The sequence below is a fragment of the Chenopodium album genome, chromosome 25 (assembly GCF_948465745.1).
Source record: "Chenopodium album chromosome 25, dcCheAlbu1.1, whole genome shotgun sequence".
In the NCBI taxonomy this organism is placed as follows: Eukaryota; Viridiplantae; Streptophyta; class Magnoliopsida; order Caryophyllales; family Amaranthaceae; genus Chenopodium; species Chenopodium album.
This window is the reverse complement of record NC_137858.1, coordinates 22798701-22870789: the sequence shown is the minus strand read 5'-3', so window position 1 is coordinate 22870789 and position 72089 is coordinate 22798701. Positions and strand designations below refer to the sequence as shown.

The window sequence follows — 72089 nt, the reverse complement described above, 5'->3', positions numbered from 1 at the left end:
GAGGTCCTCTATGAGCGAGACTTGAGCTTTCGAAGTAAGAGCCCCTTGTGGTGGGCGAAGCACGCGCCAAAGGTATAATCTCTTTCCTAATCTTGTTGATAAGTTAATTATGCATTATGGTTATAATTATTATGAGTGTGGTCTTGGCTCGGGTTTTCTTTCACGGTGAGTCGGACTCATCAAACCCCAACAGCGGTATCGGAGCCTCGCTCGTTTATTTTTATAATTATGTTTTTTCAAGGTTATTTATGGCTTATTTTTCTAGTTTTAAGTTGCTAATTAGATTAGTGGCTTAGTTTTATTGAATTTTGGGTGGAAAAGGCGTTCTGGAAATGTTTTCAACTGTTAGGGCTATGATTTTAGCCAAAATCGAACCAGAGCTGCCTTTTTTGAGGGATTTTTCGTTTTGACGAATAATTTTAAGTCTTTCTTACCTTGAATCTTAATGGCATAATTTCGGTGATTATGTATTTGGTTCTTTTCTTAACGTTTCTGCATTTTTAACCTCTTTAAGCATGGTTACTTGATAGTAATTAGTGCTTGAAAAATTGGGGTTAGTTTTCACAGAATTGCAAATTGATTGCATTAAGTGTGAAATCTTTATTTTTTTTAGGCTTCTAAGTATTAATGATTCAATCTTTAATTATTTTAAGTGATTGAACTTTGATTTACTAAATTTTATGAATTTTTGTTGAGTTTTGTTGATTTAATCATTTTTTAGTTGATTGAAATCATAAAGTTTCAATCTTGTGATAGAAATTTCATTAAATCTTCATGTTGGAAGATTATTTTTCAAGGATTCACAAGTGTAAAAGTTGGAATCTTTGTTTGAACATTTGTAATACCCCGTATTTTCATACGCATTTTCTTAATTAATTAATTAGGAATTATTTTATAAAAAAGGTATTTTAGTAAATTTATTATTTGGAGAAAAAATAATATTTGAATTTTGGCGCCAAAAGTATTTTTGAAAACTAATCATTATTTTGGATAAAATTTATTATCCATTTATCCTATTTAAAAATCAGATTATTTTTATATTTCGGATATTTTATGTAAGGCAAAAACTATATTTTATTAATTAATTAATATGTCCGAAAATTACCATTAGTTAGCTAGGAATTTCAAATTTCCTATGTGTAGGAATTCTGATTTTTCTTAGTTATTTTGTTGGTGAATAATTGGTATTTAATTAATTAATTATTCCATATTATTTACACAATTATTTTATTCCTTAAAATCAAGCAAAAATCTTCCTAAATACTACTAAGGGAATCCGAAAATCTGAGCTATGGAATGCTCAAGATTTTCAACCCTCTCATATTATCTTGGAGGAAATTATTTTGGTAAAATTGTATTTTTAATTATCTCCCCAAATCTCTTATTTTCCTTAATTCTATTTCTCCATCTTTTTAATATTTAATCATATTTTCTTGCCTTTTATTCTTCTTAATTATTTCCCTAGTAATTCCAATTTTCTTATTATTTTTCATGACATATATACCTTCCATATTTAATTATACACAATCACCTTAATATCAAAACCTTTCATAATTCTTTTATTCACTTCACCAAGTAATCCCATAAATCCTACTTGCCATAATTCTTCCCACATTCTCTTGCCATAATTCTTGCATGAGATAGCCTATAAATACCCCTTCATACCTCTCACATTCTTCTCACCAATCTCTTCTTTTCTTCTCCTTAATTTTACACAAATCATCCCATTTATCTTTGAAGCCAATTTTTGGGCAATTTTGGTCACTTTTTGGGGTATTGGTTTTGATTCAGGAGTATTGGTTTCACAGAAGATTGTTTCTCTCAAAACATCCTTGAGGTTAGTCTCACGAATCACCCAATTCGGAGTTATATCAAAGGAGTTACAGCCTCTGCAAGTTCTGCCTATTCTTTCCAACGCAAATCCAATTCGTCTCGTTTCCTTGGCTTCTTATATTTTCTTCTTCTCTTCTCTTATTCAATTACTATTATGGGGGATATATAAAAATTATTATGCGTATGTACGCCGGTTAGCCCTTACAAGCAATTTGACATGATTAAGTAGTCGGCTCGATTACAATCGCAATAAGTGATCGACTTGACAAAAGATTGTCTCACATAGCTTAAAGCGCCTAAACATTGGCACATCGCAAGCACAAAAATAATGGTTCAAAAAGCGCCTAAACATTGGCTAAATAATGGTACTGCCACAACCCTAGAGATGACGAGGTACGGTCAACTTCGACGATGTTCCCAAGGTACCGTGGAAGATTCTCACCAAAAAATATTGGAGATAGCGAAGCAACGCTACCTTCAACGATGGCGTTCACGAGGCACTGTGGAGGTCGTCACAAAATGCAACAAAAATCGGTTACCTTCAGAGACATGTGCTCGACGGTGCAAGATACACGTTTCTTAACTCTTTTTATCTATTTAACTAACGCTAGTTTGCAGGTATCGGCGTTACAAGAATGATTTGGGATCGCAGAAAGTTCTGAATCATTCTTCGTCCCTAACGCTACTTTGACTTTTGTTTTCGAAACCTAAGTTTCTCCAAACTCAGTCAAAGTGGGGGCTTCTGTAGACACCCATTTGTGTCTCCCCAAAACCAAACCCAGTGATGAATACCTTTTGCGTCGAACAATAATCGAATGAAGTGAAAGTGTGAAAGTCTTGTGTTGCGGTAGTTTTTATTAAAACCTTTCTTTCTATTTTCGAAAACCAACTCTATTTTATAGCCAATCCAGTTCAGGTTGGTCCATGATAAAGGTCCAATAATAGTGTAGTTAGATAGTGTAGGCGTCGTTAGTAGTGCGCTTACATTAAAGAATGTGTGAATATGCTTGGCACTCATAGGAAGTGGGAATTGACATTACGATTAGGGACAACGATTAAGGGACACGGAAAGTAGGGAGCCGCCAACAAGTTTTTAAGGAACTTGTAAACCGTTCACGGATCATCATAAGGCAAACACGAATAAGGGACAATGAAGACAACAACGATTGACCCGTGAAGGTTACACCCCATTCATAATCCATGAGATTACTAACTCCATATGGTTCGAAACCACGAAAGGAAGATCGGGGAAAATGGTACGAAGTGAGTCATGAAGTCACATTCGTCCGTATTGGCCTCTCCTCGATTCTTATAGCGAAAAGCATTCCTGTGAACTCAAAGGCATACAAACAAAATATTCAATTCGCTTCAAACTATTATTACGCTAAATTGGTTGAATATTAATGCAACACATTATTCTAAAATATTGTGTTCACTTCGATTAATAATAAGATTAAAAAGGAACCTAAACCGGCTGTCCAAATTATCTTATCAGGCATGATTTTCAATTACATATTCCCTTTAACATACAATATGGTGATCATAATAATAATAATAAAATTAACATTAATATTGGAAGCAATTTAACCATAAATCCAACAATATAAAATCGTTAGAAAAATAATAGAAATAAAAGGAACATGATTCCTTACTTTGATTTTGTTTGCTTGCAACTATAAAAACAATAAACGCGTTAGTTACTTCAAGGAAAATTAATAAAAAAATAATTAAAATAAAATTAAATAGAGTTGATTTGTGGCCAAACCCTCAAACAGTTCTCCGTTTCACGCCTTGGTTTAAGAACAGAACCTCGAGTAAAGTACAAACTTCTTGGAGTGCTTAGGGAAGGAATTTTGAGAGAATATGGTAGGCTAGTGTTTAGGCTAAAGCATAGAAGAGAGAATTAATTAAGCCCCAAACATCAGAAATGAGGGGGTATTTATAGGGAAAATGAGTAGGGAACACACGGAACCCTAAAATGTGGATAAAACCCTAAAAAACCTACCGTGACACGGTAGTTTCTACCGCGACACGGTAGAATCTCCCGTGACACGGGGGAAACTAGTGTGACGCAGGGGAACTGCTTTGTGACGTGGGGGTATAATTAGGCTACGGGGGATAAAACACGTGAAGGGTTTATGCGGAAAGGACACAGAGCTGTCCCGTGTCACAGGAAATGCATCATGACGAGGGAATTTCTACCGTGACACGGTAGTGCCCAACGTGACGCGGTGGTATTCTCCGTGGCACGGAGGCCTCTATTTCCATTTTTCCGTCTAAATACATTTTTGCCCTAATTTTACTCAGTTTGTTTAAGTGCCGATTGATAATTTCGGGCCATTTCTGATTTATTATTTATTAATTGCGCTAAAAAAATAAATAAAATAATTAAAATGAAAAGGTTTGGGCCAAAACAAGAAGACTATGCTTTGACTAAACATCAAGACTGATCCATGGATTATTTGATGAACTGAATTTGACTGAATATGAATTTTAAGCACTCCCAGGATTAAATCTCAACCTGACAATTAATGGCAGTGAAAGGTTGTTCATCGTTGGGTTTGGTTTCGGGGAGACATTTTTAGGCGTCTACAGAAGCCCCCACTTTGACTGAGTTTGTAGAAACATCAGTTTCAAAAACGACAGTCAAAGTAGTCGATAGTGACGGAGAATGATTTAAGACGTTTTGCGATCCTAAATCACTCTGTATACACCGATACCTGTAGAACAATGTTAGTTCCACAAATAAATGAGTAAAGGAATATAATACATATCTGACACCAGTGTATCGGTGGCAAATGAGTTTGGTATCTTCTTATGCTTGAAGGAATCCACCAGATGACGTGACGTTGAAATACTTTCTATGCCTGAGGAAAGTCGACTGATAAGTTTGGTAGCTTTCTATGATTGAAGAATCTACCGGATGATACTTTCCATGCCTGAGGAAAGTCGACATATGAATTTTGCGGTTTTCTATGCTTGAAGAAACCCGCTGGTTGAGATACTTTCCATGCTTGAGGAAAGTCGATAGATGACAATTTTCCATGCTTGAGGAAAGCCAACAGATGAATACTTTCCATGCTTGAGGAAATTCGACAGATGAATACTTTCCACGCTTGAGGAAAGTCGATAAATGATATAATCGCTGACTTTTTCGTGTTGAGAGGTGGCAATGACCGACGATTTTCCAAGCATGAGGAAAAACTTGTCTATTGAAAATACAAGTCTCTGTGTATCAAGAAACTTGCGCTGTTCGATTGTCCTCGAAAGTGGGCTGCTGATGATTCACACCTTCAAGTCGACTATGCGACTATGTTGGGTGTTTAAAATGTCGAAAAGTTAACTTTGATGCTTGCTAGTGGTAAAATAGTAATTTTGGCACCCTCTAAATATCAATTAGAATTTTCCACGTATTTTCAGTAAAAAATTAACAGTCCAAAAGCTGAGGAAAATTGTTCAAACTTAGTCAAATATTCCAGGAATATTCGCTAGCAGCGTGAGGGTCACACGCGCAGCACCGTGTCACGTTTCATAACACCGTGACACGGTAACCAGTCCCGTCAGACAGTGCATAAATCCATGATGAGGGATTTTGCTTTATGCTGAACCAGTCAATGCGCCTTGGTAAAAGCGCCGCGATATGTCAGCTATGTGCCTTTACACGGGAACAGGGGTGTGTTACTTTTCACTTTAAATTTGAGCTTTGGCTTGCTGCTATTTGCCATTTTTGTTATTTCTTTCGCCATTTTCATTTCTCATTCTTCTTCTCCTCTCTCTTTTCCCTTTTTTTCATTTTTAATTTCAAGAATACCGTGCCACGTCAGATCGGTACCATCGCACGTCGGTAATTACCGTGACGCGTCGTCAGTCATCGTGACACGATGGTTCTGTCTCGCCTCTTGGTGCCGGTTCCGCCGCTGCTGTTGTTCCACTTCTCGTCATTTCTGTCAGAAGGTCGCCGTGACACGGGCAGGTGTACCGTGCCACGGTTGGAAGCTGTAGGGAATATTTCAAGCATTATGATCCCAAACTTGAACCCCACTGTGATCATACACTAAAGTATGGTGGCGTTCCAAAGGGAAAGAAAAGAGAGCAAAAGAGTCGCTAACAAGTTTTAGGAACTTGTAAACCCAAAAGACAATCCAAAAGGACCATCAACTCCATAAGGTCTTGAACCAAACAGGGTCCGGGGATGAGGGTACGAATCCAATCTACAAAAGAAAGGACCCGCCCTATAAAATAGGCCTCTACTTTGTTCTGCTCGTATTCATGTGCGCTTTTCGAATAACATACAAACATTATATTAAACCTACCCTGTTTATCTATGTTGGTTGAATATTAATGCACAAACAATACTATTATTGGCGATCACTTGAGTTAAAATCACATTAGCCTAAACCAAATTAATAATTATCTTATTAAGCGTGATTTCAAGTAAAAATTCCCTTTAAACCTGCATAAAAGGTGTGATCAAGCAATAACAATAAAATAAATCAAGCAACAATAATAATAAATCAATAACAATAATGATGATAATAACATGATAAGGCATAATAAAGCTTAATAATAATAGCAAGATCCTAGGCATGATACTAACAAGATTAATAACAAATCCTAGCATGTCACTAAACAATAAAGATCAAAGCTTTAAATCTAACATGGTACTAACATGATAGCATGATATTAGAAATAAGTAAAGGCACCCTAAACATGATTCTAGAAAGCATAAAATAACATCCTAACATGATACTAGGAATTGAACACATCCTAACATGACACTAGGAATCATAAAACAATAATAAGCATGCTTTCTACATTGTTAATAAAATAGGGAGTAAGCTATTCTACTTACTTTGAAGCCTCGTACCTCTTTCTAATAACAAAATACACAAGTTAGTAAACTTCAATGAAAATAATAAAGAATAATTAAATAATCAAATTGAAATCAAATTAAATAAAGTTTTGACTAGATTTAGACCAAACCCTCAGAAATTATCAACCTTGCACGTCTAGGGCAAAGGCAACTTCGAACTTGGCTGAGAGACTCTAAGTCTTGTGAATGCGGAATTGTATTTGAAAGGTTGGTTTAGAAAGAGAGAGAGAAAATAAGAATTAAGTAATTCTTGATGAGAGTTGATAGAGAGAATTGATTGTTGAAAATTGATGAAAGTTGATTGGGAGAATTGATGATGAGAATTTCTGAGTAAAAAAGGGGAGATAAGACCTCTATTTATAAGAAAAAAGAGAAGGTCGAAGAATTAAGAAAAGAATCCGAATTCGAATCGAAATAAAACTCGTAGACAACAGTTTTTACGAATTTTGTTTTTATCATATCTTTTGATTCAGAAGTCCACATAAGTCATATAATATGTCGTTGGAAAGCTCTTGAAGTCTACTTTCAAATGCAATTAGAATCAGATTAAAATCTTTTGTAGATAAAAAGATATGGCCGAAATAGTAGGACGGTGTCAGTTTTGGATAGAGTTTCGTATATCTTTAATATCTTTTTTGTTATAGCTCGGATTTAATATTATAATATATCATTGGAAAGATAATTTCAAGATCTATCCAACCATATAAAATTTGGATAAAAACTATGAGGCACGAAAATAATATCTAACTATATTTGAACATCTTTAAATCCGAATAGAATTAGGAAAGTTTTAAAAAAGGAAAGTTTATATTTAAATCAAATTCCATGATCTTATCTTTTCAAAAAAGGATAATTAAGATATTTTAGAAACTTATAGAAGATTCTAATCGATCCTAATTAGTTTAGGAATAGGATTAAACCTTTGGACCCTCCTCATGATCATTGGGTCGTAGGTAAAATCCGGTTTGGGCCCAGTTTAGTATTTTGGCCATAACTTCCTCATTATTCATCGGAATTGGGCTTATAATATATCGTTGGAAAGGTCTTTTCAAACCCCATCCAACTACACTATTATTAGACCTTAATTACGGACCAAACTAAACTAGTTTGGCTATTTTCAAATAAATAAAATTATTTTCAAAAACAGAGAGAAGAGAATTTTTAATAAAACTAAACCGCAACACTTGACTTTCAACTGATAAGTGAATTTTATGTCACTTTTAGGGTATCTATCGAGTCGTTTCTCGGCTTATTTTTCCAATAATTTAACCCTTTTTGTCCTGTATTTCTTTTATTTACTTATTCTCGTCTTTTATCTTTATTTCGAGTATTTTAGTAGTTTTTAATAGTTTTTAGTTTATTTTCTTAATTTATTTAAATTTTCTTATTTTCTTTGATTTTATTTTAAGTCTTTAGTTCTTGTTTTTTTTAATAAGTTCCTAGTTCTTTTATTTTCTTATTTTATTTTATTTTCATATTTGTTTTACTTTATTTTATTTAATTTCTTTTAATTTTATTTTTTAGTTTATTTTATTTTATTTTTATTTTATTTTATTTTGTCTTTTGATAATACCCATCGTGTTGTTTTTGGTTGTAGGTGTTTTCGGGTCCGTGGTCGATCGGGTTCAAGGTCCGAGGTCCAATATCCGAGGCACATGATTTGAGCCAAACATCGAGGCACCCCCTAGCTGCTACCCACCTCTTATCCTTCACCACACACCTCACCTTACCCTACACCACAACACAACAACAACAACACACAACCTCCCCTGCACTTCCCCTGCTCCCACCAGCAACACACCACCAGCCATAACCTCAACAACACCATCACCAACAGCAGTTACAACCACCAACAGCAGCAACCACACATCACCACACTCACCAGCCACCGCCAAAACCACCATCAATCACCACCAAACCACTCACCAACTTCACCCCTCAACACCACCAACACCAACAGCAACTGCAACTGCAACTGCAACAACAAATAAAATTCCCGTGCTCCCACCAGCACTACACAACCACGCATCTCACCATCACAACCACCATACACCTCCAATCACACCTATTTCAGCCACGCAAACCACCAGCCAACTCCCTTGCTCCCTCAATTCCACCACCGTATCACCAATCGACCTTCATACCGCTCAATTACAGCAGCCACGCATCTACTCACCACCAATTCCTCACAACCACGCACATCCACGCAAACCACCAGCCCTGTTTCCACTCGCAACAACAACAATCAGCAACCCGGACCTCCGCGGCCGCGCAGCCCTGTCAGAAGGCGCACAATTGGAGTAAAAAATCAGAGTCGAGGCAGAAGCTATCGCGCGACCTCTGTGCGATGTGTGTGCGGGCGCGCAAATTAGGGTCAATCACGAGCTTTTCACGTGATTTTTAATGAGAATTGGACGGCCACGATTTTGGATGCTAGATGACGATGATGCTAATAACGGAGCTGATGCGTGTGATGGTTGATGATGCGCTGATGGTGCTTGAATTGGAGCAGCAACGAGAAAGGGGAATTGGGGGGGAGTCTTTCGTGGGTTGCTGGGTGTTTTTACCCTTTTAATTTCTTTTTCCTTTTTACTTTATTTTCTAGTTTTAGTTTTGTTTTTTTTATTATTTGTTTTAGTTTAGTTTTATTTTCTTTTTAATTTCTTTTATATTATTTTTAGCTTTGTATTATAAATACCCCCTTTGGGGTTATTTCCTCTTAATTTTTCAACTTTCAATCAACATTTCTCTACCTTAGATTAGATTAGAGTAGTTTAGTTCTTTTATTTTCTCTCTCTTAGGGTTAGATTAGGAGTTTCTCTCTCTAGTTTAGGAGTAGTTTCCAGAGAGAAAGCTTGGATTTTTCATGGAGGTTTTGGGATTTTGAAGAAGCAAATTTGTGGATTTTTCTCCTCATTTATTCAATGAGTCTTCCTAACTTTCTCTCACCTTTATTGCTTTCATTTATTATTGTTTTTGCTTATTTTTTTGTTATTTTGAGTAGATTAATTAGTTTAGTTATTTGATTTTTGCTTTTATTATTATTTTACCTTGTTTTCCATGTTTTTGTTCAATATGTTAGCTTAGGTTTTGTTCTAGGGAAATGGATGAAGGTTATGTTAATTAATTTAATGATTGATTGTGGTTAGTATGAAATTGTTTCTTGATTATTGTGTATGGATGATGCTTTTATGGATTAGAATCTTTCTAGCTAATTGATTCTATGTTGTTAATTGTGCTTTCAATCAATTGTGCGAGAGTGAGTTGGTTGAGGGTCTAAATTCTTCCATACCTTTGCTAGGCTAGTTGCACGAGAGTGAATTAGTTTAGTAGGATAATTAATATGCTTAATTGTGCGAGAGTGAGTTAAATGTGTTGATTGTTCCTAATCGAGGGCATTTTATCTAATTGTATGATTTTGTTGAATGCATTGATGTAATTGGATTCCACTTTCCCTAGTTTTAGTTATTTGTCCTTACTTGTGTTTAGTTGAACCTCTCTTTATCTCACAAGTTTTCCCTAGTAGTCTAATTAGCATAGATTGATACAATTAGTCCTTTTGGGTTCGACCCTTTACTTACCCCTATACTCGTATTTGGGTAGTTTAGGTTTTATAAATTTCTAATTTGGTTAGGGTTAGTAGACCAACGACACTATTAATCCCGCGATCAAATTTTGGCGCCGTTGTCGGGGACTAAGGCGTTCATTAGTTTGTGTTGATAAGCTAGGTTCTTGTATATTATTTGATTTTTGTTTTCCTTTTATTTGTTCTTTGTATAAAAATGGCATGCTTATCTTTTCCTCAATTTGATGATGAACCCTTTTATGCTTACTTTGATAGATTAGATGGTTTCCTTAGTTTCCATGGGTGTTCTCTTAGTGATGCTTGTGGTATAGCTTATTGGGGCATGAATGAGTATACTAGGGGTATGGTTGAGAATATGCACAATGGTATATTCCGTCATTTGTCTATGCATGATGCTTGGAATTTCTTCACTTGGCTTGCTAGAGATTCTTATGATAGAGAATGCAATGTTTCTTGTTTTGATTCTCAATGTCAAGATTCTTCTAATATTTGCATGAATTCTTTTGATGCTTCTAATGTGCCTTGTGATGATCCAAGTATGCATGTTGACCCCCTCCCCTCTTATGCTCATTGTGATGAGGTTTGTGCTAATTTTGATGATGTGCAATTTGATTTTGATCATGAACCTCAACCCGATAACATTACTCCCTAAATTCTTTCTCAAATGCAATATCTCACCCAACATCAGGAGGAACAAAAATTGAGAGAAGTGAGGCTTGCCTAAGTGATGAGTGCTATGGTTGATTTAAATGGATGTGAGGCACCTCATTTGGAGTGTGAGAGTGTTTTTGAGGATGATGTGGGCCAAGGGTGTGAAGGTGAGAAGAGATTTTCTTGTGGTGAGAGGATTTTTGAGGATTTGATCCTTTTCATTCCCCATTTGAGCTTGAGTGCCATTCTTCCCCTTATTCACCCCCTTCGAGAGCTTCCCATGGTAAGGGTGTGAGTGAGCCATCTTCCATTTTGAATGAGGGAGTTCATGAGGATGATGATGATGAGCTTGAGCAATCAAGAGAAATTGAGAGTCCCTTGAGTGATGGTGGAAGAGTTGAGAATGAAGAAAATGTCGATTTTGAGGATTCCAACCCCCTTCCCCATCTTGATGAGTCTACTTTGCATGTTTGTGACCCTTCTATCCATGAGTCTTTGGATTCTTTTGAGGTTATGGCTAGTATGTTTGTTGAAGGAGTAACAAAGCATTATAGCCTTTTGAGAGAGTTCATTGGCAATGCTTCATGGGAAAGGGATGTGTTTGAGAGAAACCTTTATCCTTTCATGCATGGTTTAGAGACTCTAGGCTTTGAGTTTCTTGAGGGAGTTGTCGTTCATCGTTGTGATAGAGAGGAGGATGAGGTTGTTTCTATTGGAGAGTTTTTGTTTGAGGGAGATGTGAGTCATGAGTGTTCTTTTGAGGATTTAATGATTGATTTTCATGCCCTCATTGGTGATGTTAGGCTTTGTGAGACCATTGTTTCTCCTCCCCTTCCTCATATCCCTTTCTCAAGGAAATTTGTGAGACCCTAAGTTCCTCAAGTGAAGAAGAGTTTGAGGAAGAAGAAGAGCAAGGCATGGGAGTGAATCCAAGAGTAGCTTTGAAGGAGTTGGGAAATCCCGGTGCTTATAAGTTTGAGAGTGGCATTGCTCCACCTACAACTCCAGCGAACAATTTTGAAATAAGACCGGTCATTATTACTTTGATAGAACGGAGGCAATTTAGTGGAGCTAAGAATGGGAGCCCGTTGAATCACCTAAAGGAATTTGAGAAGTATTGTAATACAATTAAGGTGAACGGCATTTCTCAAGAGTTCACCCGGCTAAAGTTGTTTCCCTTTTCTCTTATTGGCCGTGCCTTAGAGTGGTTAGATAAGAAGGTTAAGCCTAATTCCCTTAGGACGTGGGATGAAGTCACAAAAGCTTTCTTGTCTCGCTTTTACCCACAAAAGAAAACGGCGGAGGCTAGGGCTTTGATCCAAGGATTCGAACAAAGGCCCAATGAGAATCTCTATAAAGAATTGGAGAGGTATAAGGAGTACCAAAGAGAATGCCCACATCATGGAAGTCCTACCGATCAAGTGCTCCAAATTTTCTATGGTGGCTTAAGTCCCCAAGGCAAGTCATGCCTTGATGGGGGAGCTGGAGGTCCTATAATGAATAGGACGGAAGAAGAGGTAGTTGACATCATTGAGGATGTGCTGAGATACTATAGAGATTGGCAAGAAGGAGAGAGGGAGTCTACGAGCAAGAGTGGTTCGACGGTTTATTCGGTGGATCACCTCAACGCAATTAACAACTTGTCCTCCCAAATTTCAAATATAGGGAAGAAAATGACATCGATCAAAGCAAAGCTTGAGAGTGTTTCTACTAATCCATTGAGTCTTCCCTCCCAATCCAAAGGGAGAGGTACACTTTCTAACTCTACTCCTTCTACTTCCAATAACATGCCAAGTGGTTGTCTATTTTGTGATGCTTGTGGATCTTATGATCATGATTCTTCCATGTGTTCTCAAACTTTTGTTGATGGATGTGATGATGTCGAAAATAATGAATATGAACATGTGAACTTTGTGTCTAATGCTAATGGTGGTCAAAGGTTTGAAGGATCTAGAAACTTTGGCAATAGGAATTCTCACCCCCAAAGTGGTTTTGATAACTACAACAATGGAGGCTATAGGAACCAAGGAAACCAAGGTTTCCGAGGTAACTATAACAACCAAGGTTATAGTAATCAAAACCCAAGCCATGGGTATGGAAACCAAAGTCAATCTCAAGGCTTTGGTAGCCATTACCATAATGGTGGCAATAGTCAAGGCCGAGGCAATTGGAACCACAATTTAAATCGGGGAAGTTTTCAAAATAACAACCAAAGGGGACCCCCACCCGGTTTTGCTCCAAAGCCTCAAGCCAATGGTGAAAATTCTTATTCCCAACCATCATCGTTTAAGACAAATTTGGAAGAAATGATTAATAACCTAACCAAGATCATAAACACCTATATGGAGGTGAGTGACAAGAAATTTAATGAGATGATGACTCATAACAAAATGCTTGAGACACAAATAACCTAACTAACCAACACTTTAAAGGATTGTGCTAGCCCATCCTCTTTGCCTTCTCAAGGAGTGGAGGATGGATTCAACCTCATATTATATTTTCTTAGACTCTCAAAGAATTTTCTTAAGGCTACTTGATGTCCTGGGAGGTCTTTAGATTTCATAATCATGTCATGCACATAGACAACTTCTTTGTTCATCATGTCATGGAGTAAATCAGTTGCTGCTCGTTGGTAAGTGGCACCCGCATTTTTCAACCCGAATGGCATTACCGTGTGACAGTAAGTACCCCAAGGTTTTATGAATGTTGTTTTCTCCATGTCTTCTTCGGCCATGAGAATCTGATTGTACCCTGCGTATCCATCCATAAACTAGAGAAGCGCGTGATTTGTTGTATTATATACCAAGATATCAATGTGTGGTAAAGGGAAGTCATCCTTTGGACTCGCCTTATTTAGATCTCGATAGTCGACACACATTCGAACCCTACCATCCTTTTTTAAAACTGGGACCACATTTGGTTATTTGCTTTTGTACTTCTTCTTTTATTTTAAGAGCTACATCGGGTTTCATTCGACGTAACTTTTTTTTACAGGTTTCATTCCTGGAATTAGTGGTATGGTGTGTTGAGCTATTTCTCTATTAATGTCTGGCATATCTTTATATGACCAAGCGAATACATTGATGAATTCTGTAAGTAGATTAATTAAATCGGTTCTTTCATCTTTATTTAGCGTGAGTCCGATTTTAACTTCTCTTTTAAGGGTTGGATCTTTTGAGATATCAATCATTTTGGTGTCTTCAAATACTGGCGTTTTATTTTTAAGTGTTTCCATTGCTTAAATGATTTCTTTCTCATTTTCATTATTAGTTAAGCAATGCTCGTCATCTTGAGTTAAATAAAAACACGAGGAGTAAGGGGAAGAAGACATATTATTAAACTCAAAAATCATTACATCAATCAAGAAGATGTTTGTTGAGACTTGACCACTGATTATCCTAGGAGTAGGTGCTAAAATTGAAGAGTTAGAGGGAGGTGCTATAGCTAACGATTTAGAAGACTCGATAGGGGAAGACTCATACTCTAACTCTAACTCAGACGATTCTTCAAACATTGGTCCTTGTCCTGTAGTTATTGAGATTTTCCTTCCGCTTGTAGTAGTTACTTTTACTGTCTTGTGCCATCCTTGCACTAAATCCTCTGCTAGAGTGAAGAGATTTGAAGGATCAAAGCTTTCGCTTTGTAGGACTGTTTGAATGAGTGAGGAGTCATCCTCTGCATATTTTGGCTCATTCTTCTCTCGTCTAAAGAGGAGTCCCATGACATTGAAGTCGAAGCATGGGGGTGCTTTCTCCTTATGGTTAGGAGTTGGGATCTCATTTAGAAAGCAACAATCCAGAAATATTTCGAACCCAGGTTGCCTTATGTCGTTTACAACAAAGGGTTCCGGAAATTCGTAACATGGATAATCTTCTCCCTCTCTTATGAACTGTCCATTTAAAGTAACAGGTTATTGATCCATTGGGATTGCTTTCTTTTTTGTGCAAGCAGTCCTACGTGCCTTCGATTTTTCTCGGGCTCGCTTTAGGTCTTCGAGAGTCGGTTTGAAGCCAAGTCCGAAAGTATCTAATTTAGGGAGGCCAGGTAGTCCCATTTTTTTTCTATCCCTTTCTTCTTTCCTAGAGTCATTCAGGAAAGTGTCCCTGTTTTCTAAGGATAGCATTGGATATCATGTTGGAGTGGAGGTCATAACAAAGAGAGGTCCTTTCATCTTCCTCGATTAAGGAGACCTCTTCAGTAAAGCCCCACAAATCTTCGTCATTCTCATCGTGCTCCACATTGATTATTGGAATTTCCATTGTTTTGATCCTCATAGATGAAGCATCGATTGTAATCGGGATTCCTCCAACTATGGCTTTCACTTGCTGGTGAAGGGATGAAGGGACGGCCTTAAGGTCATGAAGGGCGTCCCAACAGTAAATCGAATAAAGCCTTAATATCTAACACTTGGAATGTAGTGGCATGTTCGATTACTCCCGCCGTTACATTCATAGTAATTGTACCTGATGCTTGGCGACGTGAGTTATCATAGGCTCTTATTCCGTGTGTTGATGGAGATAAAATCTTCATCCCTTATTCCTAGCATCCTCGTAGTTCTAAGTGGGCAAACATTGATTGTCGATCCGTTGTCTACAAGAGTCATTGGGACATTCATTCTCTTGCAAATTACTGTGAGATTTAGGGTCTTGTTGTGTTTGTCACCTTCTGGTGGTAGATCTTTGTCGGAAAAGGTGATCAAATTAATAGGACTTGGAAGATCACTCGTGAGAAAGTTAGCCAACCCCTCAAGAGTGGTGTTTGAATCTATTCCTACTTTAGTTAGAGCATCCATGACTGCAACTCTATGCTCTCGTGATGTTGCTAGGAGTTTCCATATATTCATTTCGACCTTAGTCTTTTTCAATTGTTTGACAACATCGTTGTCTTCTATAATTGGTATGGGAATTTGTTGAGTAGTGGGAATAGGTTGTGTAGTAATGGGAGGTTGCATTCTCCCAGTTCTTATGAGGACATCTATGGGTGAATCCTCTTCATCTCAAATGTCACCTACTGGATATATTTCCGAAAGTGGAGTATCTTCAACGTCCTTGAGGTAGACGTCCTCATCATCACTGTCCCAAACTCCATTAATGGTATCATCTTGTTCTTGTGGAATTTGGACTAGCTTCTTGTTATCGATCAATCTTTGGACTAAATCTTTAAACTTGAAGCAATTTTCTATGGTATGTCCTCCTGATTGATGATAGGGACGGTAGTATCTATCTGTCCTTTTTAATGATTTAAATGGTCTCGGTTTGAGAGGTTGAATTTTACCACTCTCGGAGAGCACTTTGAACATATTTGTATAAGAAGTCCCAATTGGAGTGTACGGCCTATTACTCTTCTTGGGTGTGTCAGTTACTTGGAGGGAAAATGATCTCTTCTCCTTAGGGGGAGGTCTACTTTTAAATAGTCTTATTTGTTCTTTTTCGACTTCGAGGGCCTCGCGTAACAATTCCCTTATTTCCAATGCAACTTGTATAAGGATACATACTTCTTCCTTAATTACGGGTTTATGTCCAGTGATGAGTCCACACTTGGCATCGAAAAAGATTTCCTTCTCTCTTCAATGGCATGAATTTCTTCAATTGGTTTGATGAGACTCGAGGGGTTAACCTGATTTTCCTCATCAGAATTAGCCAAGGAATCAGATAGCTAGCGGCTCATTGTTGATACTTGGTTACTTACTTGCAGGGGGCAACGGAAGTTTATTATTATCAATTATATCTTGGATAGCTTCCTTAAGCTTCCAACAGTTTTCCGTGAGATGGCCCCTACCTTGGTGATATTTGCAATGTGCGTTGGGATTCCAGCTAGCCATTCTTTTTTTGACAGGTGGGTCCCTTAACGGTCCAATGGGAGTTATAAGACCTTTTGCATGTAAGCGGTTGAATGCGGTTTCATAACTCATACCAATAGGAGTAAAGTTCCTCCTAAATGGTTTCTTTTGTCCTTGATTATTCATAGCGAGGATTTCATTCAGATTAAAGGTGCTAAAATTATTTGAGTGGGTGGTTTTGGAAGAAGAAGGATTGTCGTTCTTCTTTCCTTTCCATCCACTGTTGGAATTACTATTATTAGTAGCTTTTTTCTTAGCTAGGTCGTCTTCAATATTGATACCGATGTCATAGACGGCCTTAAAAGTGTGCAAGTTGTTTTGGTATTTAAGATGCTTAGAGTATTTTTCTTGGAGTTTCTTAATGAACATCCTTACAGATTCTTTCTCACTAGGCACCTCAACCATCTTGGCAGAAGTTTCCCTCCACTTATTAAAGAAGGAAGTAAAGCCTTCATTCTCTTTCTGTTTAAGGATTTCAAGTTTCTATGATCAGTTTCAACTTGAATATTGCATTTATATCTATCAATGAAAGCGTTTACAATTGATTCCCAATTAGAGGTTTTCTCTTTGTCAAGAGAAAAGAACCATTGTTGACAAACAGTTTCTAAAGATAAATAAAACAAAGAATGAAAAACCTTCTTGTTCATCCCCTTAATGTTCATTATAGTCTCAAAGGCTCTTAAATGGAAGTAAGGGTTGTTCGTTGCCTTGAACCTTGGGATGTCGTTGGCATTGAACTTCTGCGGAAGAAGATCCCTGTCCACCGAGACCCCATGTGAGCTAATGCCCTGGAATCTATAGTAGTCATTGGATATCTTGCTCAAGCTTTCTTGCATGAGCTCCATTTGTTGTTGCTTCACAGGGTCATTGAGTTGAAGACTTAAATTCTTCAACACCTCAGCTATGTTAGCCACTTGCCCCTTGAGTTCGTTGACTTCTTCTTGACTTGCCATTATCTTTTTATCTTTCATTTTTTGACCGATTGGCTTATCAAAAAGTAAGACTTGAACAAATTTGTTGTCCTTGATTAGACACCCTTCCTTTCTTGACTCAAATTGACTTTGATTTTATGGTTTAAAAGCAAAAATAGGGTGCATATTTTTGGGAATGGGTTCAAACAAGTGTTTTAATTGTAGAATTAATATCCGACTTACCCCCCTAAAAAAATTGATGGAAAAAACACGTGTTCAAGACTCTCTAGGCATAGTCAAAATGTGACATACATATAAAGTGTGTGCTTTATTAGTGAGTGCAAGTGACATGCTTTGACTCTTGTGTATGACCATGGGACTAAGTGCTTAGACTCAAGTAAGGACTGAATATGGCTAAAGCCATTAATAAACTGATCAAACTTGTTAGAGGACCAACTCAACCAAAATCTTAAACTAATGGTTGAGCCCCAGGGATATGTTTTATACTTTATCACTCCCCCTCACATGAAAGGCCCTTTGGGCTTGAAATGTGTATGCAACACAGGCCCACCCATACTTGGTGCGAATTAATTCCACTTTAAAGGAGGGGTGGATGAGATTCGAACCCGTGACCTTTGTGTCACGCTGGCTCTTGACCAAGAGAGAGAGAGAGAGTTCACTTCACAAGATCAAAGGAGGTTCCATCCCAAAACCATATGGCAATATGAGGAGTAGCCCCTTAGCCTTATAAAGTGTTTAACTCTCTCTTCTTTAATCAATGTGGGACTCTTACATGTGTTACTTGGTGGAATATACTTCAACACTCCCCCTCACATGTAAGGTCCCTTTTTTACTCATGGATCACTTGATCCAATTCAATTTGGACCAGAAAATTAATGTCATTAAAGGTCCCAAACTTGGGCCTGAAAATATACTCAAGCTATTAGAGGTCCCAAACCGTGGGCCTGGCTTTGATACCATGTTAAAAGCGGGTCTTAGACTGATTAGCAAACTGTTTAGTTAGACTCGTCGTGATGACTCGAGCAAAAATCTGGACTGTCGCCGGAGCAACAGAACTGTCGCCGCAATCTTAAGTCTGTCGCCAGGTGACAAACAACAGACTGCGGCGCCACAACCCAAACCTCTACGCCATTGTTGGAACATTAATCTGGGACTGTTTCCAATGTATTTACTCTAAGGGGACATGCCTAAAGTCGTACTAAGTTAGGTTGATTGATTTATTAGCCTTTAATTAGTCAAATTAATTAATTAATTAGAAATAGTCCTTTTAGTGATTAATTAGTTTATTCAGACTTAAACACAAGTCAAACAAACGGTTATCACATATAGGTTATGCACAAGCAAAGAATGCACAAGTAGTCAAATAGTCACAACATGATGTAATGAGTTTGCAACCTAACCATGTCTCTAGTTCTCTAAAGTTCAAGGATATGGGTTAGTCAAAGAGGGTCCATGGTCATGAGTCCGGATGCATCGCGCGGAAGCCCTACCTTTGGAAGGGTTGGTGTAATACCCCGTATTTTTAATGTATTTTATAAATTATTTATTTAATTATAAAATATATTTTGGGTCAAATCATTTTAATTATTGGATTATAGATAAAGCAAGTATTTATATTTGGGTCAACAAGTATTTAATCCAAATGTAGCCCATCTTTCTTATGAACCCAATCATCCTATTTTTACTTTTGGGCCACCTATTTCATCATTTAAAGTCCATTATTTTTATGAAGCCCAAACATACCCTAACCTACTCTACATTATAAATACTCCATTTATCCCCAAAAAATTTCCTACACAAATAAATACTCCATTAATTTTTAGATTTCCGTTCGTTAATATTAATCCCGTATTAATCCCGATCAGGTTCTAAACTCATCCGATTTTGATTAAAAAGTACTGTTTTCCATGTGGAAACAACATTTTAAGAAAGACTCAGTACCTTTGGTAGTGAGCACTACCCTCTCTTGGCCAAATTCAGCCTCTAAATATGATTTTCGGGCAGTTTTTGGTTTTTAACGAAGGTTTTTTTTTTATTGCTTTAAATTTTTACCCTTGAGTTTAAAGGGTAAGAGATAATTTAATTTTTCTATGGATAATTTAAGTATAAAGATGTACTTTGATGAAGTTTTAAAGGGGTTTTTGATTAGTTTAAAATGCTGGAATTTTATTTAAAGTAGCATAATTGTGATTTTAATAAAAGGGTGTGATTACCTATTAAAAAGAAGTTTAATTAGGGGTTTTAAAATAATTTTTAGATTATTTTAAATGGTTAAAAGTGAGTTTAAGTTGCTGGAAATTGTGTATACATGGGTAATTAATTTAGTATTATTGTCCCTTTATGTAGGTGACTTGATTCGGGAATTGTTATAGTGGTTTCGGCCACTTTAAGGGCTTTATTGAGGTACGTTCGCGTACTTAGCATAATTGTATTCATGTAGTAGCATGCTAAATGTGCTTGATTGATCACAAGTAATATCATGCTAGGTTTGGAATGAAAATTATGATTTGGATGTTATTGGTGATTGGATTGTGAAGCATGATTTATTTGGGATGGATTATTGAATGGAAAATAATAGCTTGGAATATAATTTATGAACCACATATTTATTTATGGCATGATAGAGAGCATGTTTAATTATATTAATTGTTTAATTTGGTTTGGAATATTGAAAAGGAATTTTACTATGGTTCATATATTTTTTTATTGATGCTTTAAGCATGAGGAAGGAGCTATATAAGTGTCTATGTACACGAGGAATAAATTGTATGTTGGTGCCTTTGTGCACTTAAGGTGTTTTTTAACACCGAGGGATAGGATTATTGGCGTTTTATGCGTTTAAGGTGTCTTTGACACTGAGGTAGAATTAAAAAGGGTTCAACGTTAAATAATATGTGGTCACTAATTATTCAAGAATTAAATTGGTATATTTGGTTGATTGAATAAGTACTGTTGATTGATTTATTATGCTTTGAGAGTCATCACTAAGTCCAATAACATGTAAATAACGTAAAGTGAAAGAGATTACGCACCAAAACTCTTGGAACGTATATATCTTGAGTATGAACAATGGGGAGAGTTATGGGGTTTTATATTTAACCATAACTTTTAATGGAGTACAGGACGTTGTACATTCCTTTTTATTTATTATTATGCGCGGGAATTCCGCCACCTTTGAGTGGTTTTGTCGCTGGCACGATTAGCTCCCGTGTCAGTTAACCTCAATTTATTTGGGGGAGGTATAGTTGGAAACCCGTTCAATGCGTAATCAACGCTAAATGAATTATTTAGTGTCTAGTTAAAGTGTCTTGTTGATTATTGTGTGTGCTTGTAAACAGCATTGAGGTAAGTGTGTGTTGATGGGTGAAAGTAATTTAGTGTGTTTAATTACGCTTATGTACTCAGCTTTGCTGATTGTGTGTGTGTTTGTGTGTTTGGCCATATCTTTATCTTGGCCCTATGATGACCCATTTTTAATGGAGAGTAGTGGGGACAAGTAGAGATAAATTTTTCAGGTTGAAGCATATTCATGACGGGGCATGAGTGAAGAGCGAATCATGCTAGTTTCTATTAGTTGAGATGTGGTTTATTGCTTTCAAATATAATATTATGTTATGCTTATGAGACTAACGCAAAGGTTTTCGTATTTTAATTGGTTTTGATAAGGGCCTACAATGGTTCCAAGTTGTAGGTTGATCTTATTTGACTTCGTTTGACTTTAGTTTTAACTTTACTTTCGTTTGGTTGACTTTTAAGTTGACTCCTTTTGAATGGTTTTGATTTAAGTCTTCCGCTGTGTGTCTTTGATAATTGCCTTAGCCGTTCTCACGGTTTCGGTAATGTCTTAGATATTCCTAAATCGTATTTTAAAGAGTAAAATAGGTATTTTTAAAGGAAAGGAATTTCTAGGGTGTTACAGTGGCGTGTATCAATGGGACCCCACAAGTTAAAAACTTGCTTCCACGGTTTGGTGGATTCACAAATTCGGATGTACCCGTCGTTGTCAGGAGCGTTCGATTGGGTAGATGGAGCGTGAACCCCCAGAGGGTTATGTCCATATGTAGAACACATAAGGGTTTTAGAAAAGAGAGAAAAACTCAATCAAGAAGTAGAATCGAGCCAACAATGCCAACACCAGTCAAAACAAGAAGGCAGAGTTCTAGCTCGGTATTGGAAGAACTTGGCGCCAAACTACAGGGACTGTCGCCGCAAAAGTACCCCTATCGCCAAACGACAGAACAGTCACCAGGCGACAGAAGCACTTTACAGGCGACAAGCCCTGTTTTCTGACGCTAGTTCCTACATGCCTCAGCAGGTATCTACGTTCTTAGAATTTTCCAGATTTCACAGTATTTTTTCGATTCTAGTTGTGAAAGATATTTCTCAAATTTCCTACGTGTAAAAATCCTATGTTTTTTACTCATTTCGGATGGTCTATCCAATGAGGACCTTTTTTATGCATATGACAATAATGTTAATCGAAATTACGCAAATGAAATACTTAGAACTTTCCGAGTCTCATCAGCTCATTCTAAATCATTGCCAAAATAAATTTCTGAAATTAAAATAGAAATCTTCCCCAGTGGAGTCGCCAAAAACTGTAGGGAATATTTCAAGCATTAACCCCAAGCTTGAACCCCACTGTGATCATACACTTAAGTATGGTGGCGTCCAAAGGGAAGGAAACAAGAGCAAAAGAGTCTCCAACAAGTTTTAGGAACTTGTAAACCATTTACGAGGTGAAGGTTACACCCCTTAACGACCCATGAAATCGTCAACTCCAAAAGGTCTTGAACCAAATTGGATTCGGGGATGAGGGTATGAATCCAATCTACAAAAGAAAGAACCTGCCCTATAAAATAGGCCTCTACTTTATTCTACTAGTATTCATGTGCGCTTTCTGACTAACATGCAATCATTGGATTAACCCTAAACCTGTTTAATCTATGTTGGTTCAATATTAATGCACAAATAGAACTATTATTGGCGATCACTTGAATTAAAATCATATTAGCCTAAACCAAATTATTCATTATCTTATTAAGCGTGATTTCAAGTACAAATTCCCTTTAAACATGCATAAAAGGCGTGATTAAGCAATAACAACAATATAAAATATCAAGCAACATACCAATAATAATAATAAACAATAATCATAATCATAATAAAGCTTAATAACAATAGCAAGATCCTAGGCATGATACTAACAAGATTAATAACAAATACTAGCATGTCACTAAGCAATAAAGATCAAAGCTTTATCCCTAACATGATATTAACATGGTATTAGGAAGAATAAAAGGCACCCTAAACATGATTCTAGAAAGCAATAAATAATATCCTAACATGATACTAGGAATTAATCAAACAAGCTAAGATATGCACGCCATGCGTGCACAAAATAAGAAATACATATATAATACTTATTATTTGGATATCAAGAGTCGAAATTGTTTACACATATTAATTGTACATAGTTGGAGATGATGCAATAACAAAAGTACAAAATCAAAACCATGAATACAAACATCCTCAAGAGTATCATGAGATATATTTCCTTCTATATATACAGTTTTGATGCTCAGTCGTTGTCTTTCATTATGCTTAGCTTGGTCCCTGATAAGAAGATGATGAATTTAATTAATTTCATATATGATTATGACGATGGAAGCTATGTATGCATGTATAGTTTTAATGATAATACCTTATGATTAGGGTTGTGGCAAATGAGGCAGGAGGACTTCCTTGTAAACTACATTTTTTGTAAATACACCACATCTACCTCGAATATCTCCTTTGCTAACCAAAACTTTGGTTGGTTCTTGTGAGGTCCCTCTCGATACTGCAACGTATAATTGTCCAGGCTGAAAACATGTTGGGGAAGATATATACCAACATGAGGAATGGTTTGCCCCTGTGATTTATTAATGGTCAAAGCAAAACACAATTTGACAGGAAATTGTTTTCTAATCATTTCAAATGGCAACTTCACATCTTCTGCCGTTTTTAAAGGAATACGTGGAATGAATACTCGTGTCCCTTTGTGACTTCCGGTCAAAATTTCAGCCTCAATCACATGATCCCTTAATTGACAACATATTAACCTTGTCCCATTACACAATTTGCTACTTGTGTCAATATTTCTCAAAAGCATGATTGGTGAACCAACTTTCAACCTTAGAATATGTGGTGGCAAACCACCAAAGGATAATGAATTCAAGAACTCCTGCTGATAGAGATTTTGACGATCTTCTGGAACGGAGTCACATGAGTAGTAGATTTTTTCTTCTCCGGCGAACTCTTTAAGTATCTTCTCATTCAGCATGTCAACTTCGTCATTTGTTGGAGTTATTATAGCTCTTTGTACCATGTATGAAACATCACCTACGTGCTCAGTTAGGTTTGGGAATATTTGATGGATTAGATTATCAACTGAAATTTGATCACCATTTCCTACACATATTGAAGCTGGTAACTTTATCATGTCTTCATCAACTGTAGGCTCACATCCATCGCCAACTCTTAAAAGAAACGATGCAAATTCTGGATCATGTATTGATCTCATATTTTGAGTGAGATGGAGTAGCTGAACATGTCTCCATCGTGTTGACTGACCAAACACGCATCTATAGTTTGAGCCTTTGTTCCTTTTGGTACAACAGGTAAAATTTGTCTAAAATCTCCACCAAACACTATGACCATGCCGCCAAATGGAACATCAACCCCTGTTAGATCTCTTAAACTACGATCAATCGCTTCATACGCATGTCGATGAGTCATTGTTGCTTCATCCCATATTATGACAGCATCATACTTGACCAATTGTGCCTCTACATCTTGTTTACTAAACTTCCAAGTTGACGAAGCATGCAGCATAACCGGAATACCAAGAGTTTTATGAGAGGTTTTTTCTCGATGCAATAGTGTGGCAGCAATACCTGAGATGGCTACTGGTAATCCAAATTTTCCTCTAAGCTTGACTGTTGCAAGTATGGCCTGATATAGATAAGTCTTACATGTCCCACCTGGACCATCTATAAAGAAAATTCGACCATTCTCTGCATCAATAGCTTCCATAATAATATCAAATGAAGATCGTTGGTCGTCATTAAGATGCTCAGCACATTGCACATCTTTAGGGGGCACTGGTGCTGATAATTCCTCATGTATGGCTCTAGCTACTTCTGCGTTTCCATCCAATCGCATGTTAATTTTACGTAGGTCGAAGTCATTGACACTCTTTCCTAATTGTTTTAACATGCGATTTATGTCATAGAGAACTGAATCACGTACCAAATCTGGATTTGTTGAAGTTGAATATAAGTAGTCTTCAGCCATGTAATGATAAAATTCATCTCATAGAGATCGAACCCCAGTTGGTTGACAATAAACCAACAACGTGACAAATAATCTTCTCAATGATGATGGCATTTTAGAGTTTGATGCTTCATGCAAACAATCACGAATGCTTGCATCATTCTCTATAAGACCTAGTTTTTCAGCTGCTTTTCTAAAAGTAGAATAAACAATTCCATTCACAGTTCGTAGATGCTCAAATGATTCGGGGCCTTTAACATGATCCAATAACAAACGCAAGAAAAATCTTTCTCATTCCATTGGTGAGGCTGTGTAGATCCTACCTATCACTCTTTTCGCACTCCTCCTTTTTCTCCATGTTTTTGTAGCTGGCAGCCATCGATAACCTTGAGGAAATTCTCTGTATAGGTATGTACCTCTAGATCACAGGCATTCATCTTGAAGAACTCTGTGAGCATAGTTCAAGAGTTTTGTGGCATTCGAAGGATGTCTTCAATAAATTGATTTGTACTGAATCTAACCATTTGCCTATCTTGCAAATGTAGTTGTAATCGATCAATAGATGGACACATTCGAGTAATGGGAAACTGATATATCCTCCATAATGCTTCAGGTGCAGATACCCACCTAGCATCCACATATTGTTGAATCTCATTGTATTCAACCCCTGCTCGAACTTTCATTGAAACACGATCTACACCCTTATGCACATACTTGTACAAATATTTGACACTCTTGATGCTGCTACAGATCTCCACATTGATATGACAATCGTATTTTAGTAGCAACCATGAGTTATATGGAACAACCCAACCATTATCAATGAAGGTTGAACTATTCTCATGTAAAGGTACTGGCGGACGATCACCACGACGACGATAAATAGGATGTGAGTTATTGCCTTGGACCGTGCTTGCTGCAAAGGGTTTAGGAAATTTACGTCTACAAACCCCATTTTCCATGCAAGAAGAATTTCGACGACCTTCACCACACGGATTATGGAACATATGCTTCAAAACAACAGCGTATAATCGTGGTTCCTCATCTTTATTAGGTATCTCGGCTCTCACAAATTTGTCATACTCTTCCGGAGATTTTGGTTTGTCTTTTTCTTCCAAAATGAGCAACATGTGAACATGTGGCAAGCCTCTTTTTTGAAACTCAATGACATAGACATAGGCAATAACCTTCCCGAGAGCGCCTTTTTCTACGACGTCCGTCTTGAATTCCTCAAATTTTGCATGGAATATTCTGGTGATTAGTCGGGACGATCTTGTGCTATTTGACCGGGCAATAACTCGTCTACAATTTCTTTCCACGATGGGTTGCATGTCATTGTCAAAAAGAGGTCTGGTTTTCCATAATGAGTAGCACTGTCAAAACGGTTTGACAGTTCGGTTTCGGTTCGGTTTGAAATCGGTTCGGTATTCAATCGGGTCGGTTTGGAATCGGTTTAATTGTCTCACGGGTTGGTTTTGGTTCGGTTTAAATAGTTATCGGTTCGATTCGGTTTCGGTTTATTCTTAAGCGGTTTTAATTCGGTTCGGGTTGTAAACAGTCCGGGTAGTAAACGGTTCGGTGCAGACGGGTTGCAGTTTGTTAACGGTGCGGTGTAAACGGTTTTTATCCCGGTTCAAACAGTTTCGGTTGGAAACGGTTTCGGGTTAGAAACAGTTCGGTTCTTTTTTAGTTCAGTTTATAACTGGTTCGGTCCTTTTTCGGTTCAGTTTATAACCGGTTCGGTTCTTTTCGGTTTAGTTTATAACTGGTTCTGTTCTTCGATGGTTTAACCACTTTAACGTTATTCATATCGGTTCCATTTCAAGTTTACTAAATTACGGTCCGGGTCGGTTTTCGGTTTCAAAAAATAAAATGTTTATCGAGTTGTTTGGATTCGGGCAGTTAAATGGTTTTGGTTTGAAATTTGATAGTACTTGCTAACCTTTTTCGTTCACAAGTTTTATATAAAGTCGCGAATCATTTCATATTTACTATTTAGGCATCATATTATAAATAAATTCTCATTGATTTTATAAATACATATTATGTTCTGTTTCAAGTTTAGTCATACTGATCTTACTAGTTTATTACGAAGTAGATTATAAGAGTTAGTGTATTAATGTATTACTGTGTGTTTACAATTAGGTTATTATATACTTCTTATTTAATCATTTATATACATGACTAGAGGCAGTAGTGTTGCTAATAGTTTGAGGCAGGGCCTGAGCCTGCTTGTTTTGCTCTTGTTTGTGAACACTGATTATCATTAATGAATGATTTGCCTTGCTATTTTTAAAAAAAAAATATTCTAAGATTTCTAATATTTAATCCATTTAATTATATTCCCGTCAAAAAAAAAAATCCATTTAATTATATACAAAAGGTTGTAAACGGTTCGATTTAGAAGCGGTTTGGTTCATAAACGGTTCGGTTTATAACCAGTTTGGTTTACAAACAGTTCGGTTTTTAAATGGTTCGGTGCAAACGAGTAGCAGTTTTCTAACGGTTCGGTGTAAGCGGTTTTTTTGCCAGTTTAAACGGTTTCGGGTTGGAACCGGTTTCGGGTTAGATACAGTTCGGTTCTTTTTCGGTTCGGTTTTCTTTCAGTTCGGTTTATTTTTGGTTCGGTTTGTTAACGGGTTCGGTCCTTATACGGTTTAACATTATTCGGGTCGATTCGGTTTCGGGTTTACTAAAATACGGTTCGGGTCGGTTTTCGGTTTCAAAAAAATCGGTTTTTAATCGGTTCGGTTCTCATTTGGGTCGGTCGGTTTAGGGCAGTTAAACGGTTTCGGTTTGAAATTTGACAGCACTAATAATGAGTAACCAATGCCATTGCATCTTGAAATCTTTGATTCAAGTCTCTTGGACACCCGACAAACGAAGAAGGTAGAATGGTTGATTTTCCAGCATTTACTATAGTTACAATGTAGTGTTAATTATATTTGTACATAATAATAATATTAGATTTAAAAGTAAATGCAAACAACATAACTAAGAAAAGAACCTGGATTGAGCTCTCCGGCATCTAAACAATCTTGAAGTCCTTGATACAATTCAGCTCTAATTGTATCTTGATTATCTTGAATCCACCTTAGCTTATTTGCCTCAATTTTGACAAACATGTCAACAATGAATTGTTGAAATAAGCATCCTGCCATTAAGATGATGGATATGGCATATTGTCGCACCTACAATCAATTAAATTCCAATAAAATTTGAAAAAAGAATATATATCCGTGTGTGTGTGTGTTAATTTCAGAGGGGAGTGTACATTACTTGAATGATATAAGCGTAGAAAGCTCGACAAGGTATGGTTCTTCCATTATTATCAAGACTGTTTATCGACCATCCATAAGAACCATATGGAATAGTAATGGATATTGAAGGGGATCATAGTATCCAGCAGTATCCAACACATTCATTAATTGTCCAGAAGTTGATTGAACTAAAATATCTCTTGGATTTAAGTTCGCAACTTCTTCTCCACCGACAATAATAGCTGCAACCTGAGTGCACAATCTTGTATGTTTCCTTGCTGAGCCAAACTTCGAAGATTATGGACAAAAGGGTTGCACCGATCAAGAATTGCTTTAACTTTTTCTACAATATCTTGTCGTAATGTGCTATTCTCTGCAAGACGATTCTCAATCTCATGATCAATGTCATATATGTACAATTAAAGGAATCGCAGCCGAGCTTCCGATGTAGTTGGGAGCAGCCCACCTATCTTATGATATATGGAACCTTGAGCTCGAAATGTGTATACTCCGTGTTGATGGGCGCGGAAACGGTAGGTCGTTGGGCTACCTCCCCACCCAATCAAACAATATTTATAACTCAACAAACCCCTATTGAAGTATAGTAGTAAGTCGAGGTCGAACCCAAAGGAATGGAAATTGAATGTATATTGCCTAGTGTCAAGCTACTCCGAAGTCAAATGCGGGGTTTATGGTAAGAACTAGAGCTAGAGCTAATCAATGCAATGAACTTGTATAAAATCAATATAAAAGACACTAGGGGAATGGATCCACATGTAATTGCAATAGAGAAGGGTAATTTGGGAGGTCAAACCAACTAAGTAAAGTGATATGAAGGAAGATCAAACATGTATCCAAAAGAGCATACCAAGTTATTTCTCCTAGAGGTCTAACTAGCGCCAACTACGATAAACACTAACTAGGAAACGTCACAAATTACCTCAATCGAGAAATTGCAAGTCACTAATCAATGGTCCGTATCATAGCAAGCTTACAATGCAATCTAGTGCACCAATTAAAGATGGCCAAGCTTCAATCAATTACACACATGCACATGAATCATCAACCAAGTTTAATCATATCATCAACTCCATTAATTATCCCCAAATTACTCTAATCCATCACTCATACATGCTTCACCATTACCATAGCTAGTAAACTACTCACTAGCCATAGAAATTAAGATCAAAACTACACTAATCATCAATTTCATCATCAACATATTAGAAATCAAAGATCAAATCAACAATTAATCAAACTTCAATCAAACTTCAATCAAACATCAAACAAACTTCAATCAATCAACAATAATATGAAAAACAAGTGAAATCAACTAAAAACAAACTTATATTGAAATCAAAGATGAAAGATTCTTACAAACTTGATCAAAAGATCAATTACAATGGAGAATTCTTGAACAATCAAGCAAAAACCATGAGTTTCTCTCTCTTCAATTCTTGAGTTTCTCTCTCTAAAATTCTAATCAAAACCTAGCAAATGAAATCTAATCTAAAACTTCTTAGCCAAAAATAGAAGGAAATAACTATATATACAAAGAGGAGGTCGGTTATGACGCCCAAAAATAGACCCACGCCGGTGCGGTCGCACGTAGGAGAGAGAGAGGCGCGCACGGGAAACATACCCAGCTGGGTGCGCCCGCACGCACCTGATGTGCGGCCGCACTCGACATATGTGCGGCCGCACACCCCTCGTATGCGCCCGCACACCCCTCGTGTGCGCCCGCACCTGCCTGGGTAAACTTCCTCTCTTCTCTTCGTCCTAGCTCATGAGGTGCACACACCCTTGTTGATGGTGATGGAGGACAAGGTAGGCAGCAACTTTCATTGGTATTTTTGATGAACACAAGCCATGAAAAGTGCCCAACCAAGGTCTTGAAGCTTGCTCTTCGGGTCCCCCTTGACTTGAAACTCTTTGTACAAGCATAAGGCATGAAAAGAAACCATGGAAAGGAAGCTCGGGAATTCTTGGACAATCAATCACAACCTACAAACAAAGGAGAAAAAGCAAATAAAAGGGAAAAACAACAAGTAAACTATAAAATGCACAAAATAGAGAAACTAACTAAGAAAAACATAAAATGAAGAAATTAAGAGTAAAACTAAGGAAAACTAAAGAAAAGAGTAATAAAATGAAATGAAATTCATCCAAAAAGAGATCAAATGAGTGCCATAAATGTCACTCATCACATCTAAGTGCACTCCCATGGAAGTTAAAGCGAATAAGTGATTAATTTTTCTAATATCACTCTTAAAATGTATTCCAATAGGTGTTTGATCAATATATAAAGAACGTAGTTCTTCGGGAATAGGTAAGGTTGGCAAGGTAATCTTCCCAGACAAACAACATATTTGGGATGTTTCATTATGAAAAAGCCGAGCTTGGAAAAATTTACATGTTCTTGGAGGTGATAGTTGAACGATCGGGACTCCCCTTTGTTCATGAAAGTTTATTGCAGAACGATGACATACTCTTTCCCTATTTCTTCTTTGAACATTGTTGCATTGCATGAAATTAGAATGAGAGGCCTCTTGAATGCCACTGTCACCAAAACTTGTACTACCACCTTGGATACTTCGTTGACCAAAACATGTAGAATTGTGCGATATAACACTTTGACCATTTTGAAGTGCTAATGTAGATTTATTTAATAAGTATGCTTTAGGGAACGAAAAAAATTATACATGTCACATGATTTTTGTTTTGTATGTTATGATTAATTTTTTCAAGCTTTGAATTTAGTTAATGTTTTTGTCATCTTGCCAAAAAACAAATATAGATCTTACACCTGTTGGATGTTTGACAATCAAAATGTAGTGCATAATAGAATAACATGTGTTACCACAACTACTACTATGTGATATAGCTTGTAATAATTTTTTAATATTAGCTAACAAATCATAATTAGTAATCTAATTTTTTATAGTATACGCATTTTTATGTTTTCTTTTTCATTGTTTGTTTTCTGTAAAGTAGTAGAGAAACTAATTTTTTTTTTTTGTTTGTTTGTTTTTTTAGGCATAAGTTAACCAACATATACTAAAAATAGTAAAAGATATATATTCTACTTTATGTTAAAAAAATGGATTACTATATAATAAAGATTATATATGTTGTTAAATTTGTAATCAACACATATTGATGTCACATGAAAGACTAACTATATTTAATTACAATGTCAATAGGCTACAAATAAACATGATTACTGAACTCACGTGTGCATCTTGAAGCATGATTTGAAGTAGTGTATGTGTCAGTTGTGATGTCTTGATTAGTAATATCCAATAGAGTATAAGAACGGGCTTGCTGTCGAGCATTTCTCCTTAAATTATAAGTAGCCCGCCTTCAAGTATTTCGGGCAATAGCTTCTTGTTCAAGTTGTTCAGCAGTTATTCTTTTCCGTGCTAGTCTTCGATAGTATGATGTAGATGACCTATGATTTTCCATAACTAGTGACATTAAAAACGGAAAATAAAAAATATTTAAGTTACAATTTCTGAATGCTACAGAAAAAGGTAAATATTATAGAAAATTGTAGTAAAACAAAATAACATTAAAATGATAGTTTTATATGTACGAAGTGTTGCATGCATACACTACTACAAAACCCATTTAATCTCGACACTATTACCTCGACATTGTGAAAGACCGTCAATGCTAAAATATAAACCGCGTTTCACCTCGACGCTTTTTAGTGTCGTAAGCTGTTGCTGACTATTAAAAGGGTCGAGGTATCACGTGTGTAGGCGTCGCTTGAAGTGCGCCTACGTTAAAAGCATGTTGTGAATATGCTTGGCACTCATAGGAAGTGGGAATTGACATATACGATTAGGGACAACGATTAGGGACAAGGAAAGTAGGGAGCCGCCAACAAGTTTTTGTGGAACTTGTAAACCGTTCACGGATCATAAAAGCCAACCACGATTAAGGGACAACGAAGGCAACAACGATTGACCCGTGAAGGTTACACCCCATTCATAATCCATGAGATTACTAACTCCATATGGTTCTGAACCATGAAAGGAGGATCGGGGATGATGGTACGAAGTGAGTCATGGAGTCACATTCGCCCGTATTGGCCTCTACTCGATTCTTATTGTGAAAAGCATTCCTGTAATCTCAAAGGCATACAAACAAAATTCAATTCGCTCCAAACTATTATTATGCTAAATTGGTTTAATATTAATGCAACATATAATTCTAAAATATCGTGATCACTTGATTAAACAACAAGATTAAAGGAACCTAAACCGGTTGTCCAAATTATCTTATTAGGCGTGATTTTCAATTACATATTCCCTTTAAACATGCAATATGGCGATCATAATAAATAATAATAGAATGAACATTAATATTGGAAGCAATATAGCAATAAATCCAACAATATAAAATCGTTAGAAAAATAATAGAAATAAAAGGAACATGATTCCTTACTTTGATTTTGTTTGCTTGCTACTATAAAAACAATAAACGCGTTAGTAACTTCAAGGAAAATTAAACAATAATTAAAATGGAATTAAATTAAACTAAATGAGAATTGATTTGGGGCCAAACCCTCAAACAGTTCTACCTTTCACGCCGTGGTTTAAGGACAGAACCCCGGGTAAAGTACGGACTCCTTGGAGTGCTTAAAGAAGGTATTTTGAAAGAGAGAAAGGTAGGCTAGTGTTTAGGCTAGAGCATAGAAGAGAAATGAGAGAATTAATTGGTGCCCCGTACATCAGAAATGAGGGGTTATTTATAGGAAAAATGTGTTGAGGGAACACACGGAACCCTAAAATGACAGAAACCCTAGAACAGTATCCCGTGACACGGCAAAGTGTACCGTGACACGGTAAACTCCACCGTCAGACGGGAGAGAATCCCGTGACACGGTACTCTTTTGAGTGACGCGGGATACTTTTAACAAATGGGGGAAGAAAACGCGTTAGGGTTTACGCGGAAGGGACACATACTGTACCCGTGTCACATCAGGTCTCCCGTGACACGGGATTCTTTGCCGTCAGACGGGAAAGATTCCCGTGGCGCGGGATTCCTTGTCGTGACACGGGATAGTTTTTACCCTTTTTTCCGTCCAAATTCATTTTTTAACCCTAATTTCATTCAGCATTTTAAGTGTCGATTGATAATTTCGGGCCATTTTTCTGATTTATTAAAATCGGGCTAAAATAAGAAAATAAATAAAAGGTTTGGGCCAAAATAAATAATAAAACAATAAAAGGTTTGGGCTGAAATTAAAACTATGCTTTTACCAAACACCAAGACTGATCCATGGACTATTCAGAAATACGGATTTAATTAAATATGATTTTTAAGCACTCTCGGGATTAAATACTAAACCCGACCAATAGTGGCGGTGAAAGATTGTTCATCATCGGGTTTGGTTTTGGGGAGACATTTTTAGGTGTCTACAACGTGCCTTCCTTGTTTTAAAAGAAGCCCAATATTTCCAAGCCCGCGAATGAAATTTTGGGAAAACTTAAATGTACCGCTTAAGTGAAAATTAAAATAAAAAAAAATTAAAAAATAAAAAAAACCTCACGCACTCAGCACTACTCCTCTCTATTTATTCATTTCGGGCCTGTTCATATTTACTAAACTGAGCTGAACTGAACTGAACTGAACTGATTGGAGCTGAACTGAACTGAACTGAACTGATTGGAACTGAACTGAACTGAACTGATTGGAACTGAACTGAACTGAACTGAACTGAATTAAGCTGAAATGAATATTTTATGTGAGAGGGAAATTAAGAGCTGAACTGAACTGAACTGAACTGAACTGATTGGAACTGAACTGAACTGAACTGAACTGATTGGAACTGAACTGAACTGAACTGAACTAATTGGAGCTGAACTGAACTGAACTGAACTGAAATTAAGTAAATATGAACATGCCCTTCATCAGTTACCTTCTCCACTTAGCCCTAACTTTTTCCTCTTTTGAAGTCATATTTCACTTCTACAAAACTAAGAATCATCTTGTTCCGCCGAAGGTAATATTTTTGTTTTTTATTTTTCGTCAATTGTTTGTTTTTTTTTTCCTTCGATTCAATTCGTGTAGATTGATTTTAGGGTTTTAATTATGATTATTGTTATGAAAATTATTGTCAAAGATGATTTAAATCTTGATAAAATCATCAATTATATTTACAAATTAGTTAAAGATTCAGATTTGTTTCCTCTCTTGAATTTTTCGGTATTTTTTCCCTTAATTTTCCTGGAAAGTGTGAATTATCGGTTTAATTTGTGAATTGACGAAATTATTAAGAATATATTCAATAATTACAGATCTAAAATTGCTGCCTTTATTGAAATTTTTAGTTTTTTTTGGTCTTAATCATATCTAAATTATGATTTTCTAGAAAACAATGCATGAAAAAAGAAATAGGATTTTTTGTAGGAGGAGTTGTTAGATTCTTTAATTTAGATGATGGGTTATGCAGCTAGACTATATAAAATTGTTGGAATTTTGCATGATTGTTGAACCCTGGTTGATCTACTGAATTTTCTTGTTGCTTTTGACATGATTGTCATAGATTTTTGCAATTTTATACCCATTGAACTCTTGTAATTCAATTTGTGTCGGACATTCATTGTTTATTTTCTGTTCTGGCTTCATCACGTAGCCTTAATTGCAACCATTTTTTAAATGCTATAATTATTGAGAAGCACTGCTATCACAGAAATTTTAATGGCAATAAAGACTATATAAAATAGGAAGTATCAAAGTATATGAGTTGTAGTTGAAAATACTTGACTTATCTCCGATCCATAATTGAAGTTTCTTTTAGTGGCCTTGTCTTATACAACCTTATTTTTCAGTCTTTCAGAGGGTGACACCAATTTTTTTAGATTATAATGCTCAAATAATAGAAGTTAGGAGATTAATCGAAGCGTATTCCGTAAACAAACATGTTAAGTGTGCGTTTTTTCATGTTTAATTATAGTGGTAATTGCTATTTAATTACTTGTTGATCTCCGTAATTCTGTACTGACCAATAATCAATCACTTTTTTAAATTGTAATACGATTGCTTGTCTTCTCAATAATCACTCTATAATTGGTGATGTCTTTCAATTCACTCTTCTATTGTTCACATTATTAAATCCACTAGCAAATTATTAAAATTTATTTTGTTCTTTGACTCCTCAAATGTAAAACTAAGTGAATTCGACTATTCGGCGCAAATTAAAGCGGACAACGAACAACAAGATAATCTTGATCACAAGTACGAGTACGCTTCAATCACATTTACACTCCTCTAGCCAGGTAACTACTAGTAACCTTAAAGGCTTTAACTTTGATTAACATGTCTAAGAATGCATGATTGGGTAGCTAGAATTCATATTTCTTTCTCATGATTATATAATTATCATGTTTATTTATTGTTGTTCCTGTAATTAAAGATTGATTGCTTTCCTACCTAAAAATACATGCTCTGATCTTAGGATTCATTGTGTATTATTTTTAGTTGTTTGATGGTTTTTTTTGGGTGATTGAGTCATTTACATACTTAATAATAATCATAAGTTAAGAAGATTTTAAACTTTATTGCCTTTTGATTACCGTCATTATTGATACTTAGCTTATTCAAAATTTTTAGTGAATTCTATATATTGTTCCATTTAAATTGATTCCTCTTCTCATATTTTGCTTAGAATAAAAAAAAAATATAATAATGTGAGCATGTTGTAGCAATACTTTAAGACATATGCACTACATACTCCTGAGTCATTCACTAAATTGCTTGAACTTTTAGTTGATGCATTTCCACAAATCAACGAGTTTCCATCGTCTTACTATGAGGGCATGAAAATAATTAAGGACTTGGGATTAGGGTATGAGAAAATTGATGCATGTCCAAATGATTGCATGTTATATTGGGGCGAATTCGCTGAAAAAAGTGAGTGTCATGTTTGTCATACATCAAGATGGAAAACTGTGAAAGGGAAGGAAGGCCATACAAGTGAGAAAGGTAAAGAATCGTGTAAAAAGGGTGAGTCAGCTAAAGTATTGCGATATTTTCCTCTTATCCCTAGATTAAAAAGACTTTATATGTCATCTAAAACAGCAAAGGATATGAGGTGGCATTTTGGTCGAAAGGACGATAAGGTATTAAGGCACCCAGCAGATGGTGAAGCGTGGAAAAAATTTGATGAAAGATATCAAGAATTCGCTGCTGATCCTCGTAGTGTTAGGTTAGGTCTAGCAAGTGATGGTTTCAATCCATATCGTCTTATGAATACTAATTATAGTACTTGGCCCGTGGTTTTAATTCCTTATAATTTACCACCATGGCTTTGTATGAAGCCATCATCATTTATTTTGTCCTTGATTGTTCCCGGTAAATATAGTCCAGGTATTGATATTGATGTGTATTTGCAACCATTAATCCATGAGTTAAAGTTGTTGTGGAATGGTGTTGATGCCTTTGATGCATATAGTGGGGACAAGAAATGATTAAATATGTCTATGGAAAGTCAAAAAAACCCTCTAAGAAAAGAGATAGAAAGAAAAAAGGGACATCCACTAATGAATTTGATGATGACCATGATGAGAAAGATTCTAATAAACTTCTTTGGAGAAAGAAAAGTACGTTTTTTGACTTGGAATATTGGGAACACAATCTTCTAAGACATAATTTAGATGTTATGCACATTGAAAAGGATGTTTGTGACAATTTGTTAGGAACTCTTTTAGATATGGACAAGACTAGGGATGATGAGAGTGCAAGAGAGGCCCTTAAAAAGTTGAATGTAAAATCTCATCTTTGGATTGATTCAAGTCGAGGAAATTATATGCCTCCCGCGTCATACACCATGTCTACAGAAGAAAAAGAACGGTTTTTAAAAGTCTTACAAAAGCTTAGAGTTCCAGATGGATATGGATCTAACTTGCAAAGATGTGTGAACATGAAGCAACGTAAACTTATCAATATGAAAAGCCATGACAATCATATCCTCATGCAAGACATCCTTCCGGTTGCTTTAAGAGCATCAAATACCACAAAAGTTATTGACTTGATTGAGGAGTTGTCTTGCTTTTTTAAGAAGATATGTTCAACTTCTATTGATACCAATGAGTTAGATGACATTCAATCCAAGCTTGTTTTGACTCTTTGTAAGATGGAACAAGAGTTTCTACCAACATTTTTCACAATCATGGTTCATCTATTGATTCATTTAGTGGATGAGGTCAGACTTGGAGGACCTGTTCATTACAGATGGATGTATCCTGTTGAAAGGTTAAGATCTTAACTTTAATTAATGTCAAACTTTCCGAAAGTAAATAATATTATATTATAATACTCAATTATATATATATATATATATATATATATATATATATATGTATATTCATATTCATATTCATATTCACATTCTTTCTTTATTATATTACAAGGTACTTGGCATTTTTGAAATCTCATGTAAGCAATAAGGCTCAACCTGAAGGTTCTATTGCCAAAGGGTTTCTTTTATGGGAGACAATTACTTTTTGCTCCAGATATTTAGAAAGTGTTGAGACCACATTTAACAGACCACAAAGAAATGAAGATGGTGTTGTAAACAACATCTACTTATTTAATTCGGGCTGTCGTGTAGTTGGAAAGCAAGAAAATTTTCGTCTTGATGAAAAAAGTTTATAAATAATAGGAAGATGAGCACGGAGAAGAAATGAGCCTATATGAACTTTGGCAACAATGTTATAGAAGGAAGGATGGGACGTTTTTTGAAGGCACAGATACAGAAGAGTTTCTGGTATTAGTTCTTCCTGTTTGTTTAGCTTCTATTATTAGTTCATTTTACTTAATTATTATATATTTTTTGTTTTGTAGGAAGATGTTAAGGCTAAGGCTGAAAGCTTAAAGCTAGCAGATCCTTCTGGTTCCAAGTCGCGTATAGACATAGAGAATGAAGCTTTTGAGGCTACACTATATGGTGCACAAATTCCAGAAAAACCACTAGGCTATGGATTTGGAGTTCGAAAAGAAGACATTCATGGTGTGCGTGGTGTACTTAGAAAAGAAGGGATTGGGAAAGGAACAAGAGTGGTAGAATTGGACAACATGACAGTGGAGGTGTCAAATTTGAAGGAAGAAAATAAGGAACTTCATAAGCAAAATGAAGAGATAAAAGAAAAGTGTGATGAGAATACAAAGCTACTAAATACAATGACAACACTATTTTCACAAGTTTTAGAATCGATTCGTAGTGGAGAAGGTTCGTCACAACTTTTAGATGCTGCACAACTAGCCTTACGTATGGCTAACCCTCAGGTAATATAACTAATTCATTCCTCCCTTCCTTGTTCATATGACTTTAGCAATCAAAGCTTATTGTTTTTACTTTGGTCTGGTGAAATCCTTGCCACAAAATCAATGTCATTTTCTTGTTGTTGGTGCTGTACTTATTTCAATGTGTTAGAACTTAATAAAAATAAAGCAGGGAGTAGGAGGTGGAGTAGGTGAGGCAATCAACACTTAGCCATAATGTAGATCATTAGGGAGCAGGGTGGTAGAGTAAATAAGGCAGTTGAGCTCATAAATATGGTTTGGGGCTTCCTAATTAGAAGATAAATATGATAATTACATCACATTGAGATATGAAAATAGTTTGGTATATATAAATGCATTGAACAGGAAAAAAAAACTGAGAATAGGTGGTCACATGACTCTTGTTATTATCCTAGTTTGCGTCTAGAATTTGTATGCTTCAGTATGGTTGGGTTCTGCTGCTAAATGGCTGCCACAGCTTGCAAGAGCTGTGTAAGTGAATGTAGATGCAGGCTTTGTTTGGGAGTTGGGTTGTGGTTTGGGTGCTGTTGTGAGGGAGAAGGAAGGGGTTGTCGACGCAGTAGGGGTACAGCAGAGTAGTGCTAATTGGGAGGTTAAGGGTGGCAGAAGTAAAAGTTGTGATGTGTGGGCTTCGGCTTGCTGCAGACCTGGGGGTGTGAGAGGTAATCATTAAGAGCTATTGTTTTGTAAATAATTTGAGAGCGGTTGTTTTGAGAGTGATTGTTTTGTTGCAGACCTGAGTTAATGTGTTAATTATTTTTGCAAAACCTATATCCTACTAGCTGGTTCCAAGAATTTATTTCAAGTAAAATCTGATTCATAACTATACAATGTATGCAAAAAAATCTGATTCATTCAAGCAACTCATTTTGCTAACATCAAGCTTTTTAACTTTATCTTCTCTCCCTGCTAACTACTGAAGTCTATCATATATACTTATCCTAAGTTTGCTTTATATTATAGTTTATATGCTAGTAAGTTAAACTTAAATCACATACAGTGGCTGCTGAAGTGCTCTAAGTGTAAGTTAAACTTTGCTCTGATGGCTGTCATCAATAACTCTATGATCTTATATATACTATCTCCCGTTTGTGTTTAAAAAAGTGGGAGTTATGTTTGTTATATATGTATAGAAAATTACTTACATTTTTTAATATCAATTTCAGGTGTCTAATGACTCCGTAGACCATGGAGGCGGAAGATATGAATCAAGGGATGCTTAGCTCGTTTAACCATTGACTCAGATTAGGAAACTAGTAATTATATTGATTGGCTAGATTTTAATGGTTTTGGAGATGACTATAGATTCAACAGGTTGAAGATCATATATTTTAGCTTTGAGGTTGTCTTTTGGATTCTGAAATTAGCTAAGAATAATTATAAGTATGTAGGAGTTCAAACATATTATTTGATAAGCTTTACATTAAATGTTATGGTACGGTGTATTATAATTATTTTAGACTATATATTTTGGACGTACTATTTAATTTTTAATTATTATGTTACCTAGCCTCTTAATTTGTGTATTGTTTTTTTTCAAAATTGCAAATTTAGATTGGTATTTATACATATTGAAACATTCCATTATTGTCCTAATATAGAATTTTAGAAACGAAGGGAACTCAAATTCTCGACGCTTTTTAACGTCCATCTAATATCCCGCCAACACTTGCTATGAGCCGCGAAAATAAAACTGCCTACATTGAACTGCGTCGACAAAGAAATACTTCGACAGTTAAAAGTGTCGAAAATCTCGACGCTTTAAAGCGTCGATTAAATATTTAGACAGGGAAAAGTGTCGATAGTATTGACGCCTAAAAGCGTCGAGAATTCTCGACGGCCAAAATCTCGACCATTTATTTTTCGACGCTTTTAGGCATCGAGAATTTGCAAAAAAAGCGTCAAGTTTAAGCGGGTTTTGTAGTAGTGATAGTTAGCTACTACTCCATTTATTTAGTCCATTGTAGTTGCTACTCTATCTTGTAAATGACATAATCATGTAATATTCAATTTACAAACTTTAAATCAATTGGACTAATGCAAATGATTTATATTGATTATTAATTCCATATAGGCCACACATTCAATTTCATAGGTTGGTAGCATAAAATATAAAGCAACATGGTCAATCACTCAAACTATTACTACTACGGAAATATCTTAGACTTAAGCTCTTAGAATATGTGAGTAGCTAGGAAAATGATCAAAGATCAAGCACAACATTTTAAAAATCAAATAAATTAAAAGTGCTCTACATAGAGCAACTCCAACAAATATGGAATTAAAGTTACTCGGCAGATAGATTGATAGCTTTAAAAATCTAAATTGTCATTATATGTGCATACTTGTCATAAAAGAAATAAGAGTAATTCTATTTGATAAACCTCAACTTTCTAAAATTGTCATCTACACAACAACAGCCTCAATTTTCATTAGAAAAAAGCGGCAAAGATAAAAAATTATTCAACCAAATTGATTTATACCAATCAAAAAATATTCGACATATTTGATTTTATACTAAACAAATTATGTAATTGTGGTATGTAGGGAAAAAATCATAAGAAGCTAGTTGTTGAACTACGAAGATAACTGACACTTTTTTCCCTATACAATCATCACCGTAAATCAACTAAGGAGATAGAGTTTCAAACATTAAGAGCGAATTTAGTCCCATCATTATTTGATCAAAATTTATAATTTTTATTTTGAGGATGATTTGATCAAAATGAATTTATAGTTGAATTTGAAGCCATAAACGTAGAATAACAGTAGATGATTTACCTTTGTAAGGATAATGTCACTTGTGTATGAAGAAAGTGTTCGTGAATTAGTAATCCTAGCGTACGGATAGAGTAGAATTGTTAATGTTTACCATAGTCAAACAATAAAATCCCTGCAAATTCGATCAACCAATATAATATTATAATGAATCATTACCGAATAGACGACTAATATTTTTAAGGAACAAATTGAAGACAACTTGAATGAACAGATGATTACTTGGCTGAAGGCATGGCAACTGATAGTACAGTTCATAAGTACATGATTTTTTTTTTATATATATATATATTTTTTTTGTGAGACTGAAGATGTCTGTATATTACTGAACAATTAAGTGAGGATTGAAGATAATAATGTAGGAAGAAAACTGGAAATGCTAACAAAAAATAATGGCAGAATTGTATAAGGAAAAAAGAAAATAGAAACGTATGACTACAATAGTGGGTAGTTTTTTGCTTAAAAAAAATAGTGGGTAGTTATTTTTTACAAGAATTAAAAAAAAAAAAAAAAAATTAATGAAAATAGAGTGGATAACTGTAGATAGTGCATACATAGAAAGGGGCAAATATGTAGGGGTTGTTGGTAGCCGTATGTTTAATGAATTAATGCGGGTAGTTTATTTTTAAAATTAATTTTGTTTTTGAATTATGAAGTTGTCAATACATTAATTAAAAGATATTTTTGTTAGGAATATATTGTTCCCAAGTTAATTAGTAGAAAATATCAATGTAACAAAATATAAAAATTTTATATATTGACGTTGGTTTTTTTTTCTTTGTTGACATATAGTGATGATTCTATTTTTTGATAAATGTAATTTTTATTAGGTAGTTAAAAATTTTATGTTGTCCGATTTGCAAGTTATTTTTTTAATTTTTTTATTTTATTATTAATTTTTTTTAATTTTTGTTGGCCTTCAAAATAAATTTGAACTTTAAGAAATAAAAAAATCAAAAAAGGTGTAAGGATAAGTTTTGACTTCATTGATTTAATGATAAAAGTGTATCTATCTTCCTTTGTATATATAAGTTAATATGAATGATAATAACTAACAGTATTAATTGTTGATATTTCAATGAGCATGTATATAAGAGATAGCATTTTATCCTACATGCCTTTTGATATAGCTAAAAATCTTTTGGAAAGGAAAAAAGATTACTTAATGGGTATTATAATATAAATTGCATACAACTCTAATTTCATACATAAACTCTATATTTACATACTACATAATGTACAAAAGTTGTCTCGTGTAAAACTTGCTTAAATATATACAAAATGATAAGTAATATTGGTAAAACTTTATAGAACAACATCAACAACGGGTTGGCTTCGTGATTGAGCTTTAGTCATTTCACTTCTCCTACAAAAAAAAAAAAAAAGTTTGATTAAATAAATATAGGAAAATAATTTAGTTGAATTTAAATATAAGTTATGGATATATATGCTCACCTTTTAAGTAAATATGCACACTCTTCCTCCCAATTAACAAATGTCACATAAATAACTTTGTAGGGTGATGATAGAGAAGTTGGAGATGTAAGAGTAAAAACATATGAGTTATCACAATGTCTATGGAGTAGCTTTGACATTTCATTTTCAGTTACCTGTAAATAATATAACCATATATAGTAGTTAGAAAGAGACATAAATTAAATAAGGTCACAAATCAAAAGTATGTTGTATACATAAACCTGCTCATGCAAGTCCTTCAATTGGGACACAGTAAACTGAAGAAGAAATTCAATATGTCGGTTGAATAATATCAAATGTAGTAACCCACTTGAGTCTTTGATTAGTTATCTTGACCGAGACGCTATTTATCATAAATGAATACATAAACAAAAAAAATATATTCAAAATAAATTTGTAATTGATAAATAATAAAACAAATGTTGGTGAATTTAACCTTGAATGATTTAAGGTTATATTCGCGACAATTTGTACATGTCCATTGATCACCAAAATAATTCACTTTATAATTGCAAATAGAGCATGCATCATACCATTTGAAGCTTTTGACATTGATATCAACCAACATCCTTAGAACTCTATATACTTTTCCCTGTAGTGTATAGACAATTTATGAAGTGTAACAATTGCAAAACATAATTTGTCTGAACCAATGAGAGATGTATGGAGAGTTTAAGAAAGATAAAATAAGTTTGAAGGGTGAGATATTACTTTTGGTCTTGATGGAAATTTGAATGTTGTAGTACGACGGGCATTTGATATCAAAAGTGTCTGATGCAACGAAAGACCACAGTTTTATATCCACTTAGATCTTGATAGAGCAAAGTTATCATTACAATACCTATCAAAGAATTAAGATGGTATATAATTAATATATTTTACATTTAAAAAAATAGATATTTTTTTAAAAAAAAAATAAACAATGAATTAGATATTTTACTAACCATTTTGCTACTGCATTGGAAGTGGAATCATTGGGCTTGATACATAATCTTGTGTATCTTCCAGATGTCAAATGTATTGTATCTAAAAGATAATGTAAAATAAAAAAATCAATATCTTCATAAAATAAATCTTTTATAGTTGTAGCAAACTATGGACTTTAATAAAAAAAAAAGTTATATTTAACTTTACCATTATAATTTTGAAGCTGGACACTACATGCAAGTAAAGTGAGATTTTGATCATATTCTTCGATTGCTCGTTCACCAATTTCATTGACAAAGTTATTCCATATTGTCAATCTCGTAGCAAAACAACTGTATAGAAAAAAAAGCATCTATTTCATTTAAAAAAAAGAAGAAAATAAATAAATTAATAAGAAGTTAGAAAACATATCCTTTTACGTGCAGTTATCTTTTGAAAGAGTAAAAAAAATTAAAATAAAAAGCTTAACTCCCCAACCTCTAATTACGTAAAACATTGTTCATCACAAAAATATATCTGTTTTGGGTGTTTTTGTCCCTTGGGAGAGTTACAACTCGAAGACTGGTCCTGCTGGCTTCTGTACCTGCAAAATCAACGAAGACACCGGTTGGGTGGTGCTCCGCCTCCAACGCTCAAGTTAGTAACTTGAAGGAGAGTAAAAAGTGCGGAATTTAAGGTGGGGATCTGCTTGGATTCCAAGCTTAGGAGTTCTCTGATGAGAGAGAAAGTAGGGTGTAATAAATGATTGTGAATGCCCCCAAAATGGGGGAATATCTCCCTATTTATAGGGTCATGGGGAAAAGTGCCCTCCCCTAGGTTATCTGACCTAGGGCAGGTGGGCTGCGCCGTAATCAATGCGTTTTGGGGAATTGGGCCTCTAAAAGCCGCCATTCTGAGAATGTATCTGGGGAGACCACGTGTCAACTGGGTATAGGTCAGAGGTGACCTGCCAGCCCTTGACACGTGGCAGCCCATCATTGGTCCAAGTATCTAGGGTAAAAATCCCCTAAACATTTGCCCTTCACAGGTGGCACGTGGCAGGCCACGTGGTGCCTGTGACACATGTCAACCTGTGAGAGGTGAACAGTAAAACGGCTAGGGTTAACGGTCATTTTTTCCGTTTAACCTGCCTATAAATATGAGTTTACCCCCCCCCCCCATCTCTCCTCTCACTTCATTCACAATTTTCATTTTCTAGAGAGAGAAAGAGAAGTTTTTAGAGAGAGGTGCTCTGACCCCGACTGCGTACTTGTCATTTCAAGATTCCCGCGTGCTCACTCAAGAACACCCGGTCACCGGCTGTAGCTGTTTTCAGATTTTTCAGAACTTTTTCAAAGTAAGGTAACTATCCGTTTCCTTCCTTCAATTTTCTTTTTACTTGTATACATTCTTTTTCCGCCTGTATACATTCGTTTTCCAAAACAAAATAAATGGACTCTTCATCCACACACACGGCACGGCCTAGGGCGCTCAGCCGGTCTCCTGGTACGGTTGAGTCTAGAACCGGGGGTGCCCTTTCCAGACAATCAGATCTCCTTTGCTCATCCCCAAATCCCTCCCTCTCTGTGTCTGTGCAGGACACAATGGCCAGAGTTAAACAAACGGCTATCAAGCCGAGGCACCGGCGCGCTAGAAGAGTGCGCGCTGAAGATGTTACGAGGCAGGAGGGCTATGAGAGTCCGGATAAGGCTGAGAATTCTGAAAGTGGCGCCTCCTCACAAGAAGAAGTGAGGGAATCAGGCGGCGAAGAAGCCGCCTCCTCCTCTGAGAGAGAAGGAGAAGATGGGTCAGGCGGCAATGAGGCTGCTGAGAGGTCAGGGTCGGAAGCTTCCGGCTCTGCACAAGAGAACTTCGCGGCTGACTATCAGGTGCCGGCGAAGACTGCGGACAAGCCTGACCCTAGGAAAATTAGGATGCTGCCGGCTGATAGGGCCTTGCTAAAGAGCAGCTTTAAAGCCTTCAAAGAAAAGCACCCATTTGCGAACGGGTGGTATATTACGGTTCTGCCTGCGGATGCCGTTATGGCCTGGAAGGATGATCTTCAGAATGCGGACAACTATTTCGTCTGCTTTGAGGCGGTTATCGAAGCCGGCCTCCGGTTCCCCCTCCATACTGGGATCAGGAAGATCCTCAAAGGGTATGACCTGGGGGTTTGGCAGTTAACTCCAAATTCATGGGGGAATATACTCAGCTATATTGCCGCCTGTGAATTCCAAAATATAGAGCCTAGTTTCTCGGCCTTTGCTCACATGCACTATTTGAGCATGGCCCTAGGCGGTCATGGGGCTTGGTACACTCTCACAACCTTGCCCCAATATCAAATAACTTTGGACAAGGTGTCCAAATGGGCTGGGTGGAGGGATAGGTTTTATTTGATTTCCTCCCCATCCCCCGCACACAACCGGACGCTGCGCCGGTATAATAAGGAGCCGGCACTCCTTGGCAGAAAGTGCGCTCTCCCGGAGCTTTCTGCACGAGCTCGCCGGCAGATCATGGATCCTTGTTTCTTTGAAACCAAAACTGAGCCCATGGATGATGGGACTGAGATCATTGTTCCTAAAAACTGGATCCCCCATCCGTATTTTTTCAAGGATGAGAGATTCCTGTCCGCCTGTGGGCTTAGCACAATGTTTCCCCAGGGTAGATCCCTATACTTGAAGAACTTTGCCTTGCTTTCAATAATTGTTAAATGTTTTTCTTTGACTGATATTCCGTCTGACCTTGCAGCCAAAGCTAAAAGAATGGTGGACCCAGCAAAGACTCCGGCTAAGCCTGCTGCCCAGCTGCGCAAGGAGCAGCTGATGGCCAAGAAAGCGTCCTTGGAGGCCAAAGATGCAAAAAAAGGCGGGGTAAGACCGCCTGCCCCAATGTTATTTAATAAATTTGTTTAAGTACTTTTGCCGGCTACTAACATTTTGCTTTCATCTTTGTAGGGCACCAGCAAAGTCATTCCTCGCTCCTTCTCCAAACATGTAAAAAGAACTGGAGAGGAGCTCAAAACTCCGGCTGCCAAAGTCCCCAGACGGACCCCTTCCCAGACAACCTCAGCTGCCAAACCAGATCATTCCAAGACTGGTGGCAAATCCCCTTCAAAGGTGCAGGCTTTCAGCGAGAGCTCAAAGCAGACGGGGGATAAAATGTCGGATGCCTCAGAGGAGGCATCGAAGAGTGGCGTGCCACTCAAAGCTGCAGCCGGCACTGTAGCGGCTGGGGAGGGTTCAACTCCGCAGCCCAGAACTCAAGGTAAGGCTACCATTGAAATCCCTTACCCACTTGACTTTATGAGGGTCAAGACTAAGGTAGACCCATCCGGTGGCTCAATGAGTAGCTGGGGACGGATGAATGCTGCATATGCTGCTTCCCTCTCACCAAGTACTTCTTTTGGTGCAGATGCTACCTCCGGGGCACCTGACTTCCCGGCTTTTGCCAAACGGATGGTGAGGACCCTCACCCGGACAGAAAAAGGCTCAGTACCTGATCTGTAGGTAGTGGACTTTGACCGGATAATGAGCCAACTGGCGGAGGTAAGCTGTCTTAACCTTTAGACTTATGTTTTCAATTCATGGTATTGAGTACTAACTTTCCCGGCTGACTCATTCAGGTTATGCTGAGAGTGGACGGGCTACGGGTGCCCTTCAGGCGGAAGCAGGAAGAGGTAAATGACGCCAAAAGAAGGGCAATTGAAAATCTCAACTCTGCTGAACATGCATATTATATGTCTGATCTTGCAATTAAAGCAGTGGAGTTGAAACAGGAGGAGCTTGTTCAGACTCTGACGACTGCTAACGAGGCTGCGAACAACTGAGCCAACGACCTTGAGCTGAAACTGAAGATTGTTGAATCTGATCTCAAGGCGTTGGAAGGTGCTGATACAGAAAATGCCCAACTCCGGGCTGATAATTCCCGGTTGGGGGTGGAGCTGGCAAACCTGAAGACTCAACACCAGGAGGAAATTGCCAAGGAGCAGGCCCGGCTGGTCCAGGAGAATGAAAAAGATACTGAAGCCCGCCTGAGGTTAGCCTAGAACCTCCTCAACCCAGAAGTAGACTTTGAATACTACAAGCTGAGGTATGATTACGCCACAGCTGTGTATGATGCTCAAGTTCTGGGAGAGGAAGCACCGCCTCGCTTCAAGGTCTAGGCTGAAGAGAAGGGGTATGATGTCTCTGATGATGAGGCTGAGCAGGCAGGGGAGCAGGAAGAAGGTCAGATCCAAGAGAACCAGCCTAAAGAGGCTGTGAATGCTAAAGATGACCTTCCCCCGGCGCAGGACCAGCCGGAGCTCAAGCAGCCAGAACAGCAAACTCCCCAAGAGTGATCAAACTCTTGGACTCAGCGGCATTATGCCAACCAATCAACTTTTCTTTTTAACTTTCTTTTGCCTTTCCGGCCTGCGTGCCGAGTAACTTGTGTATCTTTTACCGATCGGGGGGTCGGGTAACAATGGTTTCTTTTACCGGATGTGATTCCGGATAACAATGATTTTGGCCTTTTGGCCAACTTATATTTATGAAGTATACCGACTCAGTCGGTTTTTCTTATACTTGCACAATTTTTTCAATATTTCAATTTTTTCTTGCATATATACTTTTGCATATATACTTGTGATTTTGCCTATCTTGTAAGAAGCATGCGGCAGGTACAAAATCCGGCTGTCCTTGCCCCTGGACGGCTGTGTGGTTGGTTTAATCCTATAAAATGAGGATTGATTGCCTTGGAAACTTCTCATACTTAAAAGAGTATGAGATGTTTGTAAGGCAATCAATCACAATGGTGATTGCCCCAAACCAAGTACTCAGCCGGCCAATTAACAGGCATGCAACCTCTACCCTAGTCGGTATCAAACCGCCTGGGTATTTAATTTAAGCCATTACGCAATAGAGTTTTGCCCCAATAGGAGGAGTGCGCGACTTGAAAGAGAAAAAATCCTAAGTAAAGGTTGTGATCGTTCTCCGGCTGATGCCTGAGAGCATCCGGAGTTTCACAGTCTCAAAAAATTCTTAGAGAAGGTTAAAGTCAGACGGCTACGAGTTGGCTAACTTAGCCGTTCAATCTTTGCCGTCTGCAAGGGTACATAGAACGAGCAGTTAGGCTGTTCTCTGCGACGATTGCACCCGGAGGGGTGTCGCCGGACGCCTATATCCATATTGGAATAGACGAATTTGTGAAAAAGGACAACCATCTGGCCCTTGGCCTCGGGTCTAGTTAAAGACCGGCTGCATAGCCACTAGGCGGTTTTGTGCCTAGCTTAAGGATCTGGCCATTGGCCTCGCGTTACTTATGGATTTCAATTTTAAACACCAAGTATCAAACTTAGCTTTTTATCTAGCCCCTGGCCTCAAGTTATTCATATATTAAATTTGCTACTAGACTTAATAACATTTGTATGGGTAAAGCCAGACGGAAATAAAAAGACAAAAAATGAAACAAAAGCATTTCTCATTAACACTTCTTGTTACAAAAAACTTTACAATACTCAGAAGTAGTACTTTTTTAAGTTATCTACATTCCAAGTTCTAGGCAGGCGTCTACCGTCTGGGGTTTCCAGGCGGTATGTGCCATCCCTAACTTCTTCATAAATCCGGTAGGGACCTTCCCAATTAGGAGTTAGCTTTCCAAGCTCATTGGCCCTACCGGTTGCCTCCATTTTCCGTAACACAAAATCGTCCACTTTCAAAGGACGTTTGTGCACTCTTTTTTTGTAGGCTCTCGTCATTCTCAGACGGTATATCTCATGTCGCAGGGCAGCATTGCCCCTGCGTTCCGGGAGGGAGTCCAATGCCAGCCGCATGGCCTCCCAATTTGCCTCTTCATCATAGAGCATCACGCTGAGCGTAGGCTCATAGTGTTCAATGAGTAAAACAGCTTCAGCTCCGTATACCATGAGAAATGGGGTTTCTCCGGTTGACCCCTTGGCAGTTGTCCGGATGGCCCAAAGGACATGAATTAACTCTTCAGCCCATAAACCACCAGCTCTTTCAATTTTCTTTTTTATGCCGTCTGAGATGAGTTTGTTGAATGCCTCAACCTGACCATTTGCTTGAGGACGGCCGACTGAGGCAAAGTAACTTGAGATACCCTGATCTCCTAACCAAGTCTTGAGCTGAGGCGTCTCAAATTGAGGGCCGTTGTCAAATACCATAGACATAGGTACCCCAAACCGGGTGATAGTATTCTTTCAGATGAAAGAGATTACATCCTTTGCCTTGATATTCTTAACTTCCTCCGCCTCCACCCATTTGGTGAAATAATCCACAGCCACCAAGATATAGCGCTTTCCGCCTGGAGCAGGCGTATAAGGACCCAAAATGTCCATGCCCCACTTAGCAAACGGGACTGGGCTGTGGATTGCCGTCAGATCAGTAGCCGGGCGATGTATTAGCTTGCCAAACCTCTGACATTTATCACATTTCTTCACAAATTCTTTAGCGTTTGCCTCAAGGGTAGGCAAAAAAAAAGTGCCGCCGGGCTCTGACGGCTAGGGACTTGCCGCAAAATCCCGCATGCAGCTCTTCGAGTACCTCTTTCCCCTTTTCTGGGGTAACACATTTCAACAAGGGCTTGAGAAATCCAGCCTTGAAGAGTTCTTCGTTTCTCAACTCGAAGTTTGCTGCTCTCTTTTTCATGACGGCTGCTTCCTGAGGTGAATCAGGGAGCGTGCCGTCTGCAAGATACGCCCAGATGCCATCCATCCAAGTAGAACTTCGATCTAGAATTCCAATGGGTTCTTCATAAATACTTCTTTTTTCAAGAACTTCCCAAAAGACTGACCGAGGCGTATCATGACAGGCGGAAGATGCCAATTTTGACAGTGCATCCGCCGGGTGGTTATCTGACCGGGGCACTTGATTCAATCTGAATTCCTCAAGTGTCCCAGCCTCATCTTTGACAGCCTGAAGGTATTTGATCATAGCCGGATGGGTCTCTTCATAAGTGCCCTCATACTGGCTAACAACCAACTGAGAATCAGAATGGGCGTCAATCTTTGTTGCCCCTGCTGCCTTACACATGCAGATTCCGGCTAGCAGGGCTTCATACTCTGCCTCATTATTTAAGGCTTGAAACTTGAACCGTAGTGCATACTCATATCTATCTCCTTCTGGAGATTCACAAACAATGCCTGCACCACAGCCGTTCTTTGTAGAGCTCCCATCTACATACACCTTCCAAACCTGATCAACATTATCCGGGAGAACCGGACGAGTCATTTCAACAATGAAGTCGGCAAACGCCTGACCTTTCACTCCTTTCCTTGGGGATTTCAAGACTTTGCATTTCAATAGCCCATTTCAACATTCTGCCGGATGACTCCAGAGTAGACATTGGCCGCTTGAGGGGCTGATCGGTGTAGATTACAACCGGATGTGCCAGAAAGTATGGCTTCAACTTTTTGAAAGCCATATATAAAGCAAGGCCAAATTTTCCACCATGGGGTACCGGAGTTCAGCATTTTTTAACACATGGCTAATGAAGTATACCGGGAGCTGAGTACCGTCTCGTTCAGCAAGGAGAACGGCACTGAGGGCATAGTCTGAGACGGCTAATTACATGTACAACTTCTCTCTAGGCAAAGGACTAACAAGCCTTGGCAAAGAGTGTAAGTGTTCTTTCAACTTTTGGAAGGCCGCCTCAGCATCATCCCCCCATTCAAATCTAGTCTTCTTCCTGATAACTTGGAAGAAGTAAAGGCATTTGTCACCTGACCGGCTGAGGAATCTCCCCAAGGCGGCTAGGCAACCGGTGAGTCTCTGAACTTCCTTAACAGTGCGGGGTGACTTCATGTCAATTACTGCCTGTATCTTCTCAGGGTTAGCCTCTATCCCCCTTTGATCATTCAGGAATCCGAGAAACTTCCTAGACTCAACACCAAAGACGCATTTCTTAGGATTTAACATAACCTTATGCCGCCTGAGTGTGGTGAAGGTTTCTCGGAGATCAGCAAGGTGATCCGCCTGCTGCTTGGATTTGACTATCATGTCATCAATGTACGCCTCTACATTCCTCCCAATTTGACTAATGAAGACTGTATTAATCATCCGTTGGAACGTAGCCGGCGCATTCTTCAAGCCAAACGGCATCACAGTATAACTAAATAACCCCTGATCAGTGACAAAGGCCGTCTTTTCTTGATCTTTTTTCCACAGAGGTATCTGATGGAAGCCGGAATAGGCATCCATAAAACTCATCAAGGCATGACCGGCTGTTGAATCGACTAAGCTGTCAAATTTTGGAAGTGGATAACTATCCTTTGGGCATGCCTTGTTGAGGTCTGTGTAATCTACACACATCCGCCAGGTACCATTCGGTTTCTTTACAAGCACAACGTTTGCCACCCAGTCGGGGAAATTACAAGGCCGAATGAACCTGGCATCCAACAGCTTTTTTACTTCGGCAGCTGCCGCCTGACTTCTTTCCTCACCATGGTTCCTCTTCTTTTGCCGGATGGGCTTCATTTTTGGATCCACGGCGAGCTTGTGGACAGCGAGATCCGGGCTTATGCCTAGCATCTCTTCCACTTCAAAGGCAAACACATCTTTGAATTCTTTCAGTAAAAGGTGTAAGTCTGCACCCAGAACAGCATTAGCAACCGTCCCAACCTTAACAGTTCTCTCTGGACGGCTGTCGTCCAGAACAAAGTCAATACTTTCACCAGCCGGTTGGGGATGGAGCTCCTCTGACCGTTCACCGGTCAGTGATTGCTATTTCTTTTCTTTCATCACCACCACCAGCTCTGCAGCTTTTCTCTTTTTACCGGCTGCTGGTGGGGGTGAAGGAGCATCCTTGACATTGTCAAGGTCTATTGGTTCCTTCCCTTGGCCGTCTGAGGCCACTGTATCCTTGACGGCTGAGAGGTAGCACTCCCGGGGCGTCTTCCGATCCCCGTTCAAGGAACCAACAGAACCATCATCCCTCTCATACTTGATGAGCATGAGAGACGGGATGATTATCGCCTTGGCTTCGTTGAGGGTTGGCCTCCGAAGAATGATGTTGTAAGCGGTCAACTCCTCAACGACCAAGAATCTGACGACAATATGTCGTCCCTGGCCTTTCTCACCCAACCGGATGGGTAAGTCAATCCTTCCGGCTGGATAGACCATCCCACCCCCAAAACCAACCAAGAGGTGGGTTACCGGATGCATGCTGCTGGAGTTGTACTTCAGCTTCTGCAAGCACCGGAGGCTGATGATGTCCGACGAGCTGCCGCTGTCAATAAGGATCCATCCAACCAGCTGGTTGGCAAACTTACATTCAATGACGACCGGGTCGTCATGCGGACGGCGGACGCTGCCCCTGTCCTTCTCAGTTATGAGGACGTCTGGGAAGGTGGAACTGGCAGGCGCCTGCTCATCATCATCATCCTTGTCCATCTTTCGAAGATGGCTCTTGGTACCCCGGATGGTAAGGCCACCACATGAAAATCCGCCTGCTATAGTGTAGACCGGATCCCTGTCGGTATCCGAACTACTAGTAGGATGGGGGGTAGCCTTGGAGGACTGACCCTTGTTCTTCTTCTTTTCCCCGGCTGGGGACTAAGAAATATAGGACTTTAGAAGCCCTTTGTCAGCCAGACGGTCCAACGTCCGCTGTAGACTGAAGCAGTCGTTGGTGTCATGGCCAACCTCCTCATGGAACTGGCAAAATTTATTTTTGTTCCGTGACTGGACGGAACTCTTCATCGGATTCGGCTTCTCAATGGACAGCCGGTCCTTTACCTCCATGAGGATGGAGTTGCAATCTTTGTTAAACTCATACCGGGGGACGTATGGTTTAAACTCTTTTTTCTTCTTCTGGGACGGCTGCTCAGAATCACTGACCGCCCAGACTTCTTTTCTTTTCTTGCTCTCTTCTTTTTTCTTTGCCGGCTGAGCAGACCGGCTCTCTTTTTGCTTGTCAAACTTCTTGGAGTCCGACTAGCTACCAGGCGTGCAGAGGTTCGGTTGCTTGTATATAGCTTTCCGCCTCCCTCAGGGTCGCCTGTAGCGTAAACGCCCCTTTTCTGACAAGGTCGAACTTAAAAGTCGACCGTCTCTCAGACCCTTGAAGAAGTATGTAAATGCTACCTCGTCAGACATCCCCTGGATCTGAATTCTGACCAGGTTGAACCGCTTGACATATGAGCGTAGCCCTTCTCTCTCCCTGCTTAATGGTGCTCAAGTCTAAACTTGTTTTCTTAGCAGGGATGTTCATTGAGAAGTTGGTGGCAAACAAGAAGGCTAGCTTCTTGAAGCAATCAATAGATCTGGCTGGCAAGTTGCCAAACCATTGCTGGGCAATGCCCTTCAATGTAGCCGGGAAACAGCGGCACCAGGTGGCATCGTCCCAACCTTGTAAACACATTAGATTGGTATATGCCATCAGGTGGTCTTCTGGGTTGGTGGTGCCATCATAAGCACCAACCAAAATATTCTTAACCTTGGCCGGCTGAGCCGCCTCGGTTATATTGGCTGCAAAGGCAGACGGCTGTTCGCCTAGCCTCATCAGCCGCAGCTGCCAGTCCAATGGCTGGACATTGGTATATGCCACCTGACCTCCGAATGGGGGTGGCTGCATAAACTGAAGGCCATATTGCCCATACTGCGCCTGGGGTGCGTATGGCATAGACCCTATCATCAGCTGAGGTTCGGTGTTGACGGATTTACCGCCTGTCCGACTCTCATGCAAGGACATAGAATTCCTTGCAGAAGCTTCCTTGAAGCTGTCTAGAAAGCTTGAGGTAGAAGCTGACTCAGACTGTTGCTGCCTCCTTCGATTGATGACTTCTCTAGCATCGAAGGTAGACGTCTTTTTGGCCTCCGGCTGGGGTTGTCGGGGCTGCCTCTGGGGCATCAGGATCTTGGACCAGTCAAGTTTTGCAGCTGCCTTCTCCTTTGGATGAGGAGTTGGCTGCCTGTCCTTGACCGGCTTCTTCTTCTTCCCATCATTGGGAGTCTTTTTAGCCGGCGGACTCTTGCTAGAGCCAGCCTATTTGTTGATCATCTCCTTAATTTCACCCTTGAAGGAGTTCAAAAATTTCATGAGCTCGTTCCGGGTGACTGGAGCCTCTCCTCTGGCCTTCCGAGTTTCCCCGTCTGACCTCCCAGTGGGCCGCCTGCTTGGACCCGCCTGGTCTAGATTTCGCTCCAGTTGATCTCTGGAACGAATGGATTTAGAGATCAGGGAGCCATCTTTGGTTATGTAGGTCTCCACATCATTGTCTTCCTCTTCTTCCTCCTCCTCAGTGAATACCTCTGGCTGAGGCTGAGGCGGAGGCTGAGGGATTTCAAACCCTTCCGGTTGAATCACCGGTTGCACGTCCTCTTGGTTACCCGTCTGAGTAACTGGACGTAGAGAGGTATAATTGAGAATTGGTACGGAATTTTGAACCATCTTGAGGTACTCTCCCCACAGACGGCGCCAAATATTTTGGGTGTTTTTGTCCCTTGGGAGAGTTACAACTCGAAGACTGGTCCTGCTGGCTTCTGTACCTGCAAAATCAACGAAGACACCGGTTGGGTGGTGCTCCGCCTCCAACGCTGAAGTTAGTAACTTGAAGGAGAGTAAAAAGTGCGGAATTTAAGGTGGGGATCTGCTTGGATTCCAAGCTCAGGAGTTCTCTGATGAGAGAGAAAGTAGGGTGTAATAAATGATTGTGAATGCCCCCAAAATGGGGGAATATCTCCTTATTTATAGGGTCATGGGGAAAAGTGTCCTCCCCTAGGTTATCTGACCTAGGGCAGGTGGGCTGTGCCGCAATCAATGCGTTTTGGGGAATTGGGCCTCTAAAAGCCGTCATTCTGAGAATGTATCTGGGGAGACCACGTGTCAGCTGGGGATAGGTCAGAGGTGACCTGCCAGCCCTTGACACGTGGCAGCCCCTCATTGGTCCAAGTATCTAGGGTAATAATCCCCTAAACAATATCTATGTAATCCTTAAAATACCTATATCTATTTATCAAAGCTGATATAATATAGTAATACATTCCCAAAAAAAAAAAAAAAAAAAAAAAAAAGAAAACCATAAACCCCCAACCCCTAATTACGTAAAACAATCATATCAAAAATATATGTATTATATTCCTTACAAAAGTGTATATATATATATATATATATATATATATATATATATATATATATATATATATATATATATATATATATATATATATATATATATATATATATATATATATATGTGTATACATACCTTTGATCTATTAGAATAATCTCCTTTTTAATGATACTGGTAATTTCATTTCGATGAATCTCACTTGCATATATGATTAGTCCCACAACATCTATATTCCAGACAAACATAAAAGGGTAAAATATTAATTAAAGCAATATTATTGAAAATATTCATAAAAAAATTAATAGTTTAATTAAAAAAAATAGTATGAAAGGTAGTATAAAAACCCATCACAATTCCTTCGGTGCGTTTGAATGAGTTGACACCATGTAAAGATACCAAGTTGTAAGAGTACTTTGGAAAGTCTTCGATATCAGTATCAATAATGGATATTTCTGTTTCCGTAGTTATGTTGAGTTGATACGGATTATGAACTATTCGTAGCCAATCATCCGCTGGAATAACTTGAACCCTTTTAAAACAATACACTGAACCTTCTTGTAATTTGCCAATATAATTATCAACGTAGCATCCTTCGTAAATATAATACCTTGAATGGTTTCACCCTTCAAAAAAAAAAAAGAGTAAGTATGTAATTACGGATTAATATAACAAATGCAAGGTAAAACTTGGTTTGATAGATTATTTGATGATATGTATAAAAAAGCTTAGATAATTATCTTAAGATCATAAATGAACGGTAAAACTTCATAGATCATGACTTAACCACTCAATCATATATTATATTTTATAAAAGAATAAAATAAGAATGCATGGTAAAGCAAAATACAAAATAAATGTTTACATACTGTAGCATCTAGAAGAACCATCTTCCAAATTTTTTTATTATTTTTGACATGTTGAATTTCGTATAATCTTATAATCCTTCCCTTCACATTCCAAAATTTAGAGTACGGATTCAAATACATAAAAGGAGCGAATGCAACTGACATCCTGCATATAAAAGAAGATGAAAATGATTAGTCTTTATTTATCGAAATCATAATTGTATACGAAAACCAAAAAATAAGTAATTATCTTAGCTTGTACCCACTTTACACTTCTACTTTAATCTTGTACTGTATTAGAATTGGAAAAGATCTAATTTTACGTGAAGAGTGAAAAGATTAGAGTTTGAATGAGGGAAGGCTGAACATTTAATGATTTTCTCTTATTTTGTTTTTTAGAAGGAAGTTCACTGCTAATTAGATATTAGTAGGTGAATAAAAAACTGATAGTAGTGGGAAGTTATGTTGTAAAGCTATCTTTTTTTTATTATTAATATATAATCAGTTGTAAGGTAACCGTCAAATTTAAGATATTTATTAATTTATTAATACATTCATTCTGTATAAAGTATTTTGTAATTGTCAGTTAATTAGTGTAGATATAGGAGGGTATTTTTGGAAAACGAAAAATCCCAACCAAAAAAGGGAGTTCACTTTAAAGAGTAACATAGATCTAAACATGCTTTCTACATTGCAATAAATAAATAGTAAGTAAGCTAATTACTTATTTTGAAGCCTCGTACCTCTTTCTAATAACAAAATACACGCGTTAAACTTCAATAAAATAATAAATCAAAGAATTAAATCAAATAATTGAAAGAAAGAGTTAAAAAGTTTAGACTGGATTTGGGACCAAACCCTCATAAATTATCAACCTTTCACGTCTAGGGCGAAGGCAACTTCGAACTTGGCTAGGTGTTTCTAGATCTTGTGAATGCGGAATTGTGTTTATGAAAACTAGTAGCTAGAGAGAAAGAGAGAACTTAGAGAGAATTTAGATGATTGTTGATGATTGAAAACAAAGGTCCAGGGACCCTATTTATAAGAAAATAGTCCGGATTTAGGTAGTTATTGATAAGGAATAAAACTCCACGCTGTCGCATGAAAATTAACTTGTCGCCAAGCGACAAGCCTTGTCGTGTGGCGACAAGCCTGTCGTTTAGGGACAGCTTGGATTTTCACGCGCATTCAACACGGAGTCCACTTGTCAATCAAAATTGACCTGTAGAGTCCGTACGAAGGTTAAAATCATAATTTTACATAAAACAATATTTTATTCCAAGTAAATCTCATGATAACACAATAATCAATCCTAATTCCGTTAGGATTTAAGAGAACCTTCTAGAGAGTTCTTGAAGACTATAATCCATCCTAATATCTTTAGGAATGATAATTGACATTAGGCCCTCCTCTACATCATTGAGCCGCATGTAAGGATCAAACCTGACCCAGTTTAGTATTTTGGCCATAACTTCCTCAATATTCATCGGGACTTGGCTTATAATTTATCGTCTGAAAGCTCTTTGCGTGCCCTATCCAACTACACTATTATTGGACCCTTACCATGGACCTAACTAAGCTAGATTGGCTATTTTTCATAAAATAGAGTTGGTTTTCAAAAACAGAAAGAAAGATTTTAATTAAAACTAACCGCAACACTAGACTTTTCACACTTTCACTTCGTTCGATTATGGTTGAAACCTTGATTTTAATAATCACTGGGTTTTGTTTTGAGGAGACACAAATGGGTGTCTAGAGTACTATTTATACCTCTCCCATGATTCATAGAGATTTTCATTAGGCCTTTGCTTGAAACCTTGGATCAAAGCTCTAGCCTCCGCCATTTTCTTTTGTGGGTGGAGGCGAGATAAGAATTCCTTGGTAACTTCATCCATGTCCTTAGAGAATTCGGCTTGACTACTTTGTCTAACCATTCCAAGGGTCAACCTATGAGAGAAAACGGGAAATACTTGAGCCGGATAAACTCTTGAGAAATCTCGAACTCTTTGAGATGGTTCAATGGACTCTTGTTCTTAGCTCCACTAAATTGTCTCCTCTCGATCAAGGTGATCATAGCTGGCCTTCTCTCAAAATCGTTCGCCGTGGAGCTATGTCACTCTCAAACCTATATGCACCGGGAATTCCCAATTCTTTCAAACCAATTCTCGGGTTCTCTCCCATGCTTAATTGTTCTTCTTCTTCAAATCCTTCTTCGCTTAAGGAACTAATGCTCGAAGATCGACTAGAAATCCTTCTCCTTGAATGAGTCCTCTTCATTTCCGGGTCAAAAGGCACAAGGAATCTACCACGAGCTCTATGCATACAAAAACTCAATGAAAATATTAGTAACACGGCTATAAATGTAGCCTAAAAGAAAGAAAATCTTTTTGTATTTTTGAATAAGGTGAAATAGACTCAACAACAATAGAAAATGATCGATGGCGAAATGGTAGGTCGTTGGACTACCCTCCCCAACCGGTCAAACAAAATTTATACACTCAACCAACCCCTATACAAGTATAGTACCAAGTCAAGGGTCGAACCCAAAGGAATAGTGAGTGAATGTCTATTGTCTTGCGCTAAGCTATTCCGAAATCGAAAGTGGGGTTGTATGCTAAAATTAGAGCTAATGACAACAAATAAACTTGTAGAAATCAAAGATGATAAACACTAGGGCTAGGATCCACATGCATTCATAATGGAGATGGCTAATTGGGAGGTCAAATTGGCTAAGTCAATCAATATGAGGGAAAATCAATCATGCAACCAAAAGAGCATATCAACCTATTCTCCTAGACGTCTAACTAGCGTCAACTACGATAAACTCTAGCTAGGAAACATCACAAGACACCTCAATCTATCGTGTAAATTCAAGCCACACATCAATGGTCCGTATCAATGTGAACTTACAATGCAATCTAGTGCAACAACCAAAGTTGGCCAATCTTCAATTAATCACACACATGCACATGATTCATCAACCAAGTTTAATCACATCATCAACTCCATCAATTATCCCCAATTAACATTAATACATTACTTATACATGCTTCACCATTACCCTGGCAAGTAAACTACTCACTAATCATGGTAATTAAGATCAAAACACAACTAATCAACAATTTCATCATGATCATATTAAGGAATCTAAAATTAATACAAAAATCAATGAAACTTCAATCAAACAATCAACAATCATATGAAAAACAAATGAAATCAACTAAAATCAAACTTATATTGAAATCAAAGATGAGTAAACCTTACAAAACTTGATCAAAGATCAATTGGAATGAAGAAATCTTGAATCATCAACAATACACCATGAATTTCTCTCTCTTAAAACTAGAGTTTCTCTCTCTAATTACCTCTCTAATCAAGTCTAATCAAATCTAATGAATATCTAATCAATTGAATATCCCCCTAAAAATGGAAAGAAACTACTATATATGCAAGAGAGAAGTCGGTTATGACGTCCAAAAATAGACCCACGGAGATGCGGCCGCACATAGGGAAGAAGAGGGCGCACGGAGCATGGTACGGGCACAAACCAAGGGGGGTGCGCCCGCACGCGCCACCTGTGCGCCCGCAGCTAGGAGGGTCTCCTCCTCCCCTTCTTCGATCTTGATCATCCTTGTGCGCACAACTTGGTGATGGTGATGAACATCAAAGTAGGCAGCAAGTATATGAGCATTTTGGTAGGTATGTGGCATAGATGATGCCCCCAGCGCATGCGTGCACTGGTCTTGAGACTTGCTCTTCGAGTTCCTCTAAGCTTGAAGCTCAAAATTCTAGCGCAAGGCGTCCAATGTGATGATAAATGTTAAAGGGGAGTCCGGAAATCTTTGGATGCTCGATCATAACCTAAAAACAAATGAAAACAAACAAATAACAGAGAAAAACAACGAATAAACAAGGAAATGCACAAAATAAAGAAACTAACTACGAAAAGCACAAAGTAAAGAAATAAAGAGCAAAACTAATGAGAACTAAGGAAAAGAGCTACAAAATGAAATGAAATTCATCCAAAAAGAGATCAAATAAGTGCCATAAATGTCACTCATCGAATTCCCCCGAGCTAAACTTTTACTCGTCCTCGAGCAAAACAAAGCAAGAAAGAATAAGGATGAAAATTTTATTAAAAATGAAAGAGAAAGACTCAAGATAAGAATGTACACTAAGACTCACTGTCGTAGGAATTACGGTTGTTTTTAGCTACAACAAGCCCTTTAAACCCCAAAGTCTCCTATGAGGACAAGTGAGGTCTCGTAAGGGTGTACTAAGAGTTTACCCACAACTCTCCACCAAACATCAAAGAGGCAAACCATAAAAAGGAAGGAAAAGAAAAATGAAAACAAAACCTTTGCGAAATGGACTAACATAGAGACTATAATGCAAATGAATGAAAGTCTTTCTCAAGTAATCATGGTATGCACTTTTCAAAATATCTAAGGTTGATTGAAACATACGGTATGCTAGGCATAGGAACTAGACATCACAATCCACGTTCATCCCAAACGATCTTACCGCATTCTCCCCACTAGTCTCAAATCTCCCCTTAGTGAGCATCCCAATGATTCCTCGAAGGAACCAGAAAAAGAGATTTTATTTAGGCTACTCGACTATCTCGACTATGCACCCCCTTTCCTTAGGCAAAGATCCATGATTCCCTCCCCCGAATAGTGACTCAACTTTCTAGGTCGAAAGGTCTTTCTTCAAGGTTGTAACGTAAGGCATAAAGGGTGAAGGTAGGCTAAAATTTAAAATTTGGCGGTTTTCCTAAAAAAGTGAAGCAAAAGGGTGATTAATCCTCAACAACGTAACACAATCAAGAAATTACCAAACAAAAACAACACCCCCAAGCTTACTTGAAGCTATACTCATAAGAAATATATACAAAAAGCGTAAACGCTTCTCCCCCAAGCTAAAACACAGCATTGTCCTCAATGCTTAGAAGGAGAAAAGAATACATCAAAATATTTTTGAATTTTCACTTTTCAATTTTTTTCTTTTTTCTTTTTACTTAAACTTGCAATATCCTTGCCTTTTGCTAAATTCGAATAGCTTTTTCTATAATGCAATTTATTTGTCCATGCCTCTTATGATTAAGGACGGCTTTTACTCAAACACTTGCCATTATTCACAAAGAAAACTTAATGCAATCTTGCATTCATAAAAACCAAATTTCCAACTTCTCCACCACAAACTCCATCAAATTTGATCAATTTGCTTCACAAAAACCAAGAAAAGAAAGAAAATGAAACAAAAGGCCAAAGAACTAAAGATGTGGCTTCAAAAGAAGTTATAAGGCTCAAATGATTGCAAGAAGGCAAATGTAAACCCAAAAATAAAGATGATACAAACTATCCTAAAAATGAAAAATACCACCTCGAAAAATGTGCCTTTGTCCTCCCTAGATAGCTCGGTCTTGGGTTTAAGAATCATACATCAAGCTTTATAGATTAGGTTTGCATAGTCAAGCATCCACGCCGCTCATACAAAATAGGTTGAAGGCTTGAAAAACGATGAACCTCACATGGATGTAGCAAAAACTCACTAGTTGTGCCAAATTGACTATAGGGAGCAACTACCAAACATGCCACAAACAAGTAGAATCCGGCATCATGATCCTCCTAGTTCAAACCAACTACCCTTGTATACACATATTATAGAGTCAACCGAAGATAGTCTCAAACCGTGCATACCTTTACTACCTAGGAAGAAAATCAGGCAAAAGACAAAGTTCAATGTATAAAGTCCAACTCATAAAGAAACAAAAATGAAAAATAGCCTCAAAATCATACCACAAACAAGAAAGAAAATAAAAGAAAATAAAGGAAAAGAAGAATAAAAGAAAATAAAAGAAAAGAAAAGGAAACGTAGATAAAGGAAAGTAGGAGAAAAGGAGAAAAGGACTAGAAGGCAAGTTAAACACATATATATCCCAATCGACAAACAAGTGATCGAATAACAACATCGTCATCGATCCCAAACACATTACGTGTTAACAAGCATTCATCCTCGAACCATTCAACTTCCCCTAAACTAATCATAGTCTATGCAACCAAACAAAAAATAAAGAGAAAAATTAGAAAGGTCTCACCGGGCTATCCAAGCTTAGCAAAATAAACGAGGGAAAAACAAAGAAACCACCTTCGTTGCGCTCCAAGACCAAAAGCATCTTCAAAAAGCCAAGTGAGAAAAGGAAAAATAAAAGAAGCTATAAACAAAAAAAAAAGGTTAGTAACTTCAAAATAAAGAAAAGAAAATAACAAATAAAAGGAAACTAAACTAATCAAAAACTATAAACCGCTAAGCAAAACAAAAACTAAACTAACAAAGAATAAAAGAAAGAAAAGAAAGAAAAACAAAGAAAACAAGAAAAACAACTATCTAACTAGAAAACTAAACTCAACTACAAGATTTGGATTTAAGGGATTTGGATCAAAGGGTTTTGGATTCATGGGAGCAAACACAACAACATCATCATAGTCAAATCATCACAACAACAACATCAAACCAAGCATATTGGGCAAACAATCAAGCATCAAGAGGACAAAAGATCAAGAAAATAAAGCAAACCAAACAAGAAGAGCATAAAAATCAAACAAGCAAACAAAGTCTGCATACAACAACAAGTATTGGCAATCGAGTTAAGAAATTAGTTCCTCGAAGCTAAACAATGATACATCTCAACATCCCGACAATACAAAGCAAGCACAAAATCATAAGGGATGGAGGCAAAAAGCACAAAAAGCAAGGGAATTAATGACCACCACCACCACTACCACTAGGCGCGGCCCCATTGGGGTCATTGTTGCCCACGTGGTCATCGAATGTTGGGGGTGGATAAGGCTCCCAACCTCCGGTGAAGCCATCAGGCCACCCATAATGCCCCTTAAAGTTATCTTGTTGCCAAGGGCAAGAGGGGTGAAGTTCTCGGGCAAAGCTAGCTCATAGGGGTGGTTAGGATGTACATAGGGGTAGTTAGGATCACCCTTATAGTCACATCCACCGGAAACCTTGTAATCGTAATTACCTTGCTCATCCGGTATAAGCGACGCTCGGTATCAGGAACGGAAGGTCCCTGCCAATACGGGTGCCCATATGAAGGTATAGGACCTTGCTGGGGCGGAAAGTAAGGATAGTTAACCGGGGGAACAATGTTCCCGCGGTCAACTTCCGCATCATAAAGTTGTTGTTGTTGTATGAACATACCTTGTTGCATTTCCGAAATACCTCTCATTTGGTTGTAGATTGCTTCGAAATCTTGATCATACATGCCCTCTGAGCAGATTTGCAAACCGCTCATTTGCTCACTAAGTGCCTCCAAGTCGGCACTAGCAAAAGAATGTTGCCCTTGTTGTTGTTGTTGTTGTTGTGGAACTCGTTGTTGTTGTTAACGTTGTTGTTGTTGTTGATTTTGTTCTTCTTCTTCTTCATCCTCCTCTTCATCATCGGAGTCAAAGTTGGGGCGCCGATAAGACTTGGGAACGTGCCACACGTTCTCGGTGTCAATTCGGTGCAAAGAGGTCAACCCGGGGTTAGGCAAGAAGCACCAATGCTCATTATCCCTCAACCATTCATACTTCCCATCTTCATAGTGCTTGGAGATGAATTTCACTTGCCCCAATTGTTTCAAGTCAAGAAAAATAGTAGTGCCATCTCCAATTTCCTTGCAATAAAGCAAGTAATGATCGGGGTGGAGGTGAGTCAAGAGCCTCGTCACCATACCCCCACACGGTATCTCACCGGTGCTCCGGTTCCTCAAAGAAATGCAATATTGCGCAAACACGTACCCCAAGTTTAAACGGCCACGATACTCGGCACGGGTGGCCAACCACAAGATCTTGAGCTCTAACTTGCTCATCTTCCCCAACTCTTGCTTGGGGAACACAACATAGCCCAAAATTCGGTGTACCACCCGAGGACAAGGTTGGTACACAATGGAAATCTTGGCGGTACTTGTGATGAACTCATTAGCCCCCGAGATATCTTCCCACCAAGAGTTTTGATCATACTCCGGAATGATGTACGGCTGAAGATCCAAGATATCTCTATGTGGATCAAAATCCAAAGCCGCGTTGAATTCTTCTAAGGAGTGGTCAAAGAATTCATTGAAGATTTGAAATCGCACCCGGTATTGCCCTTCCACGGGCACAAGCTCAAGAGTAGCCCCCAATCTCATGTCGCGTTGGAGATAGTGGCGGGTGGGTTTGAGGGTTCTTTCATCCTTGAGCTTTTGGTAGCGGGATTTTTTATCAGGGTCAAGGATTTTGCGTCTTGGTAGTGGAGTTTGAGGTCGTTTTTGTGGAGAGGATGTGCTAGGAGTGGGTTCATCAATGGAGACATTGGTTTTTTGCTTTTTGGTAAACTTTTTGATAAGGCTAGACATTTTTGTAGCTAGTTTGATTCACCAAAGTCAATCAACTCAATATTAACACCAAAACTCCAAGAATCACCAATTTAAGAACCAACACTTCCACTAATATACAAGCTCAATCCAAACAACCAAAATCACCGAACAACCAAGAAAATCCTTCACCACAATCCAATTCACAAACAATCAATCCAATACCAATATGAGCACCTTACTACCAATTTTACCAAATTTCAACTTCAACAAATTCCAACCAAAAATGATCAAAAATTGTACAAAATCAACAAACAAGACAATTTTATGCAAAATCAATCAACAATCAACACAAAATATCATCCAAAATCAATATCAATCATCAAAATCCACAAAAACCATACTATCACTATTCATGCTCATACAAAAATTCAAAACATGCATATATATGATATAATTAAGCAAATTGAAGTTATAGAAAATGATTATACCATATATGAAGCAAATTTGAACAAGTTTGAGCCACCAATTTCGATCACACACAAAAGCCCCAAATTATGCCCAACCTTGGAGGAGAGAGATTAGGTGTTTATTTTGGTGAATTTGTATGATTTTTGATGAGTAGAATGGAAATGGAGTTGATTTTAATGAATTTGGAGTGAAATTTGCAAGTATTTGATGAAGATTTAATGGAGAATGGGGGTGTTGAGGTGGTGCGCATATGAGGGTTTGAGTGTGATGGAGTTCGTGAGGAGAGAGAGAGTGGAAATGAGGAAATAAAGGGAAGAGAAAAGAAAGAAGAACAAATAAGGGAATCGGCCTTAGGTGCGCCCGCACCAAGCTAGTGTGCGGCCGCACAGCCCCCTGGTGCGCCCGCACCAACCATGCACCCTTATTCCCCTTTTTTTTTTCTTTCTTTGATGCTCGATGGGCTCTTGGGTGCGTACATGAATCATGATGGTGATAAACACCAACATAGGCAGTAGAAAAATACATTTTTAGTGAGCTCTAAGCTTGAGATTTATGAACCCACTACAAGAACTCACTAAGCATCAACTTCCTACAACTTTCAAAGCATGAACTCCCTAACTTACCTCACTAAAATTCTTACCCCTTTACCTCAAATTTCGATTAGAATCGAACTTAATCATGACAAATACCCCAAAACACCTTCCATTCATCATGCTTGCTTGGTGAAATCCATTCCCGAAAAGTTCATCCTACAAATCCAAACAAGTAGAAAAGTGAAAGAAAAGAAAATGAAATAAAAGAGGAGAAATAAGAAAAATTCAAAAATCAAAAGGAAAGGTTAGAAACTCCGGGTCGCCTCCCGGGAAGCGCTTGCTTAAGGTCCTAAGCTCGACCCTTCCTCCAAACTATGGAGAGACAAAGAACACCACCTTTTTCAAGGTAGTAGATAGAGCGAAATCTTCTTCATTCTTTAGCAACCTTCCTTCGTTGCTTGATGAAACTTCCATGAAACACTTCTCAAAACCACATTTTTCTTTTCTCAACTTCTTCCTTTTTCTCAACTTCTTGGAATCACGAGCCTTCTTCTTTGGCTTGTTGTTCAATGTAGATGGAACTTCAACATCCACAATCATAGAAACCTCCCCTTCATCTTGAGGAATAAGCTCAAACCAACTAGGATTTTCAACTTCCTCCTCGTCCATGAACTTGGGAATTATCATTTTCTCTTCACTAACCTTCATGCTATCAAAACTTGCAAGAACATCATCAATATTCTCAAAAGCATCGTTAGTAGAAGAGTCAATCATACATACATTGTCAATAGAACGAGAGGAACTTGCATACAATATTTCTTGCACAAGAGACAAAGATTCATGCATTGGTTTCAACTTAAAACTTTCCTCCTTCTTACCACATCTCAAAGTAATGCGGCCTCCTTTCACATCTATCAAAGCTTCCGAGGTGGCTAAGAAAGGTCTCCCTAAAATGATAGGAATGTGGTCATCTTCCTCAATTTCTAACACCACAAAATCAACGGGAAAAATAAACTCCCCTATCTTGATTGGGACATCCTCAACTCTCCCCTTAGGAATCTTGATAGATCGATCGGCCAATTGAAGGGTTATATTGGTTGGTAGAAGCTCACCTAGATTGAGTCTTTTGAAAACTGAGTAAGGCATGATACTCACACTAGCTCCTAAGTCACAAAGAGCATTCTCAAACATCATCTTCTTGATTTTGCAAGGGATAGAAAAATTCCCCGGATCTTCCAACTTCTCCGGTAAATCCCTATGGATAAGAGCACTAAAACACTTCCCTACTTCCACCGAATTGACCTCATTGCACTCTCTCTTCCCATCTAGAATTTACTTAAGGAATTTGGAATATCTAGGCATTTGTGGGATAGATTCGGTGAGAGGGATAGAAACATGAACCTCCTTAAGCATTTCGAGAAACTTGCCAAATTGCTCATCCATCTTATGCCTCAAGAACTTTTGAGGATAGGGTAGATCGGGAATTCTTATCTCCTCACACATCTTCTCATCAACCTTCTTTTTCTCTTGATCTTCCTCACAATTGACATCCTTGGACACAACCCTCTCATCTTCCTCCCTCAAAACACTCTTCTCCTCATCTTCCTCAATGGACCTAGAAACTCCCTCACTAAGGACTCTTCCAACCCTAGTGGTTACGGAATACACGGGTTTCTTCGATTCCACCCCTTGAGAAGGCAAAGAGGAAGGACTAGCATAATCCTTAAGAGTGTTTGCAAGTTGGGTTATTTGTGTCTCAAGCATCTTGTTATGAGTCATCATCTCATTAAACTTCTTATCACGAACCGCCATATAGGTGTTAATGATCTTGGTTTGATTATCAATCAATTCTTCCAAATTTGACTTAAAAGATGATGGTTGGGAATAAGAATTTTCACCATTGGCTTGGGGCTTTGGAGCAAAACCGGGAGGGGGTCCCCTTTGATTGTTGTTTTGAAAATTTCCCCTATTTCGATTGTTGTTCCAACTCCCTCTACCTTGACTATTGCCACCATTATATTATGGTAATGGTTACCAAAACCTTGAGAATGGCCTTGATTACCATACCCATGGCTTGAGTTTTGATTATTATAACCTTGGTTGTTATAGTTACCTCGGAAACCTTGGTTTCCTTGGTTCCTATATCCTCCATTGTTATAATTATCGAAACCACCTCCTTGAGGGTGAGAATTCCTATTACCAAAGTTCTTAGGCCCTTCAAACCATTGACCACCATTAGCATTAGACACAAAGTTCACATGTTCACATTCATCATTTTCAACATCATCACATCCATCAACAAAAGCTTGTGAACACATGGAAGAATCATGATCATAAGAACCACATAAATCACAAAATACACAACCACTTGGCATGTTATTAGAAGTAGAAGGAGAAGAGTTAGAGATTGTACTTCTCCCTTTGGTTTGGGAGGGAAGACTCAAAGAATTCGCGGACACACTCTCAAGCTTCGCTTTGATTGATGTCATCTCTTTCCCTAGATTTGAAATTTGGGATGACAAGTTGTTGATTGCATTGAGATGATCCACTGAATAGACCGTTGAGCCACTCTTGCTTGTAGACTCTCTCTCACAATATCCTCAATTATGTCTACCACTTCTTCCTCCGTCCTATTCATTATAGGACTACCGGCTCCTCCATCTAGGCATGACTTGCCTTGAGCACTCAAACCTCCATAGAAAATTTGGATCACTTGATAAGTAGGAATCCCATGATGTGGACATTCTCTTTGGTACTCCTTGTACCTCTCCCATGCCTCGTAGAGATTCTCATTAGGCCTTTGCTTGAATCCTTGGATTAATGCCCTAGCCTCGGGCGTCTTCTTTTGTGGGTAAAAGCGAGACAAGAAAGCTCTAGTAACATCATCCCATGTTCTAAGCGAATTAGGCTTAACCTCTTTATCCAACCACTCTAAGGCACGACCAATGAGAGAAAGGGAAACAAATTTAGCCGAATGAACTCTTGAGAAATGTCGTTCACCTTGATGGTATTGCAATACTTCTCAAATTCCGTTAGGTGATTCAACGGACTCTCACTCTTGCTCCACTAAATTGCCTCCGTTCTATCAAAGTAATCATGGCCGGTCTTATCTCAAAATCATTCGCCGGTGTTGTAGGGAGAGCAATCCCACTCTCAAACCAATAAGCACCGGGAATGCCTAACTCCTTCAAGGCTACCCTTGGATTCTCTCCCATTCCTCCTTCTTGCATCTCTTCCTCAAACTCCTCTTAACTTGAAGAACTATATTGCAAATATCGATTTGCTATTCTTCTCCTTGAGAGTGTCCTCTCGATTTTCGGATCAAAAGGCACAACAGATCGATCACGAGCGCTATGCATGCAAAATCTCAAAAGACATTGTGAAAAACACGGCTACAAGTGTAGCCTAAAAGAAAGAAATAAAATTTATTTGTGTTTTTTCAATAAAATGGAATAGACTCAACAACAATACACAATCAAGACACCATTTCCCCGGCAACGGCGCCATTTTGATCGATGGCGAAATGGTAGGTCGTTGGACTACCCTCCCCAATCAGCCAAACAAAATTTATACAATCAACCAACCCCTATACAAGTATAGTAGCAAGTCAAGGGTCGAACCCAAAGGAATAGTGAGTGAATGTCTATTGTCTTGCGCTAAGCTATTCCGAAATCGAAAGTGGGGTTGTATTCTAAAACTAGAGCTAATGACAACAAATAAACACTTGGGCTAGGATCCACATGCATTCATAATGGAGATGGCTAATTGGGAGGTCAAATTGGCTAAGTCCATCAATGTGAGGGAAGATCAATCATGCAACCAAAAGAGCATATCAAGCTATTCTCCTAGAGGTCTAACTAGCATCAACTACGATAAACTCTAGCTAGGAAACATCACAAGACACCTCAATCGTGTAAATGCAAGCCAAATCAATGGTCTGTATCAATGTGAACTTACAATGAAATCTAGTGCAACAATCAAAGTTGGCCAATCTTCAATTAATCACACACATGCACATGATTCATCAACCAAGTTTAATCACATCATCAACTCCATCAATTATCCCCAATTAACACTAATCCATTACTTATACATGCTTCTCCATTACCCTAGCAAGTAAACCACTCACTAATCATGGTAATTAAGATCAAAACACAACTAATCAACAATTTCATCATGATCATATTAAGGAATCTAAAATCAATACAAAAATCAAGGAAACTTCAATGAAACTTCAATTAAACTTCAATCAAACATCAAACAATCAACAATCATATGAAAAACAAATGAAATCAACTAAAATCAAACTTATATTGAAATCAAAGATGAGTAAACCTTACAAAACTTGATCAAAGATCAATTGGAATGAAGAAATCTTGAATCATCAACAATACACCATGAATTTCTCTCTCTTAAAACTAGTGTTTCTCTCTCTAATTACCTCTCTAATCAAGTCTAATCAAATCTAATGAATATCTAATCAATTGAATATCCCCTTAAAAATGGAAAGAAACTACTTTATATACAAGAAAGAAGTCGGTTATGACGTCCAAAAATAGACCCACGGAGATGCGGCCGCACATAGGGAAGAAGAAGGCGCACGGAGCAGGGTACGGGCACAAACCCAGGGGGGGTGCGCCCGCACGCGCCACCTATGCGGCCGCACGCGCCACCTGTGCGCCCGCACCTAGGAGGGTCTCCTCCTCCCCTTCTTCGATCTTGATCATCCTTGTGCGCACAACTTGGTGATGGTGATGAACATCAAAGTAGGCAGCAAGTATATGAGCATTTTGGTGGGTATGTGGCATAGATGATGCCCCCAGCGCATGCGTGCACTGGTCTTGAGACTTGCTCTTCGAGTTCCTCTAAGCTTGAAGCTCAAAATGCTAGCACAAGGCGTTCAATGTGATGATAAATGTTGAAGGGGAGTCCGGAAATCTTTGGATGCTCGATCATAATCTAAAAACATATGAAAACAAACAAATAACAGAGATAAACAACGAATAAACAAGGAAATGCACAAAATAAAGAAACTAACTACGAAAAGCACAAAGTAAAGAAATAAAGAGCAAAACTAAGGAGAACTAAGGAAAAGAGCTACAAAATGAAATGAAATTCATCCAAAAAGAGATCAAATGAGTGCCATAAATGTCACTCATCAGAAAACCACAATGTCATTCCCCGACAACGGTGCCATTTGACAGGGTTTAAAGACTAGGTCGTTGGACTAACCTTTCCCTAGGCCAAACAAAATTTATAATCACTAAACACACTCTTATACAAGTATAGGAGTAAGTCGAGGGTCGAACCACTAGGGAATGGTGGGCGGTCTCTATTGCTAAAGTCAAGCTATTCCGAAATAGTGGAATAGAGGTGTGTTTAAACTAAGACAACTAAACAAACGAGATTAAAATCAAATGTATCAAGTACTAGGGTTTAGGATCCACATATACTTGCAATTGATTCATCTAATCGGGAATGGAATTGACTAAGTCGAGTGATACGAGGGCAAATCAATCATGCAATAAAAAGAGTATGTCTAGCTAATCTCCTAGAGGTCAAACTAGCGTTAACTACGAGAGACTCTAGCTAGGAACGTCACAAAACACCTCAATCGACAAATGCAAGGCACAAATCAATTGTCCGTATCAATTTGAACTTAATATGCAATCTAGTGCAACAATCAATGTTAGCTACTCTTTAATAAATCACACACATGCACATAACCAATCAACCAATTTAATCACATCAACAAATCCGCAAATTTCCCCCACTTAGCATCAATCGATTACTCATATATGCTTCACCATCACCCTAGCAAGTAAACTACTCACAATCCATGGAAATCAAGATCAAAACAAAGCTAAAAAACAAATTCATCATCATCATATTAATCAAACTAAAATCAATCACAAATCAATCAAACTTTGCTCAATCAACAAAACAATTGAAATCAAAAACTAAAGATTGCATTAAAGTAAAAAAATCCTTACAAACTTGCTTCAAATCAATAGGAAAATTCTTAGAATCATCAATCTTCAATCATCAACCATGA

General features: G+C 38.0%; 4 protein-coding genes and 1 non-coding gene across 5 annotated transcripts; 2 read left to right on the top strand and 3 right to left on the bottom strand.

Moving 5' to 3' along the window:
* Positions 1-23466: 23466 nt before the first annotated feature.
* On the bottom strand, positions 23467-24279 carry LOC145613886 (uncharacterized). Its single transcript, XM_081668925.1, has one exon. It carries the CDS (start codon positions 24277-24279, stop codon positions 23467-23469), a length of 813 nt encoding a protein of 270 aa, XP_081525051.1.
* On the bottom strand, positions 24276-25052 carry LOC145613885 (uncharacterized). Its single transcript, XM_081668924.1, has one exon. It carries the CDS (start codon positions 25050-25052, stop codon positions 24276-24278), a length of 777 nt encoding a protein of 258 aa, XP_081525050.1.
* A 440-nt stretch (positions 25053-25492) lies between these two features.
* LOC145613884 (uncharacterized) lies at positions 25493-26362 on the bottom strand. The gene has a single exon (XM_081668923.1). The coding sequence runs from the start codon at positions 26360-26362 to the stop codon at positions 25493-25495; it is 870 nt and encodes a 289-aa protein (XP_081525049.1).
* An 11604-nt stretch (positions 26363-37966) lies between these two features.
* On the top strand, positions 37967-38611 carry LOC145615647 (uncharacterized). The gene is made up of 2 exons (XM_081670713.1): positions 37967-38069; positions 38147-38611. The coding sequence occupies exons 1-2, from the start codon at positions 37986-37988 to the stop codon at positions 38594-38596; spliced, it is 534 nt and encodes a 177-aa protein (XP_081526839.1). The 5' UTR covers positions 37967-37985; the 3' UTR covers positions 38597-38611.
* Positions 38612-68760: 30149 nt separating this feature from the next.
* On the top strand, positions 68761-68866 carry LOC145615840 (small nucleolar RNA R71). The gene has a single exon (XR_014107423.1). It is a non-coding gene; the product is annotated as a small nucleolar RNA R71 (small nucleolar RNA).
* Positions 68867-72089: the final 3223 nt, after the last annotated feature.

Bases quoted from the DNA above. Each gene is read 5' to 3' on its own strand.
- LOC145613886 (XM_081668925.1), bottom strand. From the start codon at position 24,279: ATGAGATCAATACATGATCCAGAATTTGCATCGTTTCTTTTAAGAGTT.
- LOC145613885 (XM_081668924.1), bottom strand. From the start codon at position 25,052: ATGGCTGAAGACTACTTATATTCAACTTCAACAAATCCAGATTTGGTA.
- LOC145613884 (XM_081668923.1), bottom strand. From the start codon at position 26,362: ATGCAACCCATCGTGGAAAGAAATTGTAGACGAGTTATTGCCCGGTCA.
- LOC145615647 (XM_081670713.1), top strand. From the start codon at position 37,986: ATGAGCCTATATGAACTTTGGCAACAATGTTATAGAAGGAAGGATGGG. The intron at 38,070-38,146 runs GTATTAGTTCTT...TTTGTTTTGTAG, and splicing joins CAGATACAGAAGAGTTTCTG to GAAGATGTTAAGGCTAAGGC.